The following is a 71522-nucleotide window of genomic DNA, read 5'->3' as shown; positions in this document are numbered from 1 at the left end:
GGTCTCTCCATATCTCTTCCTGTGTCTGTCCGTATCTTCCCCCCGTGTCTCTCCGAATCTCTCCCTGGTCTCTCCGTATCTCTCCCTGTGTCTGTCTGAACATCTCCCCGTGTCTCACCGAATCTCTCGCTGGTCTCTCCGAATCTCTGCCCATGTCTCTCCGAATCTCTGCCCATGTCTCTCTTTATCTCTCCCCGTGTCTCTCCGAATCTCTCCCCGTGTCTCTCCGTATCTCTCCCTGGTCACTCCGTATCTCTCCCTGTGTCTGTCCGTAGGTCTCCCCGCGTCTCCCTGTATCTCTCCCCGTGTCTCTCCGAATCTCTCCCTGGTCTCTCTGTATCTCTCCGTGTCTGTCCGTATGTCTCCCTGGATCTCTCTGTATCTCTCCTCGTGTCTCTCCGAATCTCTCCCTGGTCTCTCCGTATCTCTCCGCGTGTCCCTCCGAATCTCTCCCCGTGTCTCCCTGTATCTCTCCCCGGTCTCTCCGAATCTCTCACTGCTCTCTCCGTATCTCTTCCTCTGTCTGTCCGAAACTTCCCCCCGTGTCTCTCCGAATCTCTCCCTGGTCTCTCCGTATCCCTCCCTGTGTCTGTACGTATGTCTCCCCGCATCTCACTGTATCTCTCCCAGGTCTCTCCGAATCTCTCCCCGTGTCTCTCCATATCTCTTCCCGGTCTCTCCGAATCTCTCACTGGTCTCTCCGTATCTCTTCCTGTGTCTGTCCGTATGACTCCCCACGTCTCTCTGTATCTCTCCCCGTGTCTCTCCGAATCTCTCCCCGTGTCTCACCGAATCTCTCCCTGGTCACTCTGTATCTCTCCCTGTGTCTGTCCGTAGGTCTCCCCGCGTCTCCCTGTATCTCTCCCCAGTCGCTCTGAATCTCTCCCTGGTCTCTCCGTATCTCTTCCTGTGTCTGTCCGAATCTTCCCCCCGTGTCTCTCCGAATCTCTCCCTGGTCTCTCTGTATCTCTCCCTGTGTCTGTCCGTATGTCTCCCTGCATCTCTGTATCTCTCCCCGTGTCTCTCCGAATCTCTCCCCGGTCTCTCCGAAACTCTCACTGCTCTCTCCGTATCTCTCCGGGTGTCCCTCCGAATCTCTCCACGTGTCTCCCTGTATCTCTCCCCGTGTCTATCCGAATCTCTCCCTGTTCTCTCCGTATCTCTCCACGTATCTCTCCAAATCTCTCCCCGTGTCTCTCCGAATCTCTCCACGTGTCTCCCTGTATCTCTCCCCGTGTCTCTCTGATCTCTCCCTGGTCTCTCTGTATCTCTCCCCAGTCGCTCTGAATCTCTCCCTGGTCTCTCCGTATCTCTTCCTGTGTCTGTCCGAATCTTCCCCCCGTGTCTCTCCGAATCTCTCCCTGGTCTCTCTGTATCTCTCCCTGTGTCTGTCCGTATGTCTCCCTGCATCTCTGTATCTCTCCCCGTGTCTCTCCGAATCTCTCCCCGGTCTCTCCGAAACTCTCACTGCTCTCTCCGTATCTCTCCGGGTGTCCCTCCGAATCTCTCCACGTGTCTCCCTGTATCTCTCCCCGTGTCTATCCGAATCTCTCCCTGTTCTCTCCGTATCTCTCCCTGTGTCTGTCTGAATCTTCCCCCCGTGTCTCTCCGAATCTCTCCCTGCTCTCTCCGAATCTCTCCCTGGTCTCTCTGTATCTCTTCCCATCTCTCTCCCTCTGTCTGTCCGTATGTCTCCCCGCGTCTCTCTGTATCTCTCCCCGTGTCTCTCCGAATCTCTCCCTGGTCTCTCCGTATCCCTCCCTGTGTCTGTCCGTATCTATTTCCATCTCTCTCCATGGTCTCTCCGTATCTCTCCCCATCTCTCTCCCTCTGTCTGTCCGTATGTCTCCCCGCGTCTCTCTGTATCTCTCCCCGTGTCTCTCCAAATCTCTCCCTGGTCTCCCCGTATCTCTCCCTGTGTCTGTCCGTATGTCTCCCCGCGTCTCTCTGAATCTCCTCCTGGTCTCTCCGTATCTCTCCCCAGCTCTCTCCCTGGTCTCTCCGTATCACTCCCCATCTCTCTCCCCGAGTCTCTCTGTATCTCTCCCCGTGTCTCTCCGAATCTCTCCCTGGTCTCTCCGTATCTCTTCCTGTGTCTGTCCGAATCTTCCCCCCTTGTCTCTCCGAATCTCTCCCTGGTCTCTCCGTATCCCTCCTTGTGTCTGTCCGTATGACTCCCCGCGTCTCTCTTTATCTCTCCCCGTGTCTCTCCGAATCTCTCCCCGTGTCTCTCCGAATCTCTCCCTGGTCACTCCGTATCTCTCCCTGTGTCTGTCCGTAGGTCTCCCCGCGTCTCCCTGTATCTCTCCCCGTGTCTCTCCGAATCTCTCCCTGGTCTCTCTGTATCTCTCCGTGTCTGTCCGTATGTCTCCCTGGATCTCTCTGTATCTCTCCCCGTGTCTCTCCGAATCTCTCCCTGGTCTCTCCGTATCTCTCCGCGTGTCCCTCCGAATCTCTCCCCGTGTCTCCCTGTATCTCTCCCCGGTCTCTCCGAATCTCTCACTGCTCTCTCCGTATCTCTTCCTCTGTCTGTCCGAAACTTCCCCCCGTGTCTCTCCGAATCTCTCCCTGGTCTCTCCGTATCCCTCCCTGTGTCTGTACGTATGTCTCCCCGCATCTCACTGTATCTCTCCCAGGTCTCTCCGAATCTCTCCCCGTGTCTCTCCATATCTCTTCCCGGTCTCTCCGAATCTCTCACTGGTCTCTCCGTATCTCTTCCTGTGTCTGTCCGTATGACTCCCCACGTCTCTCTGTATCTCTCCCCGTGTCTCTCCGAATCTCTCCCCGTGTCTCACCGAATCTCTCCCTGGTCACTCTGTATCTCTCCCTGTGTCTGTCCGTAGGTCTCCCCGCGTCTCCCTGTATCTCTCCCCAGTCGCTCTGAATCTCTCCCTGGTCTCTCCGTATCTCTTTCTGTGTCTGTCCGAATCTTCCCCCCGTGTCTCTCCGAATCTCTCCCTGGTCTCTCTGTATCTCTCCCTGTGTCTGTCCGTATGTCTCCCTGCATCTCTGTATCTCTCCCCGTGTCTCTCCGAATCTCTCCCCGGTCTCTCCGAAACTCTCACTGCTCTCTCCGTATCTCTCCGGGTGTCCCTCCGAATCTCTCCACGTGTCTCCCTGTATCTCTCCCCGTGTCTATCCGAATCTCTCCCTGTTCTCTCCGTATCTCTCCGCGTGTCTCTCCAAATCTCTCCCCGTGTCTCTCCGAATCTCTCCACGTGTCTCCCTGTATCTCTCCCCGTGTCTCTCTGATCTCTCCCTGGTCTCTCTGTATCTCTCCCCGTGTCTATCCGAATCTCTCCCTGTTCTCTCCGTATCTCTCCCTGTGTCTGTCTGAATCTTCCCCCCCGTGTCTCCCCGAATCTCTCCCTGGTCTCTCCGTATCTCTCCGTGTCTGTCCGTATGTCTCCCCGCGTCTCTCTGTATCTCTCCCCGTGTCTCTCCAAATCTCTCCCTGGTCTCTACGTATCCCTCCCTGTGTCTATCCGTATCTCTCCCCATCTCTCTCCCTGTGTCTGTCTGTATGTCTCCCCGCGTCTCTCTGTATCTCTCCCCGTGTCTCTCCGAATCTCTCGCTGGTCTCTCCGTATCCCTCCCTGTGTCTGTCCGTATGTCTCCCAGCATCTCTCTGTATCTCTCCCCGTGTCTCTCCAAATCTCTCCCTGGTCTCTCCGTATCTCTCCCTGTGTCTGTCCGTATGTCTCCCCGCGTCTCTCCGAATCTCCCCCCTGGTCTCTCCGTATCTCTGTCTCTCTCTCTCTCCCCGTGTCTCTCTCTCTCTCTCCCCGTGTCTCTCTCTCTCTCCCCGTCTCTCTCTCTCTCTCCCCGTGTCTCTCTCTCTCTCTCTCTCCCCGTGTCTCTCTCTCTCTCCCCGTGTCTCTCTCTCTCTCTCCCCGTGTCTCTCTCTCTCTCCCCGTGTCTCTCTCTATCTCCCCGTGTCTCTCTCTCTCTCTCTCTCCCCGTGTGTCTCTCTCTCTCCCCGTGTCTCTCTCTCTCTCTCCCCGTGTCTCTCTCTCTCTCCCCGTGTCTCTCTCTCTCTCTCCCCGTGTCTCTCTCTCTCTCCCCGTGTCTCTCTCTCTCTCTCTCCCCGTGTCTCTCTCTCTCCCCGTGTCTCTCTCTCTCTCTCTATCTCCCCGTGTCTCTCTCTCTCTCTCTCTCTCCCCGTGTGTCTCTCTCTCTCCCCGTGTCTCTCTCTCTCTCTCCCCGTGTCTCTCTCTCTCTCCCCGTGTCTCTCTCTCTCTCCCCGTGTCTCTCTCTCTCCCCGTGTCTCTCTCTCTCTCTCTATCTCCCCGTGTCTCTCTCTCTCCCCGTGTCTCTCTCTCTCCCCCCGTGTCTCTCTCTCTCCCCCCGTGTCTCTCTGTCTCTCCCCGTGTCTCTCTCTCTCTCTCCCCGTGTCTCTCTCTCTCTCTCTCTCTCCCCGTGTCTCTCTCTCTCTCCCCGTTTCTCTCTGTCTCTCTCCGTGTCTCTCTCTCTCCCCGTGTCTCTCTCTCTCTCTCTCTCTCTCTCCCCGTGTCTCTCTCTCCCCGTGTCTCTCTGTCTCTCCCCGTGTCTCTCTCTCTCTCCCCGTGTCTCTCTCTCTCTCCCCGTGTCTCTCTCTCTCTCCCCGTGTCTCTCTCTCTGTCTCTCCCCGTGTCTCTCTGTCTCTCCCCGTGTCTCTCTCTCTCTCTCTATCTCCCCGTGTCTCTCTCTCTCTCCCCGTGTCTCTCTCTCTCTCTCCCCGTGTCTCTCTCTCTCCCCGTGTCTCTCTCTCTCTCTCTATCTCCCCGTGTCTCTCTCTCTCTCCCCGTGTCTCTCTGTCTCTCCCCGTGTCTCTCTCTCTCCCCGTGTCTCTCTCCCCGTGTCTCTCTCTCTCTCCCCGTGTCTCTCTCTCTCTCCCCGTGTCTCTCTCTCTCTCTCCCCGTGTCTCTCTCTCTCCCCGTGTCTCTCTCTCTCTCTCTATCTCCCCGTGTCTCTCTCTCTCTCCCCGTGTCTCTCTGTCTCTCCCCGTGTCTCTCTCTCTCTCCCCGTGTCTCTCTCCCCGTGTCTCTCTGTCTCTCCCCGTGTCTCTCTCTCTCTCCCCGTGTCTCTCTCCCCGTGTCTCTCTCTCTCTCCCCGTGTCTCTCTCTCTCCCCCCGTGTCTCTCTGTCTCCCCGTGTCTCTCTGTGCACTGTCTCCTTACCGCCTGCTGTACTCCGGCCGTCCTGCAGGTGTCGCGGGCGAGCTGCCGCTCCCTCTCAACATTGTGAATTCTGCTCCGTGCACTGCCCCGTCTCCTCGCTGCTTTTCCCACGCCACTGCCCCTCCTCTGGCACCGGCCTGGAACCTGGTTTCCCCGGTAACCGCAGGCCTCGTACCCTGGTCTCAGAGTGAGGGGACCATCCCCTGCACCTCCCTCTGGATGGGGGCCGGAACCTCTCCAGCCCCTCCATCAAGAGTGGCCGATAGTGGACCTGCGACTGGAAGAGGGAAAAGGAGGGATGATGATATTAGTAGCATTGATGTGGGAGGGGAGGAGGGGAAATGAGAGGGGGTGGGAGGCAGCGAGAGAATGGGGTTGAGGGTGGATGGGGATTGGGGAGAGAGGGAAAGAGATGGTTAGGGGGAGAAGTGGACATTTGGGGGGGGTCTCCCTATTATCAGGCTCATGAGCCATGGTTGGCAGCTCATCTAGGAGAAGGAAAAGTGACCTCTGCTGCCTTGTTTTTATACCCACTCCTGGGGAAGGCTTTGGGGGCAAAACCTGAGGAAAAATCCAGAGCTGGAGTCCTTAAGGCAAGTCCTACGTTGAGTTTAATGCTGACGAGCAACTCCTGTGATGCTGCTGGTGCCAAACTATATTTATCAGTCTCTGCCGTTCCTTTGGATTTATCAGCTGTGTGGAGAGGGGGAGCCCACTGCACGGGTAACAGCTTACTCTCCATATCGTACTGCCTAGGCGTGCGTTTACAAAGACCACTAGGACACTGCATCCATGGTTGACCTCAACCAGCGGAGGGCATCATGGGCCCAGTATTCACCCCCTCCTCCTTGGGACAAACCTGAGGCCATTGTTAACCCGTGGGATCTTGCCGCACTCCATCTCATCTTTGTGCCAGAAGAGTTGGAGCATTTCTCATTGGCATGAGGCACATCAGGGACTCTCTGGCCAGAGAGTTTGGAATCTAGCTTCTCCCACCAACACTGTGCTCCCCAATCTCCCTCACCCATTGGAAACTGAGGCGTGAGGGGTCAGACAGCTGAGATTACCCAATCAGGTAGCAGGAAGCCCAGCCTATCCACCAATCAGCACGACTGGCCAATGGAGTGAGAGTAGAGGGTCCTCCAATGGGCAGAGTGGTGAACTTTGATGACCCCGGAAAGGATCTGGCACCTGTGGATTGGGATAGGTTGTTCTCTGACAAAGTAAATTCTGACAGGAAATAATGAGATTACAGACTTTGTATGTTCCTGTTAGAATACAAGGCAAGGCTAACAGGTTTAGGGATACCTAGTTTTTGAGCGATATTGAGGCCCTGGTTAAGAAAAAGGAGAAGTGCATAACAGGTACAGGCAGGTAGGAACAAGAGGTACCCGAGGAATATAAGAAATGCAAGAGAACAGGAGTAAAATCAGGAGGGATAAAATACGGCATGAGCCAAATTCAAGGACAGTCCCAAGGGCTTGGACAGATATATTAAGAGCCAAAGTATAGCTAGGGTCAGTGTGATCATCTATGCATGGAGCCCAAACAGATGGGGGAGATCTTAAATAGATTTCTTTGCATCGGGAGATGGACACAGAGTCTACAGATGTGAGGCAAAGCAGCGGGGAGGGCATGCACAGGTCACAGAAGAGGGGGTGTTTGCTGTCTTGAGGCAAATTAGGGTGGATAAACAAGATGAACAATCGGACCTGGTGGGAAGCTAGCGCAGAAATTGTAGGGGCTGTGGCAAAGGTATTTGAAATATTCTTAGCCAAGTGTGAGGTGTCAGACGATTGGAGGATAACCAATTGTTGTTCCATTGGTTTAGAAAGGTTCTCAGAATAAGCCTGGCAACTGTAGGCCGGTGAGCCAGAAGTCAGCAGTGGGAAAGTTATTGGACGGTATTGTAAGGGTCATGATATTAAGTACTTGGATAGACAGGGACTGACTTGGGATAGTCAGCTTGGCTGGGAGGTCGTGTGTAACCAATCTCATAGTTTTTCAAGGAAGTTATCAGGAAAGTGTGGTTTGTCTGCATGGACCTTTGAAGGCGTTTGACAAGGTCCCATACGGGAGGCTGGTCCGGAAGGTTCAGGATAAGGGAATGAATTGGATTCTACATTGGCTTTGTGAAAGAAGCTGCAGAGAGTTGGCCTCTCTCAGTGAAGGTCTGTAACCAGTGGTGTCCTGCAGGGATCGGTGCTGGGTCCTTTGTTGTTTGTCACTTACAGCAACAATCTGGGTGGTATTGTGGTAAACTGATTCAGCAATGTTGTGGAGGACACCAAGACTGGGATGTGGTGAACAGCGAGCCAGCAGTCAAAGCTTGCAGTGGGATCTGGACCAGCCGGAAAGATGGCGGATGAATTTAATGATGGTGTTGCACTTTGGGAGGAGCAGCCAGGACAGGTCTTAGAGAGTAAATAGTCAGGCACTGAGGAGTGCGGTAGAACTGAGTGATCTGGGAACACAGATCCACAATTCCTTACAATTGGCAGCACAGGTAGATAGGTTTGTGAAGAAAGATTTTTGGCACATTGGCCTTCGTAAATCAAAGTATTGAGTGCAGGAGTTGGGAAGTTATGTTGAAATTGTATAAGATTGCTGAGGCCAAATAATGTGCAGTTTGGTCACCAATCTGCAGGAAAGCTATCAGTAAGATTGAAAAAGAGCAGAGAAAGTTTACCAGATGGTGCTGGAACTTGAGCACCTGAGTTATAGGGAATGGTAGAGTAGGTTAGGGCTCTATTCCCCTGGAGCGGAGGAGAATGATAGAGGTATATAGCATCATGAGGGGCATAGACAGGGTAAGTGCATGCAGGCTTTTTCCAAACGTTGGGAGGGACTAGAACGAAAGTTTTTAAATTCAGGATAAAAGGTGAAATATCTAAGGGGAACCTCAGGAACCTTCTCCACTCAGAGGGTTGTGCAAGTGTGGATGGGGGGTCTGTGTCCGGGTACAGATCGATGGGTCTAGGTACATGGATGGGGGGTATGGGGGTCTGTGTCCGGGTACAGATCGATGGGTCTAGGTACATGGATGGGGTGTATGGGCGTCTGTGTCCGGGTACAGATCGATGGGACTAGGTACACGGGTGGGGGGGGTATGGGGGTCCGTGTCCGGGTACAGATCGATGGGACCAGGTACATGGATGGGGTGTATGGGGGTCTGTGTCCGGGTACAGATCGATGGGACTAGGTACATGGATGGGGGGTATGGGGGTCTGTGTCCGGGTACAGATCGATGGGACCAGGTACATGGATGGGGTGTATGGGGGTCCGTGTCCGGGTACAGATCGATGGGACCAGGTACATGGATGGGGTGTATGGGGGTCTGTGTCCGGGTACAGATCGATGGGACTAGGTACATGGATGGGGGGTATGGGGGTCTGTGTACGGGTACAGATCGATGGGTCTAGGTACATGGAGGGGGGGTGTATGGGGGTCTGTGTCCGGGTACAGATCGATGGGACCAGGTACATGGATGGGGTGTATGGGGGTCTGTGTCCAGGTACAGATCGATGGGACTAGGTACATGGAGGGGGGGTGTATGGGGGTCTGTGTCCGGGTACAGATCGATGGGACCAGGTACATGGATGGGGTGTATGGGGGTCTGTGTCCGGGTACAGATCGATGGGACTAGGTACATGGATGGCGGGTATAGGGGTCCATGAACGGGGACAGATCCTTGGGACTAGGTACATGGATGGGTGGTGTGGGGGTCTGTGTCCGGGTACAGATCGATGGGACTAGGTACATGGATGGGGGGGGGGGTTTAGGGGTCTGTGTCCGGGTACAGATCGATGGGACTAGGTACACATATGTGGGGTATGGGGGTCTGCGTCCGGGTACAGATCGATGGGACTAGGTACATGGATGGGGTGGGGTATAGGGGTCTGTGTCCGGGTACAGATCGATGGGACTAGGTACATGGATGGGGTGTATGGGGGTCTGTGTCCAGGTACAGATCGATGGGACTAGGAACATGGATGGGGGGTATGGGGGTCTGAGTCCGGGTACAGATCGATGGGACTAATTACATGGATGGGGGTGTATGGGGGTCTGTGTCCGGGTACAGATCGATGGGACCAGGTACATGGATGGTGGGTATGGGGGTCTGTGTCTGGGGACAGATCGATGGGACTAGGTACATGGATAGGGGGTATGGGGGACTGTGTCTGGGGACAGATCGATGGGACTAGGTACATGGATGGTGGGTATGGGGGTCTGTGTCTGGGGACAGATCGATGGGACTAGGTACATGGATGGTGGGTATGGGGGTCTGTGTCTGGGGACAGATCGATGGGACTAGGTACATGGATGGGGGTGTATGGGGGGTCTGTGTCCGGGTACAGATCGATGGGACCAGGTACATGGATGGGGGGTATGGGGGTCTGTGTCTGGGGACAGATCGATGGGACTAGGTACATGGATGGGCGGTATGGGGGTCTGTGTCTGGGGACAGATCGATGGGACTAGGTACACGGATGAGGGGGGGGGGTATAGGGGTCTGTGTCCAGGTACAGATCGATGGGACTAGGTACACAGATGTGGGGTATGGGGGTCTGCGTCCGGGTACAGATCGATGGGACTAGGTACACAGATGTGGGGTATAGGGGTCTGTGTCCGGGTACAGATCAATGGGACTAGGTACACGGATGGGAGGTTTGGGGGTCCGTGTCCGGGTACAGATCGATGGGACTAGGTACATGGATGGGGGGTATGGGGGTCCGTGTCCAGGTACAGATCGATGGGACTAGGTACATGGATGGGGGGTATGGGGGTCTGAGTCCGGGTACAGATCGATGGGACCAGGTACATGGATGGGGTGTATGGGGGTCTGTGTCCGGGTACAGATCGATGGGACTAGGTACATAGATGGGGCTGTATGGGGGTCTGTGTCCGGGTACAGATCGATGGGACTAGGTACATGGATGGGGGTGTATGGGCGTCTGTGTCCGGGTACAGATCGATGGGACTAGGTACACGGATGGGGGTGTATGGGGGTCTGTGTCCGGTTTCAGATCGATGGGACTAGGTACACGGATGGGGGGGTACGGGGGTCTATGTCCGGGTACAGATCGATGGGACTAGGTACATGGATGGGGCTGTATGGGGGTCTGTGTCCGGGTACAGATCGATGGGACTAGGTACATGGATGGGGGTGTATGGGCGTCTGTGTCCGGGTACAGATCGATGGGACTAGGTACACGGATGGGGGGGTATGGGGGTCTGTGTCCGGTTTCAGATCGATGGGACTAGGTACACGGATGGGGGGGTACAGGGGTCTATGTCCGGGTACAGATCGATGGGACCAGGTACATGGATGGGGGTGTATGGGGGTCTGTGTCCGGGTACAGATCGATAGGACTAGGTACATGTGGATGTGGGTGTATGGGGGTCTGTGTCCGGGTACCGATCGATAGGACTAGGTACATGGATGGGGGTGTATGGGGGTCTGTGTCCGGGTACAGATCGATAGGACTAGGTACATGGATGGGAGTGTATGGGGGTCTGTGTCCGGTTTTCAGATCGATGGGACTAGGTACATGGATGGGGGGGTATGGGGGTCTGTGTTTGGGTACAGATCGATGGGACTAGGTACATGGATGGGGGGGTATGGGGGTCTGTGTCTGGGTATAGATCGATGGGACTAGGTACGCGGATGGGGGAGTATGGGGGTCTGTGTCCGGGTACAGATCGATGGGACTAGGTACACGGATGGGGGGGTACGGGGGTCTGTGTCCGGTTTCAGATCGATGGGACTAGGTACATGGATGGCGGGTATAGGGGTCCATGAACGGGGGACAGACCCTTGGGACTAAGTACATGGATGGGGGGTATGGGGGTCTGTGTCCGGGTACAGATCGATAGGACTAGGTACATGGATGGGGGGTATGGGGGTCTGTGTCCGGGTACAGATCGATGGGACTAAGTACATGGATGTGGGGTATGGGGGTCTGTGTCCGGGTACAGATCAATGGGACCAGGTACATGGCTGGGGTGTATGGGGGTCTGTGTCCAGGTACAGATCGATGGGACTAGGTACATGGATGGGGGGTATGGGGGTCTGAGTCCGGGTACAGATAGATGGGACTAGGTACACGGATGGGGGGTATGGGGGTCTGTGTCCGGGTACAGATCGATGGGACTAGGTACATGGATGGGGGGGTATGGGTGTCTGTGTCCGGGTACAGATCGATGGGACTAGGTACATGGATGGGGGGTATGGGGGTCTGTGTCCGGGTACAGATCGATGGGACTAGGTACACGGATGGGGGGGTACGGGGGTCTGTGTCCGGTTTCAGATCGATGGGACTAGTACATGGATGGGGGGGTACGGGGGTCTGTGTCCGGTTTCAGGTCGATGGGACTAGGTACACGGATGGGGGGGTACGGGGGTCTGTGTCCGGTTTCAGATCGATGGGACTAGGTACATGGATGGGGGTGTATGGGGGTCTGTGTCTGGGTACAGATCGATGGGACGAGGGACATGGATGGGGAGTATGGGGGTCTGTGTCCGGGTACAGATCGATGGGACTAGGTACATGGATGGGGAGTATGGGGGTCTGTTTCTGGGTACAGATCGATGGGACTATGTACACGGATGGTGGGGTATGGGGGTCTGTTTCTGGGTACAGATCGATGGGACTAGGTACACGGATGCTGGGGTGTATGGGGGTCTGTGTCCGGGTACAGATCAATAGGACTAGGTACATGGATGGTGGTATGGGGGTCTGTGTCCGGTTTTCAGATCGATGGGACTAGGTACATGGATGGGGGGGTATGGGGGTCTGTGTTTGGGTACAGATCGATGGGACTAGGTACATGGATGGGGGGGTATGGGGGTCTGTGTCTGGGTACAGATCGATGGGACTAGGTACACGGATGGGGGAGTATGGGGGTCTGTGTCCGGGTACAGATCGAAGGGACTTGGTACACGGATGGGGGTGTATGGGGGTCCATGTCTGGGTGCGATCGATGGGACTAGGTACATGGAGTGGGGGTGTATGGGGGTCTGTGTCCGGGTACAGATCGATGGGACCAGGTACATGGATGGGGTGTATGGGGGTCTGTGTCCGGGTACAGATAGATGGGACTAGGTACATGGATGGCAGGTATAGGGGTCCATGAACGGGGACAGATCCTTGGGACTAGGTACATGGATGGGGGGGGTGTGGGGGGTCTGTGTCCGGGTACAGATCGATGGGACTAGGTACATGGATGGGGGGTATGGGGGTCTGTGTCCGGGTACAGATCGATGGGACTAGGTACATGGATGGGGGGTATGGGGGTCCGTGTCTGGGTACAGATCCATGGGACTAGGTACATGGATGGGTGGTATGGGGGTCTGTGTCCGGGTACAGATAGATGGGACTAAGTACATGGATGGGGGATATGGGGGTTTGTGTCCGGGTACAGATCGATAGGACTAGGTACATGGATGGGGGGTATGGGGGTCTGTGTCCGGGTACAGATCAATGGGACTAAGTACATGGATGGGGGGTATGGGGGTCTGTGTCTGGGTACAGATCAATGGGACTAGGTACATGGATGGGGGATATGGGGGTTTGTGTCCGGGTACAGATCGATAGGACTAGGTACATGGATGGGGGGTATGGGGGTCTGTGTCCGGGTACAGATCAATGGGACTAAGTACATGGATGGGGGGTATGGGGGTCTGTGTCTGGGTACAGATCAATGGGACTAGGTACATGGATGGGGGGTGTGGGGGTCTGTGTCCGGGTACAGATCAATGGGACCAGGTACATGGCTGGGGCGTATGGGGGTCTGTGTCCGGGTACAGATTGATGGGACTAGGTACATGGATGGGGGGTGGGGTATAGGGGTCTGTGTCCGGGTACAGATCGATGGGACTAGGTACACAGATGTGGGGTATGGGGGTCTGCGTCCGGGTACAGATCGATGGGACTAGGTACATGGATGGGGTGTATGGGGGTCTGTGTCCAGGTACAGATCGATGGGACTAGGTACATGGATGGGGTGTATGGGGGTCTGTGTCCAGGTACAGATCGATGGGACTAGGAACATGGATGGGGGGTATGGGGGTCTGTGTCCGGGTACAGATCGATGGGACTAGGTACACGGATGGGGGTGTATGGGGGTCCATGTCTGGGTGCGATCGATGGGACTAGGTACATGGAGCGGGGGTGTATGGGGGTCTGTGTCCGGGTACAGATCGATGGGACCAGGTACATGGATGGGGTGTATGGGGGTCTGTGTCCGGGTACAGATAGATGGGACTAGGTACATGGATGGTGGGTATAGGGGTCCATGAACGGGGACAGATCCTTGGGACTAGGTACATGGATGGGGGGGGTGTGGGGGTCTGTGTCCGGGTACAGATCGATGGGACTAGGTACATGGATGGGGGGTATGGGGGTCTGTGTCCGGGTACAGATCAATGGGACTAAGTACATGGATGGGGGGTATGGGGGTCTGTGTCTGGGTACAGATCAATGGGACTAGGTACATGGATGGGGGGTGTGGGGGTCTATGTCCGGGTACAGATCAATGGGACCAGGTACATGGCTGGGGCGTATGGAGGTCTGTGTCCTGGTACAGATTGATGGGACTAGGTACACAGATGTGGGGTATGGGGGTCTGCGTCCGGGTACAGATCGATGGGACTAGGTACATGGATGGGGTGTATGGGGGTCTGTGTCCAGGTACAGATCGATGGGACTAGGTACATGGATGGGGTGTATGGGGGTCTGTGTCCAGGTACAGATCGATGGGACTAGGTACATGGATGGGGGGTATGGGGGTCTGTGTCCGGGTACAGATTGATGGGACTAGGTACATGGATGGGGGGGGGGAGTATAGGGGTCTGTGTCCGGGTACAGATCGATGGGACTAGGTACATGGATGGGGGGGTATGGGGGTCTGAGTCCGGGTACAGATAGATGGGACTAGGTACACGGATGGGGGGTATGGGGGTCTGTGTCCAGGTACAGATCGATGGGACTAGGTACATGGATGGGGGGTATGGGTGTCTGTGTCCGGGTACAGATCGATGGGACTAGGTACATGGATGGGGGTTTGGGGGTCTGAGTCCGGGTACAGATCGATGGGACTAGGTACATGGATGGGGGGTATGGGGGTCTGTGTCTGGGTACAGATCAATGGGACTAGGTACATGGAGGGGGGGTGTATGGGGGTCTGTGTCCGGGTACAGATCGATGGGACCAGGTACATGGATGGGGTGTATGGGGGTCTGTGTCCGGGTACAGATCGATGGGACTAAGTACATGGATGGGGTGTATGAGGGTCTGTGTCCGGGTACAGATCGATGGGTCTAGGTACATGGAGGGGGGGTGTATGGGGGTCTGTGTCCGGGTACAGATCGATGGGACTAGGTACATGGAGGGGGGGTGTATGGGTGTCTGTGTCTGGGTACAGATCAATGGGACTAGGTACATGGAGGGGGGGTGTATGGGGGTCTGTGTCCGGGTACAGATCGATGGGACCAGGTACATGGATGGGGTGTATGGGGGTCTGTGTCCGGGTACAGATCGATGGGACTAGGTACATGGATGGCGGGTATAGGGGTCCATGAACGGGGACAGATCCTTGGGACTAGGTACATGGATGGGTGGTGTGGGGGTCTGTGTCCGGGTACAGATCGATGGGACTAGGTACATGGATGGGGGGGGGGGTTTAGGGGTCTGTGTCCGGGTACAGATCGATGGGACTAGGTACACATATGTGGGGTATGGGGGTCTGCGTCCGGGTACAGATCGATGGGACTAGGTACATGGATGGGGTGGGGTATAGGGGTCTGTGTCCGGGTACAGATCGATGGGACTAGGTACATGGATGGGGTGTATGGGGGTCTGTGTCCAGGTACAGATCGATGGGACTAGGAACATGGATGGGGGGTATGGGGGTCTGAGTCCGGGTACAGATCGATGGGACTAATTACATGGATGGGGGTGTATGGGGGTCTGTGTCCGGGTACAGATCGATGGGACCAGGTACATGGATGGTGGGTATGGGGGTCTGTGTCTGGGGACAGATCGATGGGACTAGGTACATGGATAGGGGGTATGGGGGACTGTGTCTGGGGACAGATCGATGGGACTAGGTACATGGATGGTGGGTATGGGGGTCTGTGTCTGGGGACAGATCGATGGGACTAGGTACATGGATGGTGGGTATGGGGGTCTGTGTCTGGGGACAGATCGATGGGACTAGGTACATGGATGGGGGTGTATGGGGGGTCTGTGTCCGGGTACAGATCGATGGGACCAGGTACATGGATGGGGGGTATGGGGGTCTGTGTCTGGGGACAGATCGATGGGACTAGGTACATGGATGGGCGGTATGGGGGTCTGTGTCTGGGGACAGATCGATGGGACTAGGTACACGGATGAGGGGGGGGGGGTATAGGGGTCTGTGTCCAGGTACAGATCGATGGGACTAGGTACACAGATGTGGGGTATGGGGTCTGCGTCGGGTACAGATCGATGGGACTAGGTACACAGATGTGGGGTATAGGGGTCTGTGTCCGGGTACAGATCAATGGGACTAGGTACACGGATGGGAGGTTTGGGGGTCCGTGTCCGGGTACAGATCGATGGGACTAGGTACATGGATGGGGGGTATGGGGGTCCGTGTCCAGGTACAGATCGATGGGACTAGGTACATGGATGGGGGGTATGGGGGTCTGAGTCCGGGTACAGATCGATGGGACCAGGTACATGGATGGGGTGTATGGGGGTCTGTGTCCGGGTACAGATCGATGGGACTAGGTACATAGATGGGGCTGTATGGGGGTCTGTGTCCGGGTACAGATCGATGGGACTAGGTACATGGATGGGGGTGTATGGGCGTCTGTGTCCGGGTACAGATCGATGGGACTAGGTACACGGATGGGGGTGTATGGGGGTCTGTGTCCGGTTTCAGATCGATGGGACTAGGTACACGGATGGGGGGGTACGGGGGTCTATGTCCGGGTACAGATCGATGGGACTAGGTACATGGATGGGGCTGTATGGGGGTCTGTGTCCGGGTACAGATCGATGGGACTAGGTACATGGATGGGGGTGTATGGGCGTCTGTGTCCGGGTACAGATCGATGGGACTAGGTACACGGATGGGGGGGTATGGGGGTCTGTGTCCGGTTTCAGATCGATGGGACTAGGTACACGGATGGGGGGGTACAGGGGTCTATGTCCGGGTACAGATCGATGGGACCAGGTACATGGATGGGGGTGTATGGGGGTCTGTGTCCGGGTACAGATCGATAGGACTAGGTACATGGATGTGGGTGTATGGGGGTCTGTGTCCGGGTACCGATCGATAGGACTAGGTACATGGATGGGGGTGTATGGGGGTCTGTGTCCGGGTACAGATCGATAGGACTAGGTACATGGATGGGAGTGTATGGGGGTCTGTGTCCGGTTTTCAGATCGATGGGACTAGGTACATGGATGGGGGGGTATGGGGGTCTGTGTTTGGGTACAGATCGATGGGACTAGGTACATGGATGGGGGGGTATGGGGGTCTGTGTCTGGGTATAGATCGATGGGACTAGGTACGCGGATGGGGAGTATGGGGGTCTGTGTCCGGGTACAGATCGATGGGACTAGGTACACGGATGGGGGGGTACGGGGGTCTGTGTCCGGTTTCAGATCGATGGGACTAGGTACATGGATGGCGGGTATAGGGGTCCATGAACGGGGACAGACCCTTGGGACTAAGTACATGGATGGGGGGTATGGGGGTCTGTGTCCGGGTACAGATCGATAGGACTAGGTACATGGATGGGGGGTATGGGGGTCTGTGTCCGGGTACAGATCGATGGGACTAAGTACATGGATGTGGGGTATGGGGGTCTGTGTCCGGGTACAGATCAATGGGACCAGGTACATGGCTGGGGTGTATGGGGGTCTGTGTCCAGGTACAGATCGATGGGACTAGGTACATGGATGGGGGGTATGGGGGTCTGAGTCCGGGTACAGATAGATGGGACTAGGTACACGGATGGGGGGTATGGGGGTCTGTGTCCGGGTACAGATCGATGGGACTAGGTACATGGATGGGGGGTATGGGTGTCTGTGTCCGGGTACAGATCGATGGGACTAGGTACATGGATGGGGGGTATGGGGGTCTGTGTCCGGGTACAGATCGATGGGACTAGGTACACGGATGGGGGGGTACGGGGGTCTGTGTCCGGTTTCAGATCGATGGGACTAGTACATGGATGGGGGGGTACGGGGGTCTGTGTCCGGTTTCAGGTCGATGGGACTAGGTACACGGATGGGGGGGTACGGGGGTCTGTGTCCGGTTTCAGATCGATGGGACTAGGTACATGGATGGGGGTGTATGGGGGTCTGTGTCTGGGTACAGATCGATGGGACGAGGGACATGGATGGGGAGTATGGGGGTCTGTGTCCGGGTACAGATCGATGGGACTAGGTACATGGATGGGGAGTATGGGGGTCTGTTTCTGGGTACAGATCGATGGGACTATGTACACGGATGGTGGGGTATGGGGGTCTGTTTCTGGGTACAGATCGATGGGACTAGGTACACGGATGCTGGGGTGTATGGGGGTCTGTGTCCGGGTACAGATCAATAGGACTAGGTACATGGATGGTGGTATGGGGGTCTGTGTCCGGTTTTCAGATCGATGGGACTAGGTACATGGATGGGGGGGTATGGGGGTCTGTGTTTGGGTACAGATCGATGGGACTAGGTACATGGATGGGGGGGTATGGGGGTCTGTGTCTGGGTACAGATCGATGGGACTAGGTACACGGATGGGGGAGTATGGGGGTCTGTGTCCGGGTACAGATCGAAGGGACTTGGTACACGGATGGGGGTGTATGGGGGTCCATGTCTGGGTGCGATCGATGGGACTAGGTACATGGAGTGGGGGTGTATGGGGGTCTGTGTCCGGGTACAGATCGATGGGACCAGGTACATGGATGGGGTGTATGGGGGTCTGTGTCCGGGTACAGATAGATGGGACTAGGTACATGGATGGCAGGTATAGGGGTCCATGAACGGGGACAGATCCTTGGGACTAGGTACATGGATGGGGGGGGTGTGGGGGTCTGTGTCCGGGTACAGATCGATGGGACTAGGTACATGGATGGGGGGTATGGGGGTCTGTGTCCGGGTACAGATCGATGGGACTAGGTACATGGATGGGGGGTATGGGGGTCCGTGTCTGGGTACAGATCCATGGGACTAGGTACATGGATGGGTGGTATGGGGGTCTGTGTCCGGGTACAGATAGATGGGACTAAGTACATGGATGGGGGATATGGGGGTTTGTGTCCGGGTACAGATCGATAGGACTAGGTACATGGATGGGGGGTATGGGGGTCTGTGTCCGGGTACAGATCAATGGGACTAAGTACATGGATGGGGGGTATGGGGGTCTGTGTCTGGGTACAGATCAATGGGACTAGGTACATGGATGGGGGATATGGGGGTTTGTGTCCGGGTAGTACAGATCGATAGGACTAGGTACATGGATGGGGGGTATGGGGGTCTGTGTCCGGGTACAGATCAATGGGACTAAGTACATGGATGGGGGGGTATGGGGGTCTGTGTCTGGGTACAGATCAATGGGACTAGGTACATGGATGGGGGGTGTGGGGGTCTGTGTCCGGGTACAGATCAATGGGACCAGGTACATGGCTGGGGCGTATGGGGGTCTGTGTCCGGGTACAGATTGATGGGACTAGGTACATGGATGGGGGGGTGGGGTATAGGGGTCTGTGTCCGGGTACAGATCGATGGGACTAGGTACACAGATGTGGGGTATGGGGGTCTGCGTCCGGGTACAGATCGATGGGACTAGGTACATGGATGGGGTGTATGGGGGTCTGTGTCCAGGTACAGATCGATGGGACTAGGTACATGGATGGGGTGTATGGGGGTCTGTGTCCAGGTACAGATCGATGGGACTAGGAACATGGATGGGGGGTATGGGGGGTCTGTGTCCGGGTACAGATCGATGGGACTAGGTACACGGATGGGGGTGTATGGGGGTCCATGTCTGGGTGCGATCGATGGGACTAGGTACATGGAGCGGGGGTGTATGGGGGTCTGTGTCCGGGGTACAGATCGATGGGACCAGGTACATGGATGGGGTGTATGGGGGTCTGTGTCCGGGTACAGATAGATGGGACTAGGTACATGGATGGTGGGTATAGGGGTCCATGAACGGGGACAGATCCTTGGGACTAGGTACATGGATGGGGGGGTGTGGGGGTCTGTGTCCGGGTACAGATCGATGGGACTAGGTACATGGATGGGGGGTATGGGGGTCTGTGTCCGGGTACAGATCAATGGGACTAAGTACATGGATGGGGGGTATGGGGGTCTGTGTCTGGGTACAGATCAATGGGACTAGGTACATGGATGGGGGGTGTGGGGGTCTATGTCCGGGTACAGATCAATGGGACCAGGTACATGGCTGGGGCGTATGGAGGTCTGTGTCCTGGTACAGATTGATGGGACTAGGTACACAGATGTGGGGTATGGGGGTCTGCGTCCGGGTACAGATCGATGGGACTAGGTACATGGATGGGTGTATGGGGGTCTGTGTCCAGGTACAGATCGATGGGACTAGGTACATGGATGGGGTGTATGGGGGTCTGTGTCCAGGTACAGATCGATGGGACTAGGTACATGGATGGGGGGTATGGGGGTCTGTGTCCGGGTACAGATTGATGGGACTAGGTACATGGATGGGGGGGGGAGTATAGGGGTCTGTGTCCGGGTACAGATCGATGGACTAGGTACATGGATGGGGGGTATGGGGGTCTGAGTCCGGGTACAGATAGATGGGACTAGGTACACGGATGGGGGGTATGGGGGTCTGTGTCCAGGTACAGATCGATGGGACTAGGTACATGGATGGGGGGTATGGGTGTCTGTGTCCGGGTACAGATCGATGGGACTAGGTACATGGATGGGGGTTTGGGGGTCTGAGTCCGGGTACAGATCGATGGGACTAGGTACATGGATGGGGGGTATGGGGGTCTGTGTCCGGGTACAGATCGATGGGACCAGGTACATGGAGGGGGGTGTATGGGGGTCTGTGTCCGGGTACAGATCGATGGGACTAAGTACATGGATGGGGGTATGGGGGTCTGTGTCCGTGTACAGATCGATGGGACTAGGTACATGGATGGGGGGTGGGGTATAGGGGTCTGTGTCCCGGGGTACAGATCGATGGGTCCAGGTACATGGATGGGGTGTATTGGGGTCTGTGTCCGGGTACAGATCGATGGTACTAGGTACATGGATGGGGGTATGGGGGTCTGTGCCCGGGTACAGGATCGATGGGACTAGGTACATGATGGGGCTGTATGGGGGTCTGTGTTTGGGTACAGATCGATGGGACTAGGTACATGGATGGGGGGGGGGTATGGGGGTCTGTGTCCGGGTACAGATCGATGGGACTAGGTACATGGATGGGGGGTATGGTGGTCTGTGTCCGGGTACAGATCGATGGGACTAGGTACATGGATGGGGGTGTATGGGAGTCTGTGTCCGGGTACAGATTGATGGGACTAGGTACATGGATGGGGGGGGGGTATGGGGGTCTGTGTCCGGGTACAGATCGATGGGACTAGGTACATGGATGGGGGAGGTATGGGGGTCTGTGTCTGGGGACAGATCGATGGGACTAGGTACATGGATGGGGGGGTATGGGGGTCTGTGTCCGGGTACAGATCAATGGGACTAGGTACATGGATGGGGGGTATGGGGGTCTGTGTCTGGGGACCAGATCGATGGGACTAGGTACATGGATGGGGGGGGTATGGGGGTCTGTGTCCGGGTACAGATCGATGGGACTAGGTACATGGATGGGGGTGTATGGGGGTCTGTGTCCGGGTACAGATTGATGGAACTAGGTACACGGATGGGGGGGGTATGGGGGTCTGTGTCCGGGTACAGATCGATGGGTCTAGGTACACGGATGGGGGGGTACGGGGGTCTTTGTCCGGTTTCAGATCGATGGGACCAGGTACATGGATGGGGGGTATGGGGGTCTGTGTTTGGGTACAGATTGATGGGACTAGGTACATGGATGGGGGGTATGGGGGTCTGTGTCCGGGTACAGATCGATGGTACTAGGTACACGGATGGGGGGGTACGGGGGTCTGTGTCCGGTTTCAGATCGATGGGACTAGGTACATGGATGGGGGGTATGGGGGTCTGTGTCCGGGTACAGATCAATGGGACTAGGTACATGGATGGGGGGTATGGGGGTCTGCGTCTGGGGACAGATCGATGGGACTAGGTACGTGGATGGGGGGTATGGGGGTCTGTGTCCGGGTACAGATTGATGGAACTAGGTACATGGATGGGGGGTATGGGGGTCTGTTTCCGGGTACAGATCGATGGGACCAGGTACATGGATGGGGGGTATGGGGGTCTGTGTCCGGGTACAGATCGATGGGACTAGGTACATGGATGGGGGGGAGGGTATAGGGGTCTGTGTCCGGGTACAGATCGATGGGACTAGGTACATGGATGGGGTGTATGGGGTCTGTGTCCAGGTACAGATCGATGGGACTAGGTACATGGATGGGGGGTATGGGGGTCTGAGTCCGGGTACAGATCGATGGGACTAGGTACATGGATGGGGGGGTATGGGGGTCTGTGTCCGGGTACAGATCAATGGGACTAGGTACATGGATGGGGGGTATGGGGGTCTGTGTCTGGGGACAGATCGATGGGACTAGGTACATGGATGGGGGGGTATGGGGGTCTGTGTCCGGGTACAGATCGATGGGACTAGGTACATGGATGGGGGTGTATGGGGGTCTGTGTCCGGGTACAGATCGATGGGACCAGGTACATGGATGGGGGGTATGTGGGTCTGTGTCCGGGTACAGATCGATGGGACTAGGTACATGGATGGGGGGGGGGGGTATAGGGGTCTGTGTCCGGGTACAGATCGATGGGACTAGGTACATGGATGGGGTGTATGGGGGTCTGTGTCCAGGTACAGATCGATGGGACTAGGTATATGGATGGGGGGTATGGGGGTCTGAGTCCGGGTACAGATTGATGGGACTAGGTACATGGATGGGGGGTATGGGGGTCTGAGTCCGGGTACAGATCGATGGGACTAGGTACATGGATGGGGTGGGGTATAGGGGTCTGTGTCCGGGTACAGATCGATGGGACCATGTACATGGATGGGGTGTATGGGGGTCTGTGTTTGGGTACAAATCGATGGGACTAGGTACATGGATGGGGGTGTATGGGGGGTCTGTGTCCGGGTACAGATCGATGGGACCAGGTACATGGATGAGGGGTATGTGGGTCTGTGTCCGGGTACAGATCGATGGGACTAGGTACATGGATGGGGGGGGGGGGGTATAGGGGTCTGTGTCCGGGTACAGATCGATGGGACTAGGTACATGGATGGGGTGTATGGGGGTCTGTGTCCAGGTACAGATCGATGGGACTAGGTACATGGATGGGGGGTATGGGGGTCTGAGTCCGGGTACAGATTGATGGGACTAGGTACATGGATGGGGGGGTATGGGGGTCTGAGTCCGGGTACAGATCGATGGGACTAGGTACATGGATGGGGTGGGGTATAGGGGTCTGTGTCCGGGTACAGATCGATGGGACCATGTACATGGATGGGGTGTATGGGGGTCTGTGTTTTGGGTACAAATCGATGGGACTAGGTACACGGATGGGGGTGTATGGGGGTCTGTGTCTGGGTACAGATCGATGGGACTAGGTACATGGATGGGGAGTATGGGGGTCTGTGTCCGGGTACAGATCGATGGGACTAGGTACACGGATGGTGGGGTATGGGGTTCTGTGTCCAGGTACAGATTGATGGGACGAGGTACATGGATAGGGTTTATGGGGGTCTGTGTCCAGGTACAGATTGATGGGACCAGGTACACGGATGGGGGTGTATGGGGGTCTGTGTCTGGGGACCGATCGATGGGACTAGGTGCATGGATGGGGTGTATGGGTGTCTGTGTCCGGGTACAGATCGATGGGACTAGGTACATGGGTGGGGGGGTATGGGGGTCTGTGTCCGGGTACAGATCGATGGGAGTAGATACATGGAAGGGGGGGTATGGGGGTCTGTGTCCGGGTACAGATCGATAGGACTAGGTACATGGATGGGGGTGTATGGGGGTCTGTGTCCAGGTACAGATCGATGGGACTAGGTACACGGATGGGGGGTTATGGGGGTCTGTGTCCGGGTACAGATCGATGGGACTAGGTACACGGATGGGGGGGTACGGGGGTCTGTGTCCGGTTTCAGATCGATGGGACTAGGTACATGGATGTGGGGGTATGGGTGTCTGAGTTGGGGTACAGATCGATGGGACTAAGTACATGGATGGGGAGGGAATGGGGGTCTGTGGTTCAGGTACAGAATAAACTAGATAAGACGAATGTCTGTGACTGTGTGGTAGTGCTTTGTAACTCTATGACAAGTCCTCCTGATGGCCCCAGTTTTTTCTCTCAGTACCTGTGCCTTCCTCGGCTGGTGGCCATCTCGTCTCCAAGCACCCCAGCAGACAGAGAGACCACGGTATCAGAAAAAACTACAATAATTCTCTTTAAATAACAACAACATTAACAATAATAATAAAAAAGACATATTCCTGTAACATATTTACACAAAAGCAACAGTGACAGGTCCCGGATGCTCAGCGGTAGGGGCTCTGGCCCTGGGGAGGGCCGCCACTGGCCCACCCTCTCTCCTGGACCTCAGAGCCGATGGGTCTCCTCACCGATGTTGTGTCGAGTTGTGTGCCAGAGTGATGGCCAGGTCCAAAGGTCATAGGGTCATGGCCTGCTGAGGGAGTGGTTTCAGGACTGTGGGGGATGGTGGTGGAGGGGGAGAGAGGCAGGGGAGGTGGAGTTGGAGGAGGAAGGAAGGTATTCTGGAGAAGATGGAGGCAGTGAAGGGGTAAAAGATTTCGGGTCAGTGAGGGAAGAGGCTAGGTGGGAAAGTGAGGGGAGGGGGAGGCTGAGGAAGTGGCTAGGTGGAGTGGGTGGAGGGAGGAGAGGGAATAAGGAAGGTGGTGAGTGGAGGAGAGGGGATAGGGTGGGAGGAGGAAGTCTCACTCCCCTCACCTCGTTTCAGGGCTGGAGGCCTGGGGGAATTGCTCTCCCCGGAGGGGCTACGAATGTGGTGAGAGGGGAGGCGAGGGTTCCGGGGTCTCAGCCCGCCGAGGTCCGTGACGGGGCACGGGTGGGGGCAGTTCGGTGGTGGACTGGTATGAGGAGCTGAGCTCAGGAGCGGTGGACCGACTGCGACACCGGCTCCTGTCCCGCTCAGGGCCGGTCTTGGGGAAGGTGTAAAGAGCGCGCCCATGGCTCGGTCCCTGACGGGCACACCCGTCTCTTGGCAGGGTGGCGGCTGCGTGGTAGGCAGCCTGCCCTCTCCACTCCTTCTCCTCCTCCTCCTCTTCGTCCTCCTCGTCCTCATCCTCTCCTTCCTCCTCGTCACCCCTGACAACGGGGCTAAGGTCCTTCTCCTGAGCTCCTGCTGGGCCCAAGACCTCTAGGTTCATCTGGTGGAGCCGCTGGAGGAGTGAGTCCAGTGTGCCAACGTCCACCACCTCGGCAGGCGGCCGGCGGGGCAAGGGCGGGGGCGGAGGGTCCCACATCGGCCCCCGGATCTTCTCCTTCTGCTCCTCCTCCAGGGTGCCGGGCAGTGCCGGCGAGGGTTGGCGGCCCAGCGCATTGTTCGGCAGCACCACGGCACTGGGGATGTAGGGAAGCCCGTGGGCAGTGAGGCCGGTCAGCCGCGGGTCCCGGTCTCCCCCCGTCCCAGCTGCGGGCGCGTCCCAGCGGCCCCGCAAGGGCCTCAGGTTCCGGGATGGGAGGTCGGGCGTAGCGTCCGGGGTGGGCAAGCAGGTCAGCTCCGGGTGGGTGCCGCGTCCTCCCCGGTCGACCAGCAGGCTGGCGTAGATCCTGGAGGCCTCGACGTGGGCCTTGGCACCCTCTGAGCCCATTATCTCCGCCTCGCCGGCCCTTCGCCAGTAGCAGGAGGAGGCCAGTGCCGAGAGGAGGGCCCCCAGCAGGAAGGCCGAGACGGCAGCAGCTGCCAGCAGGTTCAGGTGGACCCGGTGTCCAGCGGCCTTGCCGGCCTTCGCCCTCTCCACCCCTGGGGGCAAAGGAGAAGAAAAGAGACCCATCAGTTTCCTAAGGCTGCCTGGCTCCTCGCCCTGCCCCTACCCCAGACTCCTCCGCCCACCCGTCCCAGCGGGGTCCTACATTGCCCCTGAGCAATAGACCATTCTCCAGACCCCTCCCGCTCTCCTGCACCCGCCACCATCACCCCTCCTCCAACCACGCCCATCCGCCACCCACACACCCACGCGCCAAACCCAGCAGGTTGCAAATTGGCAATTTAGTACCACCACCTGGATTTGCCCCGTCACCCTGCTCCCACTCTTCACCAATCACCTCTCCTTCCCTCCGCACGCAACCCCTCCCCTCGAACTGCGTAGGGCAATGTCTTGCAAACTCACCGTAGGATGAGTCCTGTAGGCTATCTTGGATGGAAGGGGGTGAGGCTGTGGGATAATGGGGGGGGGGGGGGGAGAGGGAGACAGTGAGAGTGAGAGGGGACACAGGCAGTGATATCAACTGGACAATACATCTCCCCGCCCCTTTGTGTGGTAGACCATGAACCCCAGCCAGACAGCCCACAGAAACCCTGGGGCCACAACAGCAGGTCCGAGGCTGGGGTCCTGCAGTGAGTAAACTCATCTCCTGACACCCTATAAGATCTCTCCCCCATCCAGGCACTCAACATCTGCCACATTGCCTCTCCCCCCCACACCTACAAGGCACTGGTCAGGAGTGTAACGGAGACACTCTCCAAGTAAAAGGCATTACTAGTAACCTGGAGATTGGAAGCCCAGAGGCCTGCCCTGGAGTTGGACGATTATCCGTGTAGGGAAAAACCGGGCTTGTTTTGCTGTTGTTGTTTTGTTTCTGGTTGTGTTCTATGTTGTTCTATGTTTCTATGGAGAGGGTGCAGAGGAGATTTACCAAGATGTTGCCTGGTTTGGAGAACAAGTCATATGAAGCAAGGTTAGCAGAGCTGGGACTTTTCTCTTTGGAGCGTAGGAGAATGAGAGGGGACTTGATAGAGGTCTACAAGATCATGAGAGACATAGATAGGGTGGATAGTCAGTACCTGTTTCCCAGGGCACCAATAGCAAACACCAGAGGGCACAGGTACAAAGTTATGGGAGGGAAGCTTAGGGGAGACATCAGGGGTAAGTTTTTTTACACAGAGGGTTGTGAGTGCCTGGAATGACTTACTAGGGATGGTGGTGGAGGCTAAAACATTAGGGGTATTTGGACAGGCACATAGTTGAAAGAAAAATGGAGGGCTGTGGGGTAGTGTGGGTTTAGTACTTTTTTTTTAAGGATTATATGGGTCGGCACAACATGGAGGGCTGAAGGGCCTGTACTGTGCTGTAGTGTTCTATGGTTCTGCTAGGCACTGTGGGTATGCTAAGTTGGTGACATTTGCGGGCAGGCCCCAGTACGTCAGGTTGAGTTATTGTGGAACATAAATGGCAGGTTTCACTGTTTGCATTTTGATACATGTGATAGATGAATCTCAATCTCATTCTGAAACTCGGAAGATCAGGACAGTGAGGAGGGGGTCAGAGGTGGGAGGGGTTTGAGGACCACAGGGTGAGGTGGAGGTTTGTTGCTTTGGTTGTCAGAACCCCAACCCTGCTCCTGGCATTGTTGCCCCAATTGTATAAGCCAGGGGTAGCTACACTCACCTCCACACTGCTCCTTGTCCCAAAGATGCCCACGCTCCACATCCTGTTCAAAGCCGCTCCTGTCAAGAGACAAGTCCGTGAATGAGGGGGATGTCTGACATTTGGGGTGGTAGAGCTGGTGGGGTGGGGGTAGATGGGTTGGGGGCAGCACTCCTGTCACCCCGGTCCACTCAACATGGCCAACCTGGCAGCAGCCGCCCCACTCAAAATGGGCGATCTGATGGACGCCATGAGTGGTAGGAGACCCTCACGAAATTGACACAACAGGCAGTAAGGGACCTTCAAGTACTGGCTAACAGATAGCAGGTAACCTTTCACAAAATAGCTGAATGTTGACCTCTCAGGTGGAGAGTGACCTTCACAAAATGGCCAGCAAATGGCAAGCGCAGGCAGCGGGAGATATTCACAAAATGGCTGACATGTGCATGTCACAGGACCTTCACAAAATGGCCGACCACAGCAATGATAGGGGTAGATGTCAGATAGAATGGTAAGCCCAGTGTGTGAGGCAGGCAATTCTCCCAGCAGAATGCTGAACCACCCCACCCCAACAGGGTGTGTGGGCCACCCACACGAGCTAGACAAAATGGCAGTGCGGTGTCCAATGCGGAGAGGCTGCCCTCCCACTGACCTGGTCCCGGGGTATAGAGTTCCACAGTGTCCCACCTTCAGCCAGCCACAGTACGGGTCCCTGGCGGCCAAGCAAGCTCTGGAAGAGAAGAGAAGTGCTCAGTATGAGTGGGAGCCCAGACCCCGAGAGGCGGACAGCCCCAGCTCGCGGTGGAGACCAGCAAATCATTCTGCGTGCATACTTCGGCCGTCCTAGGCCCTGACCTGGTGGAGAGAGAGGCCCTCCCAGTCTAGCCTTTCCCATACGGTCAACACAGCACCCCCTATACGTGCTGCCTTGGGGAAGAGATGGTTACTGTGACAGAAGGAAGGGTGTGTCTCCATTCACCCCCAGCTGCAACCTAACAGAGGGCCCTCTGATCCAGGGACAGTTCCCACCGAGCCAGACATCACGACACATCGAGATGTCCGTCGAGGAACGCTGCTGACCAGCACAGTACAGTGTAGTAGCCTCTGAGACACCTTTACAGCTTGGGTCGCCAGAGTTCAGAGTTCAGTCCCAGCGTCAGCATTCCCTTCCCGTGGAACGCGTCCTTCCCCGGGGGATGCTGAGCTGGAAGGGCCTGTCCTGAGCTGTGTCCGTGCTGAGGGACACAGGGGGAAGGTGGGGCAGAAAGACAGTCTGGTCCCTCACAAGTGGAGGGGCAGAGTTGGGTGGGAAGACCTCGGGGGGTTACGTGCAGTAGTTTTAAGAAACGTGTCTACACTGGTGAATGTAATGACCACAAATGAGAAAACTCCTCAGTATACTTTTTCATTATTTCTGAATTTTGATGAAAGGCCCCGATCCCTGGATGATGCAAACCTGGGTCACCGATCTTAAAGGACAGGGTGCCAGAGCTGGGGTGCAGACAGCTGAAGGTGCAGATATCCATGGGAGAGGGAGGGGAATAAGGGCTTCCCTTGGCCACTAACAGGGGCATTCCCCCCTCAATCACCCCTGCACCCTTCGCCCGCCAACAGTGTCACCCCCTCTCCCAAACCTCTCCCATCCTCCCCCTACCACCTCTTCCTTCTGCAATCAACAGTACTCGCCCCCCCAAACTCAAAGCCCATCCTCCCTTCAATCCACTCCCTCCACCAACATGGCATCCCCACCACCAACAACAGGGGTGCCTCTCCCCCACCCACAGAGGGTGCAGCTCCTCTCCCTCCCAGCAGACACAGGGAAGAGGGAAGGGAGGAGGTGTGAGGCAGAGAGAGGGTATAGGGTGCAGGAGGGAGAGAGGGTTTGTGGGGAGGGAAGGGATGGGATGGGATTGCAGTGGGTTTCAGGGTGTAGGAGAGGGAATAGGGGAGGAATGTTAGGTCCAGCGTGGGTCCTGCCTGCCCCACCCTCTCACCTGCGGCAGTGACTGTGGCTGTTACAGCGACTGAGGGGGGCCCGGAGCAAACAGCCGCTGAAGCCCAGGTACACGGCATGGTGGTCCCGATCCAACTCCATGGCCAGCGGGCGGCCATCCTCTCTCCCCAAGCCACACCTGCAGGACACACGGAGCCAGGGAGGGGTCAGTGTGGGGGCTGGCAACAGAGTCACAGATGGGGAGATTTGGCTAAACTGAGCTCCAGAAACGGCTAGACATGGTCCTGGAGACAGGAAGATGGGGTTCCAGAGATGGCTAGATATGGTCCTGGAGACAGGAAGATGGGGTTCCAGAGACGGCTAGACGTGGTCCTCGGGACTGGAGACAGGCTTTGGGAGACGGAATGCCGTGGTAACATAGTGATTGGCGCAATGTAATTATAACTTGGGTGTTGGAGTTCGAAGTTCAATTCCGGCATCATCTGTAAGGAGTCTGAACGTTTTCCCCATGAACACTTGGATTTCCTCCGGCTGCTCCAGTTTCCTCCCACAGACCAGGGATATGGGTTAGTAGGTGAATTGTTCCGTCATTAGGCTGGGGTTCAGTTGGTGGGTGGCTGGGTGGCGTTCCTCGTTGGGCTGGAAGGGACTGTTACACGCTTTCTTTAAAAATAATGTCTGAGACACAGTCTCCTAAACCAATGAGAGACACTCCCAGAAATGGGAAAACAGAGAGTAGTGGTGAGACGGGATCTCAGAGTCGGGGAGACAGGATCCCAAAGACAGCAGCAAGGCAGCTAGGTGGGGTCCCGGAGATGATGAAACAGGGTCAGGATGACAGCTAGAGAGCAATGTTGCAATAGAGCATCAGAGAGAGCTGGAATGGAGTAGATGGAGCTCAACAGAACCTCTAGCAAGGAATTAGATGGAATCTCAGAGACGGGTGGATGGGAGATAAATAGAGTCTCAGAGATTGTTGATAGAGTAAGATGGAGTCTCGGAGATTGGTGACAGAGTTCGATGGAGTCTCGGAGATTGGTGACAGAGTTAGATGGAGTCTCGGAGATTGGTGATACAGTTAGATGGAGTCTCGGAGATTGGTGACAGAGTTAGATGGAGTCTCGATGATTGGTGATACAGTTAGATGGAGTCTCGGAGATTGGTGACAGAGTTCGATGGAGTCTCAGAGATTGGTGACAGAGTTAGATGGAGTCTCAGAGATTGGTGATAGAGTTAGATGGAGGCTCGGAGATTGGTGATAGAGTTAGATGGAGTCTCGGAGATTGGTGACAGAGTTAGATGGAGTCTCGGAGATTGGTGATAGAGTTAGCTGGAGTCTCGGAGATTGGTGGTAGAGTTAGATGGAGGCTCGGAGATTGGTGATAGAGTTCGATGGAGTCTCGGAGAATGGTGATAGAGTTAGATGGAGGCTCGGAGATTGGTGATAGAATTAGATGGAGTCTCAGAGATCGCTGATAGAGTTAGATAGAGTCTCAGAGATTGGTGATAGAGTTAGATGGAGTCTCGGAGATTGGTGACACAGTTAGATGGAGTCTCGGAGATTGGGTATAGAGTTAGATGGCTTCTCGGAGATTGGTGACAGAGTTAGATGAAGTCTCAGAGATTGGTGACAGTTAGATGGAGTCTCGGAGATTGGTGATAGAGTTAGATGGAGTCTCAGAGATTGGTGATAGAGTTAGATGGAGTATCGGAGATTGGTGACAGAGTTAGATGGAGTCTCAGAGATTGGTGATAGAGTTAGATGGAGTCTCAGAGATTGGTGACAGAGTTAGATGGAGTCTCGGAGATTGGTGATAGAGTTAGATGGAGTCTCAGAGATTGGTGACAGAGTTAGATGGAGTCTCGGAGATTGGTGATAGAGTTAGATGGAGTTACGGTGATTGCTGATAGAGTTAGATGGAGTCTCGGAGATTGGTGATAGAGTTAGATGGAGTCTCAGAGATTGGTGAATGAAGTTAGCTGGAGTCTCGGAGATTGGTGACAGAGTTCGATGGAGTCTCAGAGATTGGTGACAGAGTTAGATGGAGTCTCAGAGATTGGTGCTAGAGTTAGATGGAGGCTCGGAGATTGGTGACAGAGTTAGATGGAGTCTCGGAGATTGGTGATAGAGTTAGCTGGAGTCTCGGAGATTGGTGACAGAGTTAGATGGAGGCTCGGAGATTGGTGATAGAGTTAGATGGAGTATCGGAGTTTGGTGATAGAGTTAGATGGAGGCTCGGAGATTGGTGATAGAGTTCGATGGAGTCTCGGAGATTGGTGACAGAGTTCGATGGAGTCTCAGAGATTGGTGATAGAGTTAGGATGAGGCTCGGAGATTGGTGATAGAGTTAGATGGAGTCTCAGAGATTGGTGATAGAGTTCGATGGAGTCTCGGAGATTGGTGACAGAGTTCGATGGAGTCTCAGAGATTGGTGATAGAGTTAGATGGAGTATCGGAGATTGGTGATAGAGTTAGATGGAGTCTCAGAGATTGGTGACAGTTAGATGGAGTCTCAGAGATTGGTGATAGAGTTAGATGGAGTCTCGGATATTGGTGATAGAGTTAGATGGAGTCTCGGAGATTGGTGATAGAGTTAGATGGAGTCTCAGAGATTGGTGACAGAGTTTGATGGAGTCTCGGAGTTTGGTGACAGAGTTAGATGGAGTTTCGGAGATTGCTGATAGAGTTAGATGGAGTCTCGGAGATTGGTGATAGAGTTAGATGGCGTCTCGGAGATTGGTGATAGAGTTAGAAGGAGTCTCAGAGATTGGTGACAGAGTTAGATGGAGTCTCGGAGATTGGTGATAGAGTTCGATGGAGTCTCAGAGATTGGTGACAGAGTTAGATGGAGACTCGGAGATTGGTGACAGAGTTAGATGGAGTCTCAGAGATTGGTGACAGAGTTCGATGGAGTCTCAGAGATTGGTGACAGAGTTAGATGGAGACTCGGAGATTAGTGATAGAGTTAGATGGAGTCTCAAAGATTGGTGACAGTTAGATGGAGTCTCAGAGATTGGTGATAGGGTTAGATGGAGACTCGGAGATTAGTGATAGAGTTAGATGGAGTCTCAGAGATTGGTGACAGTTAGATGGAGTCTCGGAGATTGGTGACAGAGTTAGATGGAGTCTCGGAGATTGGTGATAGAGTTATATTGAGTCTCAGAGATTGGTGATAGAGTTAGATGGAGTCTCGGAGATTGGTGACAGAGTTAGATGGAGTATCGGAGATTGGTGACAGAGTTCGATGGAGTCTCAGAGATTGCTGATAGAGTTAGATGGAGTTTCGGAGATTGCTGATAGAGTTAGATGGAGTCTCGGAGATTGGTGATAGAGTTAGATGGAGTCTCGGAGATTGGTGATAGAGTTAGATGGAGTCTCAGAGATTGGTGACAGAGTTAGATGGAGTCTCGGAGATTGGTGATAGAGTTCGATGGAGTCTCAGAGATTGGTGACAGAGTTAGATGGAGACTCGGAGATTGGTGACAGAGTTAGTTGGAGTCTCAGAGATTGGTGATAGAGTTAGATGGAGTCTCAGAGATTGGTCATAGAGTTAGATGGAGTCTCAGAGATTGGTGACAGAGTTAGATGGAGTTTCGGAGATTGGTGATAGAGTTCGATGGAGTCTCGGAGAATGGTGATAGAGTTAGATGGAGGCTCGGAGATTGGTGATAGAGTTAGATGGAGTCTCAGAGATTGGTGACAGAGTTAGATGGAGTCTCAGAGATTGGAGATAGAGTTAGATGGAGTCTCGGAGATTGGTGACACAGTTAGATGGAGTCTCGGAGATTGGTGATAGAGTTAGATGGAGTCTCGGAGATTGGGTACAGAGTTAGGTGGCTTCTCGGAGATTGGTGACAGAGTTAGATGGAGTCTCAGAGATTGGTGACAGAGTTCGATGGAGTCTCAGAGATTGGTGACAGAGATAGATGGAGACTCGGAGATTGGTGATAGAGTTAGATGGAGTCTCAGAGATTGGTGACAGTTAGATGGAGTCTCGGAGATTGGTGATAGAGTTAGATGGAGTCTCAGAGATTGGTGATAGAGTTAGATGGAGTATCGGAGATTGGTGACAGAGTTAGATGGAGTCTCACAGATTGGTGATAGAGTTAGATGGAGTCTCAGAGATTGGTGACAGAGTTAGATGGAGTTTCGGAGATTGGTGATAGAGTTAGATGGAGTCTCAGAGATTGGTGACAGAGTTAGATGGAGTCTCGGAGATTGGTGATAGAGTTAGATGGAGTCTCAGAGATTGGTGACAGAGTTAGATGGAGTCTCGGAGATTGGTGATAGAGTTAGATGGTGTCTCGGAGATTGGTTATAGAGTTAGATGGAGTCGTAGAGATTGGTGACAGAGTTCGATGGAGTCTCAGAGATTGGTGACAGAGTTAATGGAGACTCGGAGATTGGTGATAGAGTTAGATGGAGTCTCGGAGATTGGTGACAGAGTTAGATGGAGTCTCAGAGATTGGTGACAGAGTTAGATGGAGTCTCGGAGATTGGTGATAGAGTTAGATGGTGTCTCGGAGATTGGTTATAGAGTTAGATGGAGTCGTAGAGATTGGTGACAGAGTTCGATGGAGTCTCAGAGATTGGTGACAGAGTTAGATGGAGACTCGGAGATTGGTGATAGAGTTAGATGGAGTCTCGGAGATTGGTGACAGAGTTAGATGGAGTCTCGGAGATTGGGTACAGAGTTAGCTGGCTTCACGGAGATTGGTGACAGAGTTAGATGGAGTCTCAGAGATTGGTGACAGAGATAGATGGAGACTCGGAGATTGGTGATAGAGTTAGATGGAGTCTCAGAGATTGGTGACAGTTAGATGGAGTCTCGGAGATTGGTGATAGAGTTAGATGGAGTCTCAGAGATTGGTGATAGAGTTAGATGGGGTATAGGAGATTGGTGACAGAGTTAGATGGAGTCTCAGAGATTGGTGATAGAGTTAGATGGAGTCTCGGAGATTGGTGACAGAGTTAGATGGAGACTCGGAGATTGGTGATAGAGTTACATGGAGTCTCAGAAATTGGTGACAGTTAGATGGAGTCTCGGAGATTGGTGATAGAGTTAGATGGAGTCTCAGAGATTGGTGACAGAGTTAGATGGAGTCTCGGAGATTGGTGATAGAGTTAGATGGAGTCTCGGAGATTGGGGATAGAGTTAGATGCAGTATCAGAGATTGGTGACAGAGTTAGATGGAGTCTCAGAGATTGGTGATAGAGTTAGATGGAGTATCGGAGATTGGTGACAGAGTTAGATGGAGTCTCGGAAATTGGTGATAGAGTTATATTGAGTCTCGGAGATTGGTGATAGAGTTAGATGGAGTCTCAGAGATTGGTGATAGAGTTAGATGGAGTATTCGAGATTGGTGACAGAGTTAGATGGAGTCTCAGAGATTGGTGATAGAGTTAGATGGAGTATCGGAGATTAGTGACAGAGTTAGATGGAGTCTCAGAGATTGGTGATAGAGTTAGATGGAGTCTCAGAGATTGGTGACAGAGTTCAATGGAGTCTCAGAGATTGGTGACAGTTAGATGGAGTCTCGGAGATTGGTGACCGAGTCAGATGGAGTCTCGGAGATTGGTGATAGAGTTAGATGGAGTCTCGGAGATTGGAGACAGAGTTAGATGGAGTCTCGGAGATTGGTGACAGTTAGGATGAGGCTCGGAGATTGGTGATAGAGTTAGGTGGAGTCTCGGAGATTGGAGACAGAGTTAGATGGAGTCTCGGAGATTGGTGACAGTTAGATGGAGTCTCAGAGATTGGTGACAGAGTTAGCTGGAGTCTCGGAGATTGGTAACAGAGTTAGATGGAGTCTCAGAGATTGGTGATAGAGTTAGATGGAGTTTCAGAGATTGGTGATAGAGTTAGATGGAGTCTCGGAGATTGGTGACACAGTTAGATGGAGTCTCGGAGATTGGTGATAGAGTTAGATGGAGTCTCGGAGATTGGTGACAGAGTTAGATGGAGTCTCGGAGATTGGGTACAGAGTTAGATGGCTTCTCGGAGATTGGTGACAGAGTTAGATGGAGTCTCAGAGATTGGTGACAGAGTTCGATGGAGTCTCAGAGATTGGTGATAGAGTTAGATGGAGTCTCGGAGATTGGTGACAGAGTTAGATGGAGTCTCAGAGATTCGTGATAGAGTTAGATGGAGTCTCGGAGATTGGTGACAGTTAGATGGAGTCACAGAGATTGGTGATAGAGTTAGATGGAGTCTCGGAGATTGGTGATAGAGTTAGATGGAGTCTCAGAGATTGGTGACAGAGTTAGATGGAGTATCGGAGATTGCTGTTAGAGTTAGATTCATTCTCGGAGATTGCTGATAGAGTTAGATGGACTCTCAGAGATTGGTGACAGTTAGATGGAGGCTCGGAGATTGGTGATAGAGTTAGATGGAGTCTAGGAGATTGGTGATAGAGTTAGATGGAGTCTCAGAGATTGGTGACAGATTTCGATGGAGTCTCAGAGATTGGTGACAGAGTTCGATGGAGTCTCAGAGATTGGTGATAGAGTTAGATGGAGACTCGGAGATTGGTGTTAGAGTTAGATGGAGTCTCAGAGATTGGTGACAGTTAGATGGAATCTCGGAGATTGGTGACAGAGTTAGATGGAGACTCGGAGATTAGTGATAGAGTTAGATGGAGTCTCAGAGATTGGTGACAGTTAGATGGAGTCTCGGAGATTGGTGACAGAGTTAGATGGAGTCTCGGAGATTGGTGATAGAGTTATATTGAGTCTCAGAGATTGGTGATAGAGTTAGATGGAGTATCGGAGATTGGTGACAGAGTTAGATGGAGTCTCAGAGATTGGTGACAGTTAGATGGAGTCTCGGAGATTGGTGACAGAGTCAGATGGAGTCTCGGAGATTGGTGATAGAGTTATATTGAGTCTCAGAGATTGGTGATAGAGTTAGATGGAGTATCGGAGATTGGTGACAGAGTTAGATGGAGTATCGGAGATTGGTGACAGAGTTAGATGGAGTCTCAGAGATTGGTGATAGAGTTAGATGGAGTCTCAGAGATTGGTGACAGAGTTCGATGGAGTCTCAGAGATTGGTGACAGAGTTAGATGGAGACTCGGAGATTAGTGATAGACGTAGATGGAGTCTCAGAGCTCGGTGATAGAGTTAGATGGAGTCTCGGAGATTGGTGACAGAGTTCGATGGAGTCTCAGAGATTGGTGACAGAGTTAGATGGAGACTCGGAGATTAGTGATAGACGTAGATGGAGTCTCAGAGATCGGTGATAGAGTTAGATGGAGTCTCGGAGATTGGTGAATGAAGTTAGCTGGAGTCTCGGAGATCGGTGACAGTTAGATGGAGTCTCGGAGATTGGTGATAGAGTTAGGTGGAGTCTCGGAGATTGGTGATAGAGTTAGATGGAGTCTCAGAGATTGGTGACAGTTAGATGGAGTCTCAGAGATTGGTGATAGAGTTAGATGGTGTCTCGGAGATTGGTGATAGAGTTAGATGGAGTCTCAGAGATTGGTGATAGAGTTAGATGGAGTCTCAGAGATTGGTGATAGAGTTAGATGGAGTCTCGGAGATTGGTGACAGAGTTAGATGGAGTCTCGGAGATTGGTGATAGAGTTAGATGGAGTCTCGGAGATTGGTGACACAGTTAGATGGAGTCTCGGAGATTGGTGATAGAGTTAGATGGAGTCTCGGAGATTGGTGACAGAGTTAGATGGAGTCTCGGAGATTGGGTACAGAGTTAGATGGAGTCTCAGAGATTGGTGATAGAGTTAGATGGAGTCTCAGAGATTGGTGACAGAGTTCGATGGAGTCTCAGAGATTGGTGATAGAGTTAGATGGAGTCTCGGAGATTGGTGACACAGTTAGATGGAGTCTCGGAGATTGGTGATAGAGTTAGATGGAGTCTCAGAGATTGGTGACAGAGTTCGATGGAGTCTCAGAGATTGGTGATAGAGTTAGATGGAGTCTCGGAGATTGGTGACAGAGTTAGATGGAGTCTCAGAGATTGGTGATAGAGTTAGATGGAGTCTCGGAGATTGGTGACAGTTAGATGGAGTCACAGAGATTGGTGATAGAGTTAGATGGAGTCTCGGAGATTGGTGATAGAGTTAGCTGGAGTCTCGGAGATTGGTGATAGAGTTAGATGGAGTCTCAGAGATTGGTGACAGTTAGATGGAGGCTCGGAGATTGGTGATAGAGTTAGATGGAGTCTAGGAGATTGGTGATAGAGTTAGATGGAGTCTCAGAGATTGGTGACAGATTTCGATGGAGTCTCAGAGATTGGTGACAGAGTTCGATGGAGTCTCAGAGATTGGTGATAGAGTTAGATGGAGACTCGGAGATTGGTGATAGAGTTAGATGGAGTCTCAGAGATTGGTGACAGTTAGATGGAGTCTCGGAGATTGGTGACAGAGTTAGATGGAGACTCGGAGATTAGTGATAGAGTTAGATGGAGTCTCAGAGATTGGTGACAGTTAGATGGAGTCTCGGAGATTGGTGACAGAGTTAGATGGAGTCTCGAAGATTGGTGATAGAGTTATATTGAGTCTCAGAGATTGGTGATAGAGTTAGATGGAGTATCGGAGATTGGTGACAGAGTTAGATGGAGTATCGGAGATTGGTGACAGAGTTAGATGGAGTCTCAGAGATTGGTCATAGAGTTAGATGGAGTCTCAGAGATTGGTGACAGAGTTCGATGGAGTCTCAGAGATGGGTGACAGAGTTAGATGGAGACTCGGAGATTAGTGATAGAGTTAGATGGAGTCTCAGAGATTGGTGATAGAGTTAGATGGAGTCTCGGGGATTGGTGAATGAAGTTAGCTGGAATCTCGGAGATCGGTGACAGTTAGATGGAGGCTCGGAGATTGGTGATAGAGTTAGGTGGAGTCTCGGAGATTGGTGACAGAGTTAGATGGAGTCTCGGAGATTGGTGATAGAGTTAGATGGAGTCTCAGAGATTGGTGACAGTTAGATGGAGTCTCAGAGATTGGTGATAGAGTTAGATGGAGTCTCGGAGATTGGTGACAGAGTTAGATGGAGTCTCAGACATTGGTGACAGTTAGATGGAGGCTCGGAGATTGATGATAGAGTTAGATGGAATCTCAGAGATTGGTGACAGAGTTAGATGGAGTCTAGGAGATTGGTGATAGAGTTAGATGGAGTCTCAGAGATTGGTGACAGAGTTCGATGGAGTCTCAGATTGGTGATAGTGTTAGATGGAGTCTCAGAGTTTGGTGATAGAGTTAGATGGAGACTCGGAGATTGGTGATAGAGTTAGATGGAGTCTCAGAGATTGGTGACAGTTAGATGGAGTCTCGGAGATTGGTGATAGAGTTAGATGGAGTCTCAGAGATTGGTGACAGAGTGAGATGGAGTCTCGGAGATTGGTGATAGAGTTAGATGGAGTCTCAGAGATTGGTGGGAGAGTTCGATGGAGTCTCAGAGAATGTTGACAGAGTCAGATGGAGTCTCGGAGATTGGTGACAGAGTTAGATGGAGTCTCAGAGATTGGTGACAGAGTTAGCTGGAGTCTCGGAGATTGGTGACAGAGTTAGATGGAGTCTCGGAGATTGCTGATAGAGTTAGATGGAGTCTCAGATATTGGTGATAGAGTTAGATGGAGTCTCGGAGATTGGTGAAAGTGTTAGGTGGAGTCTCGGAGATTGGTGACAGAGTTAGATGGAGTCTCGGAGATTGGTGATAGAGTTAGATGGAGTCTCAGAGATTGGTGAGAGTTAGATGGAGTCTCGGAGATTGTTGATAGAGTTAGCTGGAGTCTCGGAGATTAGTGGATGAAGTCAGCTGGAGTCTCGGAGATTGCTGATAGAGTTAGATGGAGTCTCAGACATTGGTGACAGTTAGATGGAGGCTCGGAGATTGGTGATAGAGTTAGATGGAGTCTCAGAGATTGGTGATAGAGTTCGATGGAGTCTCGGAGATTGGTGACAGAGTTAGATGGAGTCTAGGAGATTGGTGATAGAGTTAGATGGAGTCTCAGAGATTGGTGACAGAGTTCGATGGAGTCTCAGAGATTGGTGACAGAGTTAGATGGACTCTCGGAGATTGGTGATAGAGTTAGATGGAGTCTCGGAGATTGGTGATAGAGTTAGATGGAGTCTCAGAGATTGGTGACAGAGTTAGATGGAGTCTCGGAGATTGGTGACAGAGTTCGATGGAGTCTCAGAGATTGGTGACAGAGTTAGATGCAGTCTCGGAGATTGGTGATAGAGTTAGATGGAGTCTCAGAGATTGGTGATAGAGTTAGATGGAGAATCGGAGATTGGTGACAGAGTTAGATGGAGTCTCAGAGATTGGTGATAGAGTTAGATGGAGTATGGGAGATTGGTGACAGAGTTAGATGGAGTCTCAGTGATTGGTGATAGAGTTAGATGGAGTCTCAGAGATTGCTGACAGAATTAGATGGAGTATCGGAGATTGGTGATAGAGTTAGATGGAGTCCCGGAGATTGGTGATAGATTTATATTGAGTCTCGGAGATTGGTGATAGAGTTAGATGGAGAATCGGAGATTGGTGACAGAGTTAGATGGAGTCTCAGTGATTGGTGATAGAGTTAGATGGAGTCTCAGAGATTGGTGACAGAGTTAGATGGCGTATCGGAGATTGGTGATAGAGTTAGATGGAGTATCGGAGTTTGGTGATAGAGTGAGATGGAGGCTCGGAGATTGGTGATAGAGTTCGATGGAGTCTCGGAGATTGGTGACAGAGTTCGATGGAGTCTCAGACATTGGTGATAGAGTTAGGATGAGGCTCGGAGATTGGTGATAGAGTTAGATGGAGTCTCAGAGATTGGTGATAGAGTTCGATGGAGACTCGGAGATTGGTGACAGAGTTCGATGGAGTCTCAGAGATTGCTGATAGAGTTAGATGGAGTCTCAGAGATTGGTGACAGAGTTAGATGGAGTATCGGAGATTGGTGACACAGTTAGATGGAGTCTCGGAGATTGGTGACAGTTAGATGGAGTCTCGGAGATTGGTGATAGAGTTAGATGGCGTCTCGGAGATTGGTGACAGAGTTAGATGGAGTCTCAGAGATTGGTGACAGAGTTCAATGGAGTCTCAGAGATTGGTGACAGAGTTAGATGGAGACTCGGAGATTGGTGATAGAGTTAGATGGAGTCTCAGAGATTGGTGACAGAGATAGATGGAGTCTCAGAGATTGGTCATAGAGTTAGATGGAGTCTCAGAGATTCGTGACAGAGTTAGAAGGAGTTTCGGAGATTGGTGATAGAGTTAGATGGAGTCTCAGAGATTGGTGATAGAGTTCGATGGAGTCTCGGAGAATGGTGATAGAGTTAGATGGAGGCTCGGAGATTGGTGATACAGTTAGATGGAGTCTCGGAGATTGGTGATAGAGTTAGATGGAGTCTCGGAGATTGGTGACAGAGTTAGATGGAGTCTCGGAGATTGGGTATAGAGTTAGATGGCTTCTCGGAGATTGGTGACAGAGTTAGATGGAGTCTCAGAGATTGGTGACAGAGTTCGATGGAGTCTCAGAGATTGGTGACAGAGATGGAGACTCGGAGATTGGTGATAGAGTTAGATGGAGTCTCAGAGATTGGTGACAGATAGATGGAGTCTCGGAGATTGGTGATAGAGTTAGATGGAGTCTCAGAGATTGGTGATAGAGTTAGATGGAGTCTCAGAGATTGGTGATAGAGTTAGATGGAGTATCGGAGATTGGTGACAGAGTTAGATGGAGTCTCAGAGATTGGTGATAGAGTTAGATGGAGTCTCAGAGATTGGTGACAGAGTTAGATGGAGTCTCGGAGATTGGTGATAGAGTTAGATGGAGTATCGGAGTTTGGTGATAGAGTTAGATGGAGGCTCGGAGATTGGTGACGGAGTTCGATGGAGTCTCGGAGATTGGTGACAGACTTCGATGGAGTCTCAGAGATTGGTGATAGAGTTAGGATGAGGCTCGGAGATTGGTGATAGAGTTAGATGGAGTCTCAGAGATTGGTGATAGAGTTCGATGGTGTCTCGGAGATTGGTGACAGAGTTCGATGGAGTCTCAGAGATTGGTGATAGAGTTAGATGGAGTCTCGGATATTAGTGACAGAGTTAGATGGAGTCTCGGAGATTAGTGATAGAGTTAGATGGAGTCTCGGAGATTGGTGACAGTTAGATGGAGACTCAGAGATTGGTGGATGAAGTCAGCTGGAGTCTCGGAGATTGGTGACACAGTTAGCTGGAGTCTCGGAGATTGGTGACAGAGTTAGATGGAGCCTCGGAGATTGGTGACAGAGTTAGATGGTGTCTCGGAGACTGGTGATAGAGTTAGATGGAGTCTCAGACATTGGTGACAGTTAGATGGAGGCTCGGAGATTGGTGATAGAGTTAGATGGAGTCTCAGAGATTGGTGATAGAGTTCGATGGAGTCTCGGAGATTGGTGACAGAGTTAGATGGAGTCTAGGAGATTGGTGTTAGAGTTAGATGGAGTCTCAGAGATTGGTGACAGAGTTCGATGGAGTCTCAGAGATTGGTGACAGAGTTAGATGGACTCTCGGAGATTGGTGATAGAGTTAGATGGAGTCTCGGAGATTGGTGATAGAGTTAGATGGAGTCTCAGAGATTGGTGACAGAGTTAGATGGAGTCTCGGAGATTGGTGATAGAGTTAGATGGAGTCTCAGAGATTGGTGACAGAGTTCGATGGAGTCTCAGAGATTGGTGACAGAGTTAGATGCAGTCTCGGAGATTGGTGATAGAGTTAGATGGAGTCTCAGAGATTGGTGATAGAGTTAGATGGAGAATCGGAGATTGGTGACAGAGTTAGATGGAGTCTCAGAGATTGGTGATAGAGTTAGATGGAGTATGGGAGATTGGTGACAGAGTTAGATGGAGTCTCAGTGATTGGTGATAGAGTTAGATGGAGTCTCGGAGATTGGGTATAGAGTTAGATGGCTTCTCGGAGATTGGTGACAGAGTTAGATGGAGTCTCAGAGATTGGTGACAGAGTTCGATGGAGTCTCAGAGATTGGTGACAGAGATAGATGGAGACTCGGAGATTGGTGATAGAGTTAGATGGAGTCTCAGAGATTGGTGACAGATAGATGGAGTCTCGGAGATTGGTGATAGAGTTAGATGGAGTCTCAGTGATTGGTGATAGAGTTAGATGGAGTCTCAGAGATTGGTGACAGAGTTAGATGGCGTATCGGAGATTGGTGATAGAGTTAGATGGAGTATCGGAGTTTGGTGATAGAGTGAGATGGAGGCTCGGAGATTGGTGATAGAGTTCGATGGAGTCTCGGAGATTGGTGACAGAGTTCGATGGAGTCTCAGACATTGGTGATAGAGTTAGGATGAGGCTCGGAGATTGGTGATAGAGTTAGATGGAGTCTCAGAGATTGGTGATAGAGTTCGATGGAGACTCGGAGATTGGTGACAGAGTTCGATGGAGTCTCAGAGATTGCTGATAGAGTTAGATGGAGTCTCAGAGATTGGTGACAGAGTTAGATGGAGTCTCGGAGATTGGTGACACAGTTAGATGGAGTCTCGGAGATTGGTGACAGAGTTAGATGGAGTCTCGGAGATTGGTGATAGAGTTAGATGGCGTCTCGGAGATTGGTGACAGAGTTAGATGGAGTCTCAGAGATTGGTGACAGAGTTCAATGGAGTCTCAGAGATTGGTGACAGAGTTAGATGGAGACTCGGAGATTGGTGATAGAGTTAGATGGAGTCTCAGAGATTGGTGACAGAGTTAGATGGAGTCTCAGAGATTGGTCATAGAGTTAGATGGAGTCTCAGAGATTCGTGACAGAGTTAGAAGGAGTTTCGGAGATTGGTGATAGAGTTAGATGGAGTCTCAGAGATTGGTGATAGAGTTCGATGGAGTCTCGGAGAATGGTGATAGAGTTAGATGGAGGCTCGGAGATTGGTGATACAGTTAGATGGAGTCTCGGAGATTGGTGATAGAGTTAGATGGAGTCTCGGAGATTGGTGACAGAGTTAGATGGAGTCTCGGAGATTGGGTATAGAGTTAGATGGCTTCTCGGAGATTGGTGACAGAGTTAGATGGAGTCTCAGAGATTTGTGACAGAGTTCGATGGAGTCTCAGAGATTGGTGACAGAGATAGATGGAGACTCGGAGATTGGTGATAGAGTTAGATGGAGTCTCAGAGATTGGTGACAGATAGATGGAGTCTCGGAGATTGGTGATAGAGTTAGATGGAGTCTCAGAGATTGGTGATAGAGTTAGATGGAGTCTCAGAGATTGGTGATAGAGTTAGATGGAGTATCGGAGATTGGTGACAGAGTTAGATGGAGTCTCAGAGATTGGTGATAGAGTTAGATGGAGTCTCAGAGATTGGTGACAGAGTTAGATGGAGTCTCGGAGATTGGTGATAGAGTTAGATGGAGTATCGGAGTTTGGTGATAGAGTTAGATGGAGGCTCGGAGATTGGTGACGGAGTTCGATGGAGTCTCGGAGATTGGTGACAGACTTCGATGGAGTCTCAGAGATTGGTGATAGAGTTAGGATGAGGCTCGGAGATTGGTGATAGAGTTAGATGGAGTCTCAGAGATTGGTGATAGAGTTCGATGGTGTCTCGGAGATTGGTGACAGAGTTCGATGGAGTCTCAGAGATTGGTGATAGAGTTAGATGGAGTCTCGGATATTAGTGACAGAGTTAGATGGAGTCTCGGAGATTAGTGATAGAGTTAGATGGAGTCTCGGAGATTGGTGACAGTTAGATGGAGACTCAGAGATTGGTGGATGAAGTCAGCTGGAGTCTCGGAGATTGGTGACACAGTTAGATGGAGTCTCGGAGATTGGTGACAGAGTTAGATGGAGCCTCGGAGATTGGTGACAGAGTTAGATGGTGTCTCGGAGACTGGTGATAGAGTTAGATGGAGTCTCGGAGATTGGTGATAGAGTTATATTGAGTCTCGGAGATTGGTGATAGAGTTAGATGGAGTCTCAGAGATTGGTGACAGAGTTAGATGGAGAATCGGAGATTGGTGACAGAGTTAGATGGAGTCACAGAGATTGGTGATAGAGTTAGATGGAGTCTCAGAGATTGGTGACAGAGTTAGATGGAGAATCGGAGATTGGTGACAGAGTTAGATGGAGTCACAGAGATTGGTGATAGAGTTAGATGGAGTCTCAGAGATTGGTGATAGAGTTAGATGGAGTATCGGAGATTGGTGACAGAGTTAGATGGAGTCTCAGTGATTGGTGATAGAGTTAGATGGAGTCTCAGAGATTGGTGACAGAGTTAGATGGAGTATCGGAGATTGGTGATAGAGTTAGATGGAGTATCGGAGATTGGTGATAGAGTTAGATGGAGTCTCAGAGATTGGTGACAGAGTTCGATGGAGTCTCAGAGATTGGTGACAGAGTTAGATGGACTCTCGGAGATTGGTGATAGAGTTAGATGGAGTCTCGGAGATTGGTGATAGAGTTAGATGGAGTCTCAGAGATTGGTGACAGAGTTAGATGGAGTCTCGGAGATTGGTGATAGAGTTAGATGGAGTCTCAGAGATTGGTGACAGAGTTCGATGGAGTCTCGGAGATTGGTGACAGACTTCGATGGAGTCTCAGAGATTGGTGATAGAGTTAGGATGAGGCTCGGAGATTGGTGATAGAGTTAGATGGAGTCTCAGAGATTGGTGATAGAGTTCGATGGTGTCTCGGAGATTGGTGACAGAGTTCGATGGAGTCTCAGAGATTGGTGATAGAGTTAGATGGAGTCTCGGATATTAGTGACAGAGTTAGATGGAGTCTCGGAGATTAGTGATAGAGTTAGATGGAGTCTCGGAGATTGGTGACAGTTAGATGGAGACTCAGAGATTGGTGGATGAAGTCAGCTGGAGTCTCGGAGATTGGTGACACAGTTAGATGGAGTCTCGGAGATTGGTGACAGAGTTAGATGGAGCCTCGGAGATTGGTGACAGAGTTAGATGGTGTCTCGGAGACTGGTGATAGAGTTAGATGGAGTCTCGGAGATTGGTGATAGAGTTATATTGAGTCTCGGAGATTGGTGATAGAGTTAGATGGAGTCTCAGAGATTGGTGACAGAGTTAGATGGAGAATCGGAGATTGGTGACAGAGTTAGATGGAGTTACAGAGATTGGTGATAGAGTTAGATGGAGTATCGGAGATTGGTGACAGAGTTAGATGGAGTCTCAGTGATTGGTGATAGAGTTAGATGGAGTCTCAGAGATTGGTGACAGAGTTAGATGGAGTATCGGAGATTGGTGATAGAGTTAGATGGAGTATCGGAGTTTGGTGATAGAGTTAGATGGAGGCTCGGAGATTGGTGATAGAGTTCGATGGAGTCTCTGAGATTGGTGACAGGGTTCGATGGAGTCTCAGAGATTGATGATAGAGTTAGGATGAGGCTCGGAGATTGGTGATAGAGTTAGATGGAGTCTCAGAGATTGGTGATAGAGTTCGATGGAGTCTCGGAGATTGGTGACAGAGTTCGATGGAGTCTCAGAGATTGGTGACAGTTAGATGGAGTCTCAGAGATTGGTGATAGAGTTAGATGGAGTCCTGGAGATTGGTGACAGAGTTAGATGGAGTCTCAGATTGGTGATAGTGTTATATGGAGTATCGGAGATTGGTGATAGAGTTAGATGGAGTCTCAGAGTTTGGTGATAGAGTTAGATGGAGTCTCAGAGATTGGTGATAGAGTTAGATGGAGTCTCAGAGATTGGTGACAGTTAGATGGAGTCTCGGAGATTGGTGATAGAGTTAGATGGAGTCTCAGAGATTGGTGACAGAGTTAGATGGAGTCTCGGAGATTGGTGATAGAGTTAGATGGAGTCTCGGAGACTGGTGATAGAGTTAGATGGAGTCTCAGAGATTGGTGACAGAGTTAGATGGAGTCTCGGAGATTGGTGATAGAGTTAGATGGAGTCTCAGAGATTGGTGGGAGAGTTCGATGGAGTCTCAGAGAATGTTGACAGAGTCAGATGGAGTCTCGGAGATTGGTGACAGAGTTAGCTGGAGTCTCCGAGATTGGTGACAGAGTTAGATGGAGTCTCGGAGATTGGTGATAGAGTTAGATGGAGTCTCAGAGATTGGTGATAGAGTTAGGTGGAGTCTTGGAGATTGGTGATAGAGTTAGGTGGAGTCTCGGAGATTGGTGATAGAGTTAGATGGAGTCTCGGAGATTGGTGATAGAGTTAGGTGGAGTCTCGGAGATTGGTGACAGAGTTAGATGGAGTCTCGGAGATTGGTGATAGAGTTAGATGGAGTCTCAGAGATTGGTGACAGTTAGATGGAGTCTCAGAGATTGGTGATAGAGTTAGATGGAGTCTCGGAGATTGTTGATAGAGTTAGCTGGAGTCTCGGAGATTAGTGGATGAAGTCAGCTGGAGTCTCGGAGATTGCTGATAGAGTTAGATGGAGTCTCAGACATTGGTGACAGTTAGATGGAGGCTCGGAGATTGGTGATAGAGTTAGATGGAGTCTCAGAGATTGGTGACAGAGTTCGATGGAGTCTCAGAAATTGGTGACAGAGTTAGATGGACTCTCGGAGATTGGTGATAGAGTTAGATGGAGTCTCGGAGATTGGTGATAGAGTTAGATGGAGTCTCAGAGATTGGTGACAGAGTTAGATGGAGTCTCGGAGATTGGTGATAGAGTTAGATGGAGTCTCAGAGATTGGTGACAGAGTTCGATGGAGTCTCAGAGATTGGTGACAGAGTTAGATGCAGTCTCGGAGATTGGTGATAGAGTTAGATGGAGTCTCAGAGATTGGTGATAGAGTTAGATGGAGAATCGGAGATTGGTGACAGAGTTAGATGGAGTCTCAGAGATTGGTGATAGAGTTAGATGGAGTCTCAGAGATTGGTGATAGAGTTAGATGGAGTATGGGAGATTGGTGACAGAGTTAGATGGAGTCTCAGTGATTGGTGATAGAGTTAGATGGAGTCTCAGAGATTGCTGACCGAATTAGATGGAGTCCCGGAGATTGGTGATAGATTTATATTGAGTCTCGGAGATTGGTGATAGAGTTAGATGGAGTCTCAGAGATTGGTGATAGAGTTAGATGGAGAATCGGAGATTGGTGACAGAGTTAGATGGAGTCTCAGTGATTGGTGATAGAGTTAGATGGAGTCTCAGAGATTGGTGACAGAGTTAGATGGCGTATCGGAGATTGGTGATAGAGTTAGATGGAGTATCGGAGTTTGGTGATAGAGTGAGATGGAGGCTCGGAGATTGGTGATAGAGTTCGATGGAGTCTCGGAGATTGGTGACAGCGTTCGATGGAGTCTCAGACATTGGTGATAGAGTTAGGATGAGGCTCGAAGATTGGTGATAGAGTTAGATGGAGTCTCAGAGATTGGTGATAGAGTTCGATGGAGTCTCGGAGATTGGTGACAGAGTTCGATGGAGTCTCAGAGATTGCTGGTAGAGTTAGATGGAGTCTCAGAGATTGGTGACAGAGTTAGATGGAGTCTCGGAGACTGGTGACACAGTTAGATGGAGTCTCGGAGATTGGTGACAGAGTTAGATGGAGTCTCGGAGATTGGTGATAGAGTTAGATGGCGTCTCGGAGATTGGTGACAGAGTTAGATGGAGTCTCAGAGATTGGTGACAGAGTTCAATGGAGTCTCAGAGATTGGTGACAGAGTTAGATGGAGACTCGGAGATTGGTGATAGAGTTAGATGGAGTCTCAGAGATTGGTGACAGAGTTAGATGGTGTCTCAGAGATTGGTCATAGAGTTAGATGGAGTCTCAGAGATTCGTGACAGAGTTAGAAGGAGTTTCGGAGATTGGTGATAGAGTTAGATGGAGTCTCAGAGATTGGTGATAGAGTTCGATGGAGTCTCGGAGAATGGTGATAGAGTTAGATGGAGGCTCGGAGATTGGTGATACAGTTAGATGGAGTCTCGGAGATTGGTGATAGAGTTAGATGGAGTCTCGGAGATTGGTGACAGAGTTAGATGGAGTCTCAGAAATTGGTGACAGTTAGATGGAGTCTCAGAGATTGGTGACAGTTAGATGGAGTCTCGGAGATTGGTGATAGAGTCAGATGGAGTCTCGGAGATTGGTGATAGAGTTAGATGGAGTCTCAGAGATTGGTGATAGAGTTAGATGGAGTCTCGGAGATTGGTTATAGAGTTAGGTGGAGTCTCGGAGATTGGTGATAGAGTTAGATGGAGTCTCAGAGATTGGTGACAGTTAGATGGAGGCTCGGAGATTGGTGATAGAGTTAGATGGAGTCTCAGAGATTGGTGACAGAGTTAGATGGAGTCTCGGAGATTGGTGATAGAGTTAGATGGAGTCTCGGAGATTGGTGATAGAGTTAGATGGAGTATCGGAGATTGGTGATAGAGTTAGATGGAGTCTCAGAGATTGGTGACAGAGTTAGATGGAGTTTCGGAGATTGGTGATAGAGTTAGATGGAGTCTCAGAGATTGGTGACAGTTAGATGGAGTCTCGGAGATTGGTGACAGAGTTAGATGGAGTCTCGGAGATTGGTGATAGAGTTAGATGGTGTCTCAGAGATTGGTGACAGAGTTAGATGGAGTCTCAGAGATTGGTGACAGAGTTAGATGGTGTCTCAGAGATTGGTGACAGAGTTAGATGGAGTCTCAGAGATTGGTGACAGAGTTAGATGGAGTCTCAGAGATTGGTGATAGAGTTAAATTGAGTCTCGGAGATTGGTGATAGAGTTAGATGGAGTCTCAGAGATTGGTGATAGAGTTAGATGGAGAATCGGAGATTGGTGACAGAGTTAGATGGAGTCTCAGAGATTGGTGATAGAGTTAGATGGAGTCTCAGAGATTGGTGACAGAGTTCAATGGAGTCTCAGAGATTGGTGACAGAGTTAGATGGAGACTCGGAGATTGGTGATAGAGTTAGATGGAGTCTCAGAGATTGGTGACAGAGTTAGATGGAGTCTCAGAAATTGGTGACAGTTAGATGGAGTCTCAGAGATTGGTGACAGTTAGATGGAGTCTCGGAGATTGGTGATAGAGTCAGATGGAGTCTCGGAGATTGGTGATAGAGTTAGATGGAGTCTCAGAGATTGGTGATAGAGTTAGATGGAGTCTCGGAGATTGGTTATAGAGTTAGGTGGAGTCTCGGAGATTGGTGATAGAGTTAGATGGAGTCTCAGAGATTGGTGACAGTTAGATGGAGGCTCGGAGATTGGTGATAGAGTTAGATGGAGTCTCAGAGATTGGTGACAGAGTTAGATGGAGTCTCGGAGATTGGTGATAGAGTTAGATGGAGTCTCGGAGATTGGTGATAGAGTTAGATGGAGTATCGGAGATTGGTGATAGAGTTAGATGGAGTCTCAGAGATTGGTGACAGAGTTAGATGGAGTTTCGGAGATTGGTGATAGAGTTAGATGGAGTCTCAGAGATTGGTGACAGTTAGATGGAGTCTCGGAGATTGGTGACAGAGTTAGATGGAGTCTCGGAGATTGGTGATAGAGTTAGATGGTGTCTCAGAGATTGGTGACAGAGTTAGATGGAGTCTCAGAGATTGGTGACAGAGTTAGATGGTGTCTCAGAGATTGGTGACAGAGTTAGATGGAGTCTCAGAGATTGGTGACAGAGTTAGATGGAGTCTCAGAGATTGGTGATAGAGTTAAATTGAGTCTCGGAGATTGGTGATAGAGTTAGATGGAGTCTCAGAGATTGGTGATAGAGTTAGATGGAGAATCGGAGATTGGTGACAGAGTTAGATGGAGTCTCAGAGATTGGTGATAGAGTTAGATGGAGTCTCAGAGATTGGTGACAGAGTTCAATGGAGTCTCAGAGATTGGTGACAGAGTTAGATGGAGACTCGGAGATTGGTGATAGAGTTAGATGGAGTCTCAGAGATTGGTGACAGAGTTAGATGGAGTCTCAGAGATTGGTCATAGAGTTAGATGGAGTCTCAGAGATTCGTGACAGAGTTAGAAGGAGTTTCGGAGATTGGTGATAGAGTTAGATGGAGTCTCAGAGATTGGTGATAGAGTTCGATGGAGTCTCGGAGAATGGTGATAGAGTTAGATGGAGGCTCGGAGATTGGTGATATAGTTAGATGGAGTCTCGGAGATTGGTGATAGAGTTAGATGGAGTCTCGGAGATTGGTGACAGAGTTAGATGGAGTCTCGGAGATTGGGTATAGAGTTAGATGGCTTCTTGGAGATTGGTGACAGAGTTAGATGGAGTCTCAGAGATTGGTGACAGAGTTCGATGGAGTCTCAGAGATTGGTGACAGAGATAGATGGAGACTCGGAGATTGGTGATAGAGTTAGATGGAGTCTCAGAGATTGGTGACAGATAGATGGAGTCTCGGAGATTGGTGATAGAGTTAAATGGAGTCTCAGAGATTGGTGATAGAGTTCGATGGAGTATCGGAGATTGGTGACAGAGTTAGATGTAGTCTCAGAGATTGGTGATAGAGTTATATGGAGTCTCAGAGATTGGTGACAGAGTTAGATGGAGTTTCGGAGATTGGTGATAGAGTTAGATGGAGTCTCAGAGATTGGTGACAGAGTTAGATGGAGTCTCGGAGATTGGTGATAGAGTTAGATGGAGTCTCGGAGATTGGTGATAGAGTTAGATGGTGTCTCGGAGATTGGTTATAGAGTTAGATGGAGTCTCAGAGATTGGTGACAGAGTTCGATGGAGTCTCAGAGATTGGTGACAGAGTTAGATGGAGACTCGGGGATTGGTGATAGAGTTAGATGGAGTCGCAGAAATTGGTGACAGTTAGATGGAGTCTCGGAGATTGGTGATAGAGTTAGATGGAGTATCGGAGATTAGTGACAGAGTTAGATGGAGTCTCAGAGATTGGTGATAGAGTTAGATGGAGTCTCAGAGATTGGTGACAGAGTTCGATGGAGTCTCAGAGATTGGTGACAGAGTTAGATGGAGACTCGGAGATTAGTGATAGAGTTAGATGGAGTCTCAGAGATTGGTGACAGTTAGATGGAGTCTCGGAGATTGGTGATAGAGTTAGATGGAGTCTCAGAGATTGGTGACAGAGTTAGATGGAGTCTCAGAAATTGGTGACAGTTAGATGGAGTCTCAGAGATTGGTGACAGTTAGATGGAGTCTCGGAGATTGGTGATAGAGTCAGATGGAGTCTCGGAGATTGGTGATAGAGTTAGATGGAGTCTCAGAGATTGGTGATAGAGTTAGATGGAGTCTCGGAGATTGGTTATAGAGTTAGGTGGAGTCTCGGAGATTGGTGATAGAGTTAGATGGAGTCTCAGAGATTGGTGACAGTTAGATGGAGGCTCGGAGATTGGTGATAGAGTTAGATGGAGTCTCAGAGATTGGTGACAGAGTTAGATGGAGTCTCGGAGATTGGTGATAGAGTTAGATGGAGTATCGGAGATTGGTGATAGAGTTAGATGGAGTCTCAGAGATTGGTGACAGAGTTAGATGGAGTTTCGGAGATTGGTGATAGAGTTAGATGGAGTCTCAGAGATTGGTGACAGTTAGATGGAGTCTCGGAGATTGGTGACAGAGTTAGATGGAGTCTCGGAGATTGGTGATAGAGTTAGATGGTGTCTCAGAGATTGGTGACAGAGTTAGATGGTGTCTCAGAGATTGGTGACAGAGTTAGATGGAGTCTCAGAGATTGGTGACAGAGTTAGATGGAGTCTCAGAGATTGGTGATAGAGTTAAATTGAGTCTCGGAGATTGGTGATAGAGTTAGATGGAGTCTCAGAGATTGGTGATAGAGTTAGATGGAGAATCGGAGATTGGTGACAGAGTTAGATGGAGTCTCAGAGATTGGTGATAGAGTTAGATGGAGTCTCAGAGATTGGTGGGAGAGTTCGATGGAGTCTCAGAGAATGTTGACAGAGTCAGATGGAGTCTCGGAGATTGGTGACAGAGTTAGCTGGAGTCTCGGAGATTGGTGACAGAGTTAGATGGAGTCTCGGAGATTGGTGATAGAGTTAGATGGAGTCTCAGAGATTGGTGATAGAGTTAGGTGGAGTCTTGGAGATTGGTGATAGAGTTAGGTGGAGTCTCGGAGATTGGTGATAGAGTTAGATGGAGTCTCGGAGATTGGTGATAGAGTTAGGTGGAGTCTCGGAGATTGGTGACAGAGTTAGATGGAGTCTCGGAGATTGGTGATAGAGTTAGATGGAGTCTCAGAGATTGGTGACAGTTAGATGGAGTCTCAGAGATTGGTGATAGAGTTAGATGGAGTCTCGGAGATTGTTGATAGAGTTAGCTGGAGTCTCGGAGATTAGTGGATGAAGTCAGCTGGAGTCTCGGAGATTGCTGATAGAGTTAGATGGAGTCTCAGACATTGGTGACAGTTAGATGGAGGCTCGGAGATTGGTGATAGAGTTAGATGGAGTCTCAGAGATTGGTGACAGAGTTCGATGGAGTCTCAGAGATTGGTGACAGAGTTAGATGGACTCTCGGAGATTGGTGATAGAGTTAGATGGAGTCTCGGAGATTGGTGATAGAGTTAGATGGAGTCTCAGAGATTGGTGACAGAGTTAGATGGAGTCTCGGAGATTGGTGATAGAGTTAGATGGAGTCTCAGAGATTGGTGACAGAGTTCGATGGAGTCTCAGAGATTGGTGACAGAGTTAGATGCAGTCTCGGAGATTGGTGATAGAGTTAGATGGAGTCTCAGAGATTGGTGATAGAGTTAGATGGAGAATCGGAGATTGGTGACAGAGTTAGATGGAGTCTCAGAGATTGGTGATAGAGTTAGATGGAGTCTCAGAGATTGGTGATAGAGTTAGATGGAGTATGGGAGATTGGTGACAGAGTTAGATGGAGTCTCAGTGATTGGTGATAGAGTTAGATGGAGTCTCAGCGATTGCTGACAGAATTAGATGGAGTATCGGAGATTGGTGATAGAGTTAGATGGAGTCCCGGAGATTGGTGATAGATTTATATTGAGTCTCGGAGATTGGTGATAGAGTTAGATGGAGTCTCAGAGATTGGTGATAGAGTTAGATGGAGAATCGGAGATTGGTGACAGAGTTAGATGGAGTCTCAGTGATTGGTGATAGAGTTAGATGGAGTCTCAGAGATTGGTGACAGAGTGAGATGGAGGCTCGGAGATTGGTGATAGAGTTCGATGGAGTCTCGGAGATTGGTGACAGAGTTCGATGGAGTCTCAGACATTGGTGATAGAGTTAGGATGAGGCTCGGAGATTGGTGATAGAGTTAGATGGAGTCTCAGAGATTGGTGATAGAGTTCGATGGAGTCTCGGAGATTGGTGACAGAGTTCGATGGAGTCTCAGAGATTGCTGGTAGAGTTAGATGGAGTCTCAGAGATTGGTGACAGAGTTAGATGGAGTCTCGGAGATTGGTGACACAGTTAGATGGAGTCTCGGAGATTGGTGACAGAGTTAGATGGAGTCTCGGAGATTGGTGATAGAGTTAGATGGCGTCTCGGAGATTGGTGACAGAGTTAGATGGAGTCTCAGAGATTGGTGACAGAGTTCAATGGAGTCTCAGAGATTGGTGACAGAGTTAGATGGAGACTCGGAGATTGGTGATAGAGTTAGATGGAGTCTCAGAGATTGGTGACAGAGTTAGATGGAGTCTCAGAGATTGGTCATAGAGTTAGATGGAGTCTCAGAGATTCGTGACAGAGTTAGGAGTTTCGGAGATTGGTGATAGAGTTAGATGGAGTCTCAGAGATTGGTGATAGAGTTCGATGGAGTCTCGGAGAATGGTGATAGAGTTAGATGGAGGCTCGGAGATTGGTGATACAGTTAGATGGAGTCTCGGAGATTGGTGATAGAGTTAGATGGAGTCTCGGAGATTGGTGACAGAGTTAGATGGAGTCTCGGAGATTGGGTATAGAGTTAGATGGCTTCTCGGAGATTGGTGACAGAGTTAGATGGAGTCTCAGAGATTGGTGACAGAGTTCGATGGAGTCTCAGAGATTGGTGACAGAGATAGATGGAGACTCGGAGATTGGTGATAGAGTTAGATGGAGTCTCAGAGATTGGTGACAGATAGATGGAGTCTCGGAGATTGGTGATAGAGTTAAATGGAGTCTCAGAGATTGGTGATAGAGTTCGATGGAGTATCGGAGATTGGTGACAGAGTTAGATGTAGTCTCAGAGATTGGTGATAGAGTTAGATGGAGTCTCAGAGATTGGTGACAGAGTTAGATGGAGTTTCGGAGATTGGTGATAGAGTTAGATGGAGTCTCAGAGATTGGTGACAGAGTTAGATGGAGTCTCGGAGATTGGTGATAGAGTTAGATGGAGTCTCGGAGATTGGTGATAGAGTTAGATGGTGTCTCGGAGATTGGTTATAGAGTTAGATGGAGTCTCAGAGATTGGTGACAGAGTTCGATGGAGTCTCAGAGATTGGTGACAGAGTTAGATGGAGACTCGGGGATTGGTGATAGAGTTAGATGGAGTCTCAGAAATTGGTGACAGTTAGATGGAGTCTCGGAGATTGGTGATAGAGTTAGATGGAGTCTCAGAGATTGGTGACAGAGTTAGATGGAGTCTCAGAAATTGGTGACAGTTAGATGGAGTCTCAGAGATTGGTGATAGAGTCAGATGGAGTCTCGGAGATTGGTGATAGAGTTAGATGGAGTCTCAGAGATTGGTGATAGAGTTAGATGGAGTCTCGGAGATTGGTTATAGAGTTAGGTGGAGTCTCGGAGATTGGTGATAGAGTTAGATGGAGTCTCAGAGATTGGTGACAGTTAGATGGAGGCTCGGAGATTGGTGATAGAGTTAGATGGAGTCTCAGAGATTGGTGACAGAGTTAGATGGAGTCTCGGAGATTGGTGATAGAGTTAGATGGAGTCTCGGAGATTGGTGATAGAGTTAGATGGAGTATCGGAGATTGGTGATAGAGTTAGATGGAGTCTCAGAGATTGGTGACAGAGTTAGATGGAGTTTCGGAGATTGGTGATAGAGTTAGATGGAGTCTCAGAGATTGGTGACAGTTAGATGGAGTCTCGGAGATTGGTGACAGAGTTAGATGGAGTCTCGGAGATTGGTGATAGAGTTAGATGGTGTCTCAGAGATTGGTGACAGAGTTAGATGGAGTCTCAGAGATTGGTGACAGAGTTAGATGGTGTCTCAGAGATTGGTGACAGAGTTAGATGGAGTCTCAGAGATTGGTGACAGAGTTAGATGGAGTCTCAGAGATTGGTGATAGAGTTAAATTGAGTCTCGGAGATTGGTGATAGAGTTAGATGGAGTCTCAGAGATTGGTGATAGAGTTAGATGGAGAATCGGAGATTGGTGACAGAGTTAGATGGAGTCTCAGAGATTGGTGATAGAGTTAGATGGAGTCTCAGAGATTGGTGATAGAGTTAGATGGAGTCTCAGAGATTGGTGATAGAGTTAGATGGAGTCTCGGAGATTGGTTATAGAGTTAGGTGGAGTCTCGGAGATTGGTGATAGAGTTAGATGGAGTCTCAGAGATTGGTGACAGTTAGATGGAGGCTCGGAGATTGGTGATAGAGTTAGATGGAGTCTCAGAGATTGGTGACAGAGTTAGATGGAGTCTCGGAGATTGGTGATAGAGTTAGATGGAGTCTCGGAGATTGGTGATAGAGTTAGATGGAGTATCGGAGATTGGTGATAGAGTTAGATGGAGTCTCAGAGATTGGTGAAAGAGTTAGATGGAGTTTCGGAGATTGGTGATAGAGTTAGATGGAGTCTCAGAGATTGGTGACAGTTAGATGGAGTCTCGGAGATTGGTGACAGAGTTAGATGGAGTCTCGGAGATTGGTGATAGAGTTAGATGGTGTCTCAGAGATTGGTGACAGAGTTAGATGGAGTCTCAGAGATTGGTGACAGAGTTAGATGGTGTCTCAGAGATTGGTGACAGAGTTAGATGGAGTCTCAGAGATTGGTGACAGAGTTAGATGGAGTCTCAGAGATTGGTGATAGAGTTAAATTGAGTCTCGGAGATTGGTGATAGAGTTAGATGGAGTCTCAGAGATTGGTGATAGAGTTAGATGGAGAATCGGAGATTGGTGACAGAGTTAGATGGAGTCTCAGAGATTGGTGATAGAGTTAGATGGAGTCTCAGAGATTGGTGATAGAGTTAGATGGAGTATCGGAGATTGGTGACAGAGTTAGATGGAGTCTCAGAGATTGGTGATAGAGTTAGATGGAGTCTCAGAGATTGGTGACAGAGTTAGATGGAGTCTCGGCGATTGGTGATTGAGTTAGATGGAGGCTCGGAGATTGGTGACGGAGTTCGATGGAGTCTCGGAGATTGGTGACAGACTTCGATGGAGTCTCAGAGATTGGTGATAGAGTTAGGATGAGGCTCGGAGATTGGTGATAGAGTTAGATGGAGTCTCAGAGATTGGTGATAGAGTTCGATGGTGTCTCGGAGATTGGTGACAGAGTTCGATGGAGTCTCAGAGATTGGTGATAGAGTTAGATGGAGTCTCGGATATTAGTGACAGAGTTAGATGGAGTCTCGGAGATTAGTGATAGAGTTAGATGGAGTCTCGGAGATTGGTGACAGTTAGATGGAGACTCAGAGATTGGTGGATGAAGTCAGCTGGAGTCTCGGAGATTGGTGACACAGTTAGATGGTGTCTCGGAGACTGGTGATAGAGTTAGATGGAGTCTCGGAGATTGGTGATAGAGTTATATTGAGTCTCGGAGATTGGTGATAGAGTTAGATGGAGTCTCAGAGATTGGTGACAGAGTTAGATGGAGCCTCGGAGATTGGTGACAGAGTTAGATGGAGCCTCGGAGATTGGTGACAGAGTTAGATGGTGTCTCGGAGACTGGTGATAGAGTTAGATGGAGTCTCGGAGATTGGTGATAGAGTTATATTGAGTCTCGGAGATTGGTGATAGAGTTAGATGGAGTCTCAGAGATTGGTGACAGAGTTAGATGGAGAATCGGAGATTGGTGACAGAGTTAGATGGAGTCTCAGAGATTGGTGATAGAGTTAGATGGAGTCTCAGAGATTGGTGATAGAGTTAGATGGAGTCTCGGAGATTGGTGATAGAGTTAGATGGAGTCTCAGAGATTGGTGACAGAGTTAGATGGAGTATCGGAGATTGGTGATAGAGTTAGATGGAGTATCGGAGTTTGGTGATAGAGTTAGATGGAGGCTCGGAGATTGGTGATAGAGTTCGATGGAGTCTCTGAGATTGGTGACAGGGTTCGATGGAGTCTCAGAGATTGATGATAGAGTTAGGATGAGGCTCGGAGATTGGTGATAGAGTTAGATGGAGTCTCAGAGATTGGTGATAGAGTTCGATGGAGTCTCGGAGATTGGTGACAGAGTTCGATGGAGTCTCAGAGATTGGTGACAGTTAGATGGAGTCTCAGAGATTGGTGATAGAGTTAGATGGAGTCCTGGAGATTGGTGACAGAGTTAGATGGAGTCTCAGATTGGTGATAGTGTTAGATGGAGTATCGGAGATTGGTGATAGAGTTAGATGGAGTCTCAGAGTTTGGTGATAGAGTTAGATGGAGACTCGGAGATTGGTGATAGAGTTAGATGGAGTCTCAGAGATTGGTGACAGTTAGATGGAGTCTCGGAGATTGGTGATAGAGTTAGATGGAGTCTCAGAGATTGGTGACAGTTAGATGGAGGCTCGGAGATTGGTGATAGAGTTAGATGGAGTCTCAGAGATTGGTGACAGTTAGATGGAGTCTCGGAGAATGTTGACAGAGTCAGATGGAGTCTCGGAGATTGGTGACAGGGTTAGATGGAGTCTCAGAGATTGGTGACAGAGTTAGCTGGAGTCTCGGAGATTGGTGACAGAGTTAGATGGAGTCTCGGAGATTGCTGATAGAGTTAGATGGAGTCTCAGAGATTGGTGATAGAGTTAGATGGAGTCTCGGAGATTGGTTATAGAGTTAGGTGGAGTCTCGGAGATTGGTGATAGAGTTAGATGGAGTCTCAGAGATTGGTGACAGTTAGATGGAGGCTCGGAGATTGGTGATAGAGTTAGATGGAGTCTCAGAGATTGGTGACAGTTAGATGGAGTCTCGGAGATTGGTGATAGAGTTAGATGGAGTCTCAGAGATTGGTGACAGTTAGATGGAGGCTCGGAGATTGGTGATAGAGTTAGGTGGAGTCTCGGAGATTGGTGACAGAGTTAGATGGAGTCTCGGAGATTGGTGATAGAGTTAGATGGAGTCTCAGAGATTGGTGACAGAGTTAGATGGAGTCTCGGAGATTGCTGATAGAGTTAGATGGAGTCTCAGAGATTGGTGATAGAGTTAGATGGAGTCTCGGAGATTGGTTATAGAGTTAGGTGGAGTCTCGGAGATTGGTGATAGAGTTAGATGGAGTCTCAGAGATTGGTGACAGTTAGATGGTCTCGGAGATTGGTGACAGAGTTCGATGGAGTCTCGGAGATTGGTGACAGAGTTAGATGGAGTCTCGGAGATTGGAGATAGAGTTAGATGGAGTCTCAGAGATTGGTGACAGTTAGATGGAGGCACGGAGATTGGTGACAGTTAGCTGGAGGCGCGGAGATTGGTGACAGAGTTAGATGGAGTCTCGGAGTTTGGTGATAGAGTTAGATGGAGTCTCGGAGATTGGTGACAGAGTTAGATGGAGTCTCGGAGATTGGTGATAGAGTTAGATGGAGTCTCGGAGATTGGTGATAGAGTTAGATGGAGCCTCAGAGATTGGTGACAGAGTTAGATGGAGTCTCGGAGATTGGTGATAGAGTTAGACGGAGGCTCTGAGATTGGTGATAGAGTTAGATGGAGTATCGGAGATTGGTGATAGAGTTAGATGGAGCCTCGGAGATTGGTGACAGAGTTAGATGGAGTCTCGGAGATTGGTGATAGAGTTAGATGGAGTCTCAGAGATTGGTGATAGAGTTAGATGGAGTATCGGAGATTGGTGACAGAGTTAGATGGAGTCTCAGAGATTGGTGATAGAGTTAGATGGAGTCTCAGAGATTGGTGACAGAGTTAGATGGAGTCTCGGAGATTGGTGATAGAGTTAGATGGAGTATCGGAGTTTGGTGATAGAGTTAGATGGAGGCTCGGAGATTGGTGACGGAGTTCGATGGAGTCTCGGAGATTGGTGACAGACTTCGATGGAGTCTCAGAGATTGGTGATAGAGTTAGGATGAGGCTCGGAGATTGGTGATAGAGTTAGATGGAGTCTCAGAGATTGTTGATAGAGTTCGAATGTGTCTCGGAGATTGGTGACAGAGTTCGATGGAGTCTCAGAGATTGGTGACAGAGTTCGATGGAGTCTCAGAGATTGGTGATAGAGTTAGATGGAGTCTCGGATATTAGTGACAGAGTTAGATGGAGTCTCGGAGATTAGTGATAGAGTTAGATGGAGTCTCGGAGATTGGTGACAGTTAGATGGAGACTCAGAGATTGGTGGATGAAGTCAGCTGGAGTCTCGGAGATTGGTGACACAGTTAGATGGAACCTCGGAGATTGGTGACAGAGTTAGATGGAGCCTCGGAGATTGGTGACAGAGTTAGATGGTGTCTCGGAGACTGGTGATAGAGTTAGATGGAGTCTCGGAGATTGGTGATAGAGTTATATTGAGTCTCGGAGATTGGTGATAGAGTTAGATGGAGTCTCAGAGATTGGTGACAGAGTTAGATGGAGAATCGGAGATTGGTGACAGAGTTAGATGGAGTCTCAGAGATTGGTGATAGAGTTAGATGGAGTCTCAGAGATTGGTGATAGAGTTAGATGGAGTATCGGAGATTGGTGACAGAGTTAGATGGAGTCTCTGTGATTGGTGATAGAGTTAGATGGAGTCTCAGAGATTGGTGACAGAGTTTGATGGAGTATCGGAGATTGGTGATAGAGTTAGATGGAGTATCGGAGTTTGGTGATAGAGTTAGATGGAGGCTCGGAGATTGGTGATAGAGTTCGATGGAGTCTCTGAGATTGGTGACAGGGTTCGATGGAGTCTCAGAGATTGATGATAGAGTTAGGATGAGGCTCGGAGTTTGGTGATAGAGTTAGATGGAGTCTCAGAGATTGGTGATAGAGTTCGATGGAGTCTCGGAGATTGGTGACAGAGTTCGATGGAGTCTCAGAGATTGGTGACAGTTAGATGGAGTCTCAGAGATTGGTGATAGAGTTAGATGGAGTCCTGGAGATTGGTGACAGAGTTAGATGGAGTCTCAGATTGGTGATAGTGTTAGATGGAGTATCGGAGATTGGTGATAGAGTTAGATGGAGTCTCAGAGTTTGGTGATAGAGTTAGATGGAGACTCGGAGATTGGTGATAGAGTTAGATGGAGTCTCAGAGATTGGTGACAGTTAGATGGAGTCTCGGAGATTGGTGACAGAGTTAGATGGAGTCTCGGAGATTGGTGATAGAGTTAGATGGAGTCTCAGAGATTGGTGGGAGAGTTCGATGGAGTCTCAGAGATTGGTGACAGAGTTAGATGGAGTCTCGGAGTTTGGTGACAGCGTTCGATGGAGTCTCAGAGATTGGTGATAGAGTTAGATGGAGACTCGGAGATTGGTGATAGAGTTAGATGGAGTCTCAGAGATTGGTGACAGTTAGATGGAGTCTCAGAGATTGGTGATAGAGTTAGATGGAGTCTCAGAGATTGGTGATAGAGTTCGATGGAGTATCGGAGATTGGTGATAGAGTTAGATGGAGTATCGGAGATTGGTGATAGAGTTAGATGGAGTATCGGAGATTGGTGACAGAGTTAGATGGAGTCTCAGAGATTGGTGATAGAGTTAGATGGAGTTTCGGAGATTGGTGATAGAGTTAGATGGAGTCTCGGAGATTGGTGGATGAAGTTAGATGGCGCCTCAGAGATTGGTGATTGGGAGCCAGATGGAGTCTCAGAGATGGCTAGACATGAACTAGACGCAAACCTCAGAATCAGCCAGACTAGATCTCAGAGTCAGGGACGCAGGGTTCCAGCGTCTGCCAGACAGTAGGCGATCCAAGAGTCAGACAGCCAGGGTCCCAAGGATGGCCTGATGGGGATTAAGAGACGGCTAGACGAGATCGAAGAGACAGCTGGACAAGAAACACATATTTGGGTTCGGCTTAAGACTGATCCTACCCCCTCACCACTCACCTCTTGGGGTTGTACACGTCAAGTTCCTCGAGCAGCAGGGCCTCTGTCTGGCTGCCCGTCTGTGTCTGGAGCAGGACTTTGAGCAGCCGGCCAGCCTCGGTGGCCAGGAAGAGGACTGTGTAGTTCTGGTGGGGTCCCGCCCCCGTGTCTACCACCAGCTGACTCAGTCGCTCCCTGTAAGGGGGGGTTGAAGGATCAAAATGGTTAGGTGAGGAGAGGCCATTGATCAGCAGTAAGTAACTCTTCCTCCCCATTAACTCCCTCCTTAACCCCCAGCTCCAGACTCATTCTAAAGCATAGTGTGGGGTTCCAAACCCCTCTCCGATCTCCTCAGTTAGTCCAGACACCCCCATCTTTAGACCCGAGACCAGTCACTGTCTAGACACCCCCTTCTAATTCCAGACATCCCTTATAACTCCAAGAGGCATAACACAAATAGCGATCGCTGTTTGCACTAGACAGCCTCTTTCGGTTACCAAGTAGTCGTTTTTTTTTATCATGACGACCCTCACCAGTTTTTATCAATACACCCCAGAAAGCGTCCCATAACTGCTCTGCCTGAGACCGTAAGGAACCGCAGAGAGCTGTGGACATCACGGAAAGCAGCCTCCCCTCCACGGACTCTGTCTGCACTTCCCTCTGCCTCAGTGAAACAGCCAAGGTTCAAAGACCTGCCCACCCTGGACTGGACAATCTCTCTTCTCCTAGAAGATACAAAAGCCTGAGAGAAGTACTAGCAGGCTCTAGGACAGCTTCTACCCCACTGTTAGCAGACTCTTGAATGATACACTAAACTTGATCTCCCAAACTACTTCATTGTGGCCGTGTACATTGCTGTCTGCCCGTACTGCATTCTCTGTCATTGCAACACTCTGTTCTGCATTCTGTTTCCCTTTCCCAGCTCAATGTACTGACAAAGGGAACCATCTGCCTGGGTGACAGACCGATTACCAACATTCATTCCAATTCCAAATCCTTCTCGTGAGTGCTGGCCATTTACAGGAGCGAACGTTCACCAAGGCGCGTCGGAGACCCTGGGGTTCTCACCTGCCGTGGGTCCAGGTCACCCACGGCCGTTCTGTGATCTGGGGCACCGTGTCGTCCAGGAGTGGGTGTGACTTGATGAAGGACAGGCTCTCATCCGGAAACTCACTGGAGCTCTTGTACGCCTCTGCCTCTCCGTGTCCTGCGCAGCACCCAGGCCTGGTGGCAAAGGGAGACAAGCCTCAGCCAAACCGTCAAATGCCAGAGTACAAGGAATTGTGGCTCTCATGCCCCAGACTCACAGGTTCGGTGTGTGTGTGTGTGTGTGTGTGTGTGTGTGTGTGTGTGTGTCTCTGTGTGTGAGTGTGAGTGTGAGTGTGTGTGTGTGTGTGTGTGTCTGTGTGTGAGTGTGAGTGTGTGAGTGTGAGTGTGTGTGTGTCTGTGCGTGTGTGTGTGTGTCTCTGTGTGTGAGTGTGAGTGTGAGTGTGAGTGTCTGTGTGTGAGTGTGAGTGTGTGAGTGTGTGTGTGTGAGTGTGAGTGTGTGTGTGTGTGTGAGTGTGAGTGTGTGTGTGTCTGTGCGTGTGTGTGTGTGTCTCTGTGTGTGAGTGTGAGTGTGAGTGTCTGTGTGTGAGTGTGAGTGTGTGAGTGTGTGTGTGTGTGAGTGTGAGTGTGTGTGTGTGTGTCTCTGTGTGAGTGTGAGTGTCTGTGTGTGAGTGTGAGTGTGTGTGTGTGTGAGTGTGTGTGTGTGAGTGTGAGTGTGAGTGTGTGTGTGTATGTGTGTGTCTGTGTCTGTGTCTGTGCGTGTGTGTGTGTGTCTCTGTGTGTGAGTGTGAGTGTGAGTGTGAGTGTCTGTGTGTGAGTGTGAGTGTGTGTGTGTGTGAGTGTGTGTGTGTGTCTCTGTGTGAGTGTGAGTGTCTGTGTGTGAGTGTGAGTGTGTGTGTGTGAGTGTGTGTGTGTGTGAGTGTGAGTGTGTGTGTGTATGTGTGTGTCTGTGTCTGTGTCTGTGTGTGAGTGTGAGTGTGAGTGTGTGTGTGTGTGTCTGTGTGTGTGTGTGTGTGTGTCTGTGTGTGTGTGTGTGTGTGTGTGTCTCTGTGTGTGAGTGTGAGTGTGAGTGTGTGTGTGAGTGTGTGTGTGTGTCTGTGTGTGTGTGTGTGTGTGTGTGTGTGTGTGTGTTTGTGTGTCTACGTGTTCGCTCTTCCTCTGATCCCAAGGGTTCCCCAGCTGTCCTTCAAGAGAACCAAGCCCCCTGCTGACAGAGATCCACATGGAAACAGGCCCTTTGGCCTGTCAAGTCACTACTGAGCCCAAGCTTCACTGACCGTCACCAACGTGACAGATTCACCTCAGAAAGCTGCTCTGCCCGGGAAACCGCAGAGAGTTGTGGGCACAGTACAGAAACCAGCCTCCCCTCTGTGCACTCTGTCAGGATCAAAGACCCCTCCCACCCCGCGCACTCACTTCTCCCCTCTCCCAGCAGGCAGAAGGTACGGAAAAGCACGTACTACCGGGCTCAAAGACAGCCTCTACTACTTTGATAGAAGGCTACTGAATGGTTACCTAGTAGGATAAGATGGACTCCTGATCTTCCAATCTACCTTTGCACTTTGCTTGCACTGCATTCTATTAATGCTTTCCCCTTAGGTACTGTTGCGATGAAATGAACTGTGTGGTTGACAGGCAAAACAAGGTTTTAATGGTACCATGGGACATGTGACAATACTGACCCAAAAATACCAATTCCCATCTCATTCTTCCCTCATTAAACCATGAGCTCCACCCCAAATACTACAGCCCCCCACCAACACAACAAAGGGCAGTGATTTAGAACGGCCGCTCCCCTCAGGGGCGTGGGAGGGCCCTGGAGCACCCAGGGGAAACCACCGGGTCACAACGGTGAGGGGACCTACCTCGGTTTTGGCACCCTGTCCTCGGAAACTGCAGTCCAAGAGGAATCCTGCTCCTTGAATCTGCCATTGAAGGCATTCCCGATATCCTCCATGGAGAAGGCACAGACGGCAGAGCCTGGGATACTGGAAAGGCAAAGAAACATCAACAACACTGTCCCATCACACATTCCCCGGGTCAGACACACTCCCTCCACACCGTCCCATCAGACATTCCCCGGGTCAGACACACTCCCCTCCACACCGTCCCATCACACACTCCCTCCACACAGTCCCATCACACACTCCCCGGGTCAGGCACACTCCCTCCACACCGTCCCATCACACACTCCCCTCCACACCGTCCCATCACACACTCCCCGGGTCAGGCACACTCCCTCCACACCGTCCCATCACACTCCCTCCTCCACACTGTCCCATCACACACTCCCCCGGGTCAGACACACTCCCTCCACACCGTCCCATCACACACTCCCCGGGTCAGACACACTCCCTCCACACCGTCCCATCACACACTCCCCGGGTCAGACACACTCCCTCCACACCGTCCCCATCACACACTCCCGGGGTCAGACACAGAGTGAAACTCCCTCCACACTGTCCCATCACACACTCCCCGGGTCAGACACAGAGTGAAACCCCCTCCACACCGTCCCATCACACACTCCTGGGGTCAGACACAGAGTGAAACTCCCTCCACACCGTCCCATCACCACCACTCCCGGGGTCAGGCACACTCCCTCCACACCGTCCCATCACACACTCCCTCCACACCGTCCCATCACACACTCCCGGGGTCAGGCACAGAGTGAAACCCCCTCTACACTGTCCCATCACACACTCCCGGAGTCAGATACAGAGTGAAACTCCCTCCACACCATCCCATCACACACTCCCGGAGTCAGATACAGAGTGAAACTCCTCCACACTGTCCCATCACACACTCCCGGAGTCAGATACAGAGTGAAACTCCCTCCACACTGTCCCATCACACACTCCCGGGGTCAGACACAGAGTGAATCTCCCTCCACACCGTCCCATCACACACTCCTGGGGTCAGACACAGAGTGAAACTCCCTCCACACCGTCCCATCACACACTCCCGGGGTCAGGCACACTCCCTCCACACCGTCCCATCACACACTCCCGGGGTCAGACACAGAGTGAATCTCCCTCCACACCGTCCCATCACACACTCCTGGGGTCAGACACAGAGTGAAACTCCCTCCACACCGTCCCATCACACACTCCGGGGTCAGGCACACTCCCTCCACACCGTCCCATCACACACTCCCGGGGTCAGACACAGAGTGAAACTCCCTCCACACCGTCCCATCACACACTCCCGTGGTCAGACACAGAGTGAAACTCCCTCCACACCGTCCCATCACACACTTCCCGGGGTCAGACACAGAGTGAAACTTCCTCCACACTGTCCCATCACACACTCCCAGGGTCAGACACAGAGTGAAACTCCTTCTACACCGTCCCCATCACCACACTCCCGGGGTCAGACACAGAGTGAAACTCCCTCCACACCGTCCCATCACACACTCCCGGGGTCAGGACACAGAGTGAAACTCCCTCCACACCGTCCCATCACACACTCCCGGGGTCAGGCACACTCCCTCCACACCCGTCCTATCACACACTCCTGGGTCAGACACACTCCCTCTACACCGTCCCATCACACACTCCCGTGGTCAGACACAGAATGAAACTCCATCATGGAAAGGGTGGTCAGTCGGTGTGTCGACGGACACTCCTACCTGTTGGATTGAGTGCTGAAGATTCCAATAATGGTGGGACTGCCAATTGATGGTCACTACTCCTGTCATCGACTCCAGGACATCAAAGTAGAAAAAGGATTCTCCTGGTACTGAGCAGTTGAGAGACGCACCTTCAGGAAGGATGTCGCAGTACTTCTCCAGCACTCTCGGGGAGCCGCCCTTGTCATTCTTGCAGACCCTCGCCACCCCGGGAGTAAAACCACCTGTGAGAAGCATGAGAGTGGGTGGGACCTTCTACTGCCCTCTTCGGCCCCCATACCCCTCCCCATCTCTGTGACCCCCTCCCCTACACCCCTTCCCCGTCTCTGTCACCCCCTCCCCTACACCCCTTCCCGTCTCTCTGACCCCCCCCCCGCGGCCCCCACACCCCTCCCCATCTCTGTGACCCCCTCCCCTACACCCCTTCCCGTCTCTGTCACCCCCTCCCCTACACCCCTTCCCGTCTCTGTCACCCCCTCCCCTACACCCCTTCCCGTCTCTGTCCCCCTCCCCTACACCCCTTCCCGTCTCCGACACCCCCTCCCCTACACCCCTTCCCGTCTCTGTCCCCCTCCCCTACACCCCTTCCCGTCTCCGACACCCCCTCCCCTACACCCCTTCCCGTCTCCGTCACCCCCTCCCCTACACCCCTTCCCGTCTCCGTCACCCCCTCCCCTACACCCCTTCCCGTCTCCGTCACCCCCTCCCCTACACCCCTTCCGGTCTCTGTCACCCCCTCCCCTACACCCCTTCCCGTCTCTGTCACCCCCTCCCCTACACCCCTTCCTGTCTCTGTCACCCCCTCCCCTACACCCCTTCCCGTCTCCGACACCCCCTCCCCTACACCCCTTCCCATCTCTGTGACCCCCTCCCCTACACCCCTTCCCGTCTCTGTCACCCCCTCCCCTACACCCCTTCCCGTCTCTGTCACCCCCTCCCCTACACCCCTTCCCGTCTCCGACACCCCCTCCCCTACACCCCTTCCCGTCTCCGTCACCCCCTCCCCTACACCCCTTCCCGTCTCCGTCACCCCCTCCCTTCACCCCTTCCCGTCTCCGTCACCCCCTCCCCTACACCCCTTCCCGTCTCCGTCACACCCTCCCCTACACCCCTTCCCGTCTCCGTCACCCCCTCCCCTACACCCCTTCCCGTCTCCGTCACCCCCTCCCTTCACCGCTTCCCGTCTCCGTCACCCCCTCCCTTCACCCCTTCCCGTCTCCGTCACCCCCTCCCTTCACCCCTTCCCGTCTCCGTCACCCCCTCCCTTCACCCCTTCCCGTCTCTGTCACCCCCTCCCTTCACCCCTTCCCGTCTCCGTCACCCCCTCCCTTCACCCCTTCCCGTCTCCGTCACCCCCTCCCTTCACCCCTTCCCGTCTCCGTCACCCCCTCCCTTCACCCCTTCCCGTCTCCGTCACCCCCTCCCCTACACCCCTTCCCGTCTCCGTCACCCCCTCCCCTACACCCCTTCCCGTCTCTGTCACCCCCTCCCCTACTCCCCTTCCCGTCTCCGTCACCCCCTCCCTTCACCCCTTCCCGTCTCCGTCACCCCCTCCCCTACACCCCTTCCCGTCTCCGTCACCCCCTCCCCTACACCCCTTCCCGTCTCCGACACCCCCTCCCTTCACCCCTTCCCGTCTCCGACACCCCCTCCCTTCACCCCTTCCCGTCTCCGTCACCCCCTCCCTTCACCCCTTCTCATCTCCGTCACCCCCTCCCTTCACCCCTTCCCGTCTCCGTCACCCGCTCCCCTACACCCCTTCCCGTCTCCGTCACCCCCTCCCTTCACCCCTTCCCGTCTCCGTCACCCCCTCCCCTACACCCCTTCCCGTCTCTGTCACCCCCTCCCCTACACCCCTTCCCGTCTCTGTCACCCCCTCCCCTACACCCCTTCCCGTCTCTGTCACCCCCTCCCCTACACCCCTTCCCGTCTCCGTCACCCCCCTCCCCTACACCCCTTCCCGTCTCCGTCACCCCCTCCCTTCACCCCTTCCCGTCTCCGTCACCCCCTCCCCTACACCCCTTCCCGTCTCTGTCACCCCCTCCCTTCACCCCTTCCCGTCTCCGTCACCCCCTCCCCTTCACCCCTTCCCGTCTCCGTCACCCCCTCCCCTACACCCCTTCCCGTCTCCGACACCCCCTCCCCTACACCCCTTCCCGTCTCCGTCACCCCCTCCCTTCACCCCTTCCCGTCTCCGTCACCCCCTCCCTTCACCCCTTCTCATCTCCGTCACCCCCTCCCTTCACCCCTTCCCGTCTCTGTCACCCCCTCCCCTACACCCCTTCCCGTCTCCGTCACCCCCTCCCTTCACCCCTTCCCGTCTCCGTCACCCCCTCCCCTACACCCCTTCCCGTCTCCGTCACCCCCTCCCTTCACCCCTTCCCGTCTCCGTCACCCCCTCCCCTACACCCCTTCCCGTCTCCGTCACCCCCTCCCTTCACCCCTTCCCGTCTCTGTCACCCCCTCCCCTACACCCGTTCTCGTCTCCGTCACCCCCTCCCTTCACCCCTTCCCGTCTCTGTCACCCCCTCCCCTACACCCCTTCCCGTCTCTCTGACCCCCCCCCCCCCGCGGCCCCTGCACCTCCCCCTGTCTTTGCAACCCCCTTCAGCTCCCACACCCCACCCCATTTCTGTCAACCCTCCAGGTCCTACACCCCTCCCCACCTCTGTGACCCCCTCCCCTACACCCCTTCCCGTCTCCGTCACCCGCTCCCCTACACCCCTTCCCGTCTCTGTCACCGGATGGTGAGCATTCTCAGTAGTGGGTACCACTTTCTCAAGACACCACCTCTCAAAGATGTCCTCGATGGAGGGGAGGGCTGTGCCTGTGGTGGAGCTGACTGAGCCTACAACCCTCCGCAGCCTCCTGCGATCCTGGGCATCGGAGCCTCCCCCCCAGGTGTCAGAATGCTCTCCACTGTACGTCTGTCGTTACTTGCAAGGATATTTGGTGATACAATGAGTCTTTTCAAACTCCTAATGAAGAATAACTGCTGGTGTGCCTTCTTCCTAATTGCATTGAGGTGTTGGCCCAGGATGGATGCTCTGAGATGATGCCGTCCGGGAACTTGAAGCTGCTCCCCCTCTCCACCAGTGACCAACCCCTCAGTGAGGCCTGTTGTGCGATCTCCCGTCTCCCTCTTCCTGAAGTCCACAATCAGTTCCTAGTCCTCGCTGACGCTGAGTGCGTGGACCACTCAACCAGCCGGTCTATCTCACTCACTTCCGTACGCCTCTTTGTCGCAGTTTGAGTGAGTCCAACAAGCCCACCTATCCAACAATTCTACCCTGTGCACTGGAGTATACACAGTAAGCAAAATGACAACAAGCTCCACTTTGACCTTGATTGGACCCAGAACCAATTCCCACAAGAAGACTTTGGCCACAGTTCTAACTCCTGACGGAAAAGCCTCCACCGCATCTCTGAGTTACCTACCCGTCCGAGTGCGGTGTATTCCATGGCAATCTCTCGGAAGAAGAAATACACGTAGTGGCCGTAGTTGATCACGTGCACAAAGTGTGGTTCTGGACAAAACAGAGAAGGAGAGAAATATGTCAATAAGGCCTACTGCTACAGGCCTTGTTGCCAGGGGAACTGTCAGAGAAAGAGAGAGAGGAGGAGGAGAGGAGAGAGGGAAGAGTGGGAGTTACTCAGAGGGAGACAGGAAGAGAGAGATAGACTGTTGGAAGCAAAGAGGATGATAATGAGGCAGAGAGGGATAAGAGTGGAGATGGAGCAGGGGAGGGAGAGAGAGAAGGAGGAAGGAGAGAGTGTGACGAGAGGGGTAGACAGTCAGAGGAAGTGAGGGAGAGAGAGGGAGAAGGGGAATGATTAGGAGGGAGAGAGTGAGTAGGAACCCTAGGTTGGAAGTGAAGAGAAAAATGAGCTTTGGCTTGTCAAATAGATCAGTGCAGAAATATACTGAACGGTTACTCTCAATCTACATCCAACACATACCCCTGAAGTTGTAATGGGATGGTGTGGAGGGAGTTTCACACTGTGTCTGACCCCGGGAGTGTGTGATGGGACGGTGTGGAGGGAGTTTCACTCTGTGTCTGACCCCGGGAGTGTGTGATGGGACGGTGTGGAGGGAGTTTCACTCTGTGTCTGACCCTGGGAGTGTGTGATGGGACGGTGTAGAGGGAGTTTCACTCTGTGTCTGACCCCGGGAGTGTGTGATGGGACGGTGTAGAGGGAGTTTCACTCTGTGTCTGACCCCGGGAGTGTGTGATGGGACGGTGTAGAGGGAGTTTCACTCTGTGTCTGACCCCGGGAGTGTGTGATGGGACGGTGTGGAGGGAGTTTCACTCTGTGTCTGACCCCGGGAGTGTGTGATGGGACGGTGTGGAGGGAGTTTCACTCTGTGTCTGACCCCGGGAGTGTGTGATGGGACGGTGTGGAGGGAGTTTCACTCTGTGTCTGACCCCGGGAGTTTGTGATGGGACGGTGTGGAGGGAGTTTCACTCTGTGTCTGACCCCGGGAGTGTGTGATGGGACGGTGTGGAGGGAGTTTCACTCTGTGTCTGACCCCGGGAGTGTGTGATGGGACGGTGTGGAGGAAGTTTCACTCTGTGTCTGACCCCGGGAGTGTGTGATGGGACTGTGTGGAGGGAGTTTCACTCTGTGTCTGACCCCGGGAGTGTGTGATGGGACAGTGTGGAGGGAGCTTCACTCTGTGTCTGACCCCGGGAGTGTGTGATGGGACTGTGTGGAGGGAGCTTCACTCTGTGTCTGACCCCGGGAGTGTGTGATGGGACGGTGCGGAGGGAGTTTCACTCTGTGTCTGACCCCGGGAGTGTGTGATGGGACAGTGTGGAGGGAGTTTCACTCTGTGTCTGACCCCGGGAGTGTGTGATGGGACGGTGTGGAGGGAGTTTCACTCTGTGTCTGACCCCGGGAGTGTGTGATGGGATGGTGTGGAGGGAGTTTCACTCTGTGTCTGACCCCGGGAGTGTGTGATGGGACGGTGTGGAGGGAGTTTCACTCTGTGTCTGACCCCGGGAGTTTCTGATGGGACGGTGCGGAGGGAGTTTCACTCTGTGTCTGACCCCAGGAGTGTGTGATGGGACGGTGTGGAGGGAGTGTGTCTGACCCCGGGAGTGTGTGATGGGATGGTGTAGAAGGAGTTTCACTCTGTGTCTGACCCCGGGAGTGTGTGATGGGATGGTGTAGAGGGAGTTTCACTCTGTGTCTGACCCTGGGAGTGTGTGATGGGATGGTGTAGAGGGAGTTTCACTCTGTGTCTGACCCCGGGAGTCTCTGATGGGACGGTGTGGAGGGACTTTCACTCTGTGTCTGACCCCGGGAGTGTGTGATGGGATGGTGTGGAGGGACTTTCACTCTGTGTCTGACCCCGGGAGTGTGTGATGGGATGGTGTGGAGGGAGTTTCACTCTGTGTCTGACCCCGGGAGTGTGTGATGGGACGGTGTGGAGGGAGTGTGTCTGACCCCGGGAGTGTGTGATGGGATGGTGTAGAAGGAGTTTCACTCTGTGTCTGACCCCGGGAGTCTCTGATGGGACGGTGTGGAGGGAGTTTCACTCTGTGTCTGACCCCGGGAGTGTGTGATGGGATGGTGTGGAGGGAGTTTCACTCTGTGTCTGACCCCGGGAGAGTGTGATGGGACGGTGTGGAGGGAGTGTGTCTGACCCCAGGAGTGTGTGATGGGATGGTGTGGAGGGAGTTTCACTCTCTGTCTGACCCCGGGAGTGTGTGATGGGACGGTGTGGAGGGAGTTTCACTCTCTGTCTGACCCCGGGAGTGTGTGATGGGACGGTGTAGAGGGAGTTTCACTCTGTGTCTGACCCCGGGAGTGTGTGATGGGATGGTGTAGAGGGAGTTTCACTCTGTGTCTGACCCCGGGAGTGTGTGATGGGACGGTGTAGAAGGAGTTTCACTCTGTGTCTGACCCTGGGAGTGTGTGATGTGACGGTGTGGAGGGAGTTTCACTCTGTGTCTGACCCTGGGAGTGTGTGATGGGACGGTGTGGAGGGAGTTTCACTCTGTGTCTGACCCTGGGAGTGTGTGATGGGACGGTGTGGAGGG

At 51.9% G+C, this 71522-nt stretch overlaps 1 protein-coding gene across 1 annotated transcript; it reads right to left on the bottom strand.

The window, feature by feature from the left end:
• Nucleotides 1-23752: 23752 nt before the first annotated feature.
• On the bottom strand, nt 23753-69002 carry LOC132390405 (semaphorin-6D-like; the record flags this gene model as incomplete). The annotated part of the gene is given in 11 exon segments (XM_059963014.1): nt 23753-25316; nt 25684-25728; nt 26962-27020; nt 27593-27670; nt 28935-29072; nt 60819-60992; nt 61866-62021; nt 63710-63832; nt 65476-65513; nt 65515-65699; nt 68910-69002. Coding segments are annotated over 11 exon segments (2078 nt in total), but the record flags the coding sequence as incomplete, so codon positions are not given.
• Nucleotides 69003-71522: the final 2520 nt, after the last annotated feature.

This window comes from Hypanus sabinus, unplaced genomic scaffold (assembly GCF_030144855.1).
Source record: "Hypanus sabinus isolate sHypSab1 unplaced genomic scaffold, sHypSab1.hap1 scaffold_885, whole genome shotgun sequence".
In the NCBI taxonomy this organism is placed as follows: domain Eukaryota; kingdom Metazoa; phylum Chordata; class Chondrichthyes; order Myliobatiformes; family Dasyatidae; genus Hypanus; species Hypanus sabinus.
Note: the sequence above shows the minus strand (reverse complement) of the source record. Positions and strands in the feature narration are given on the sequence as shown.